Source organism: Syzygium oleosum, unplaced genomic scaffold, assembly GCF_021117445.2.
Source record: "Syzygium oleosum isolate NSW1041296 unplaced genomic scaffold, Sole_v2.1 Sole_v2.11, whole genome shotgun sequence".
Taxonomy (NCBI): Eukaryota; Viridiplantae; Streptophyta; class Magnoliopsida; order Myrtales; family Myrtaceae; genus Syzygium; species Syzygium oleosum.
The window spans coordinates 4,350,847-4,411,794 of NW_026607495.1; the positions used below are offsets into that span (position 1 = coordinate 4,350,847).

Genomic DNA, 60,948 nt, shown 5'->3' on the forward strand with positions numbered 1-60,948 from the left:
ACCCTTAATCTCATTCTTTACATCTAGTGATCTAGTACGGATTCCCACTTTAGAAGATCTTGATTGACTATCAATCTTTAAGATTGTCTTTGTAAAATAATCAATCATTCGGGATATATTTGGTTGATTGATCATCATCCTGAAGGTAAGATTATTTCCATAGCTGAAGACCTCCATTTTGGAAGAGTGGATGTAGGCTTACACTAAGCCGAACAACTATAAAGCTTTGTGTAGCCTCGGGGTCACCCTTACCATTGAACTTAAGAGAGTTCAACTCGAAAAATTATTCCACCAATCGGTGCACCTGTCTATTGGCCACTACTTGCACTTGGCCTAACTGGCATCATTCCCATTCATTGCAGTAATCACTGCAACCTCAGCAGCCTGGGCAATAACAGCGACCCCTTTCCCGAGCTTGCAATCCCATAACATGCCCTATCTTCCGTAGGGTATTCATCATATCATCAAACCTTGGGTCTCTAGCCTCACGGGCTCCCTCACTAGTCTAGGCTTGGGGCTCCTTCCCCCTTCTCCTACTTGGGGTTTGAATAATGTCCTCTAGCCGACGGTCTCGGGCCTCCTGGCCTCCTGAACTAGGCTGACCCTGGGGTTTCTTACCCTTTCTTCTATTCATTCTCACCACTCAGCTACCCTACTACCTGCTATAATTCCATTAAGGAATTAAAGACTTAAACCAATCTATCCCAGTCTAAGTCCTAGGCAGGTATCAAACAACAATCAACACTCAGCATGCGGCCTAACATTTATCCAACACATCACCCAAGGGATTTGCATACTCACCTCAGGTCCTGCCGCACCTGCACTGCAAGGGTCACACTGGTAAACACACAATCAATACACAACTGTCAGGAGATGCATGTAGCACACGTAGTCACCCTACTGGCTACCTAGGTCTCATCGCTCCTTATCACTCCAGGCTTCGACCTAATTGGACCGAGCTGACCTTGCTCTGATACCAAAACAAGAGGGGATGTCACGCCCAGTACCCCACGAAACGCGAGCATCCCAACTTCGGTCGTTTGACTGCGACGTCCCAGGAAGCGTCGCCGACCCACACCCATATAGAGATCAAACACAAGCGGAAGCATAAAATAAACAAACCCAGACAACTACAATATGAGCCAAGGATAGCCATACATCATAAAAAAAAAAAACATCGAAGAAAATAATTACACATTTATATTACTATATAAAAAAACCCATTTGTACAATATTTACAAGTACAAACCAAAAAGGCACATAAGATCAGTAGCCACTTGGTCAAAAAGTGGTAAGCGGCTAGGGAGGTTAGGCTCAAACTTGGGAAGAGGGCTACAGTCCAAAAAGTATCGGCCCTCATTACTAGCTAAGGACACGGGGCGACTCTATGGCTCCCAGTCAGGATCAGACAACTCAGTAGAATCATCTGACAGCTCCTCGGAGGCATCCTCGCTAGTCCCCGACTCCTCCGAATCCATGGCTTGAGCTCGCTCGTCCTCGGAGTCCAGCTCCAATTCCGGGTCCAGGTACATCTCGAACCCCTCCTCGTCTGATCCCAGCTCTGCCACCTCTCCGTCCTCCTCTATGTCCTGCTCCATGGCCTCGGGTTCGTCATCCTCCTCCTCATCCATAGGCTCGGGGTCCTCCGCTAGTACTTCAGGCTCCTCATACATCTCTTCCTCCTGCCTCATCCACTCGGGCGTGGCCTCAGGGTCTATCACCTCACCAGCAGCTATAATTGGCTGCATCAACCCAGTATCATCGATCGGGATATCAAAGGTCCTAAGGGGCTCTCCCTCATTTCCGTTGGCATCCCGGTGGCACCATGCCACGTACTCTTGTTTCTGGTAAAAGTACTCGCCTATATTCACAACTACTTCAGATCGATATCTCACAAAAGCCTCCCCCTTTCCTGAGGGGTAGGTAGTAGTATACTGCCGGATCTGCAGAGGGATCCCAAAAAGAGGCGGTGGTCTCTCCATCCTTACGATCGGGGGTCTGAAAAGTTTCGGTTTACACAACCGTGAGACGAATCTCAGTGAGTTCAACCCCTAAACCTAGGCTAGGCTAGCATGCAATCTCCTGACCGGAAATAAATATTTGAAACCATAATGCAACAACAATCAAATAATTCTCTGACCCTGCAGGTTAGGCAGTTCAATAAATAATAATCACGGCACGTACGTGGCACACATTATCACACGTACGCCAATCACATGCTCATGCACCGAGTCTCATACACTCGCACGCCAGTCCATGCATGTTCATGCATGCAAATGTCGTCGACAGGTCACGCACATTTCCCGGCCCACTGGCCCACACTGGCAATCGCCCAATTTATTATTTATTACAACGACTCGAGTCAACAACATTCACGGCCCGGTGCGTCTAGCCTCGCTTCAAAGTGCATGAGGCGCAAGAACCGATCCGGCCCGGTGTCTCTAGCCCGCTTCAAAGTGCATGAGGCGCAACACCGATCTCCTTACGAACCGAGCCTCGCTTCAAAGTGCATGAGGATGGTCGTCTTCCGGACGTACCGGGCATCGTCCTGCTTCAAAGTGCATGAGGACGGTATCGACCCGAAGGTCACGACCCGAAGGCCCTTAGGTGATCACACAACCCATTATTATCTGAACCCCGCGTAACACGCATCAGGGTATTTTAGGTGATCACATGCTCATGACAGGCACGCAGTCTCACACAATTTCATCACAAGCCTCATTCTCGGCATTCATAATGCGTGCCATGAAATGCAACATGAGCATCCACATAACATAGGCACAGGCACACAGTTCAATCAGAATCATTCCACAGTGCCTAATTCACAAGCCACGTGCTTACTTGGCCTATTAATACCGTGCGGCCCAATTCCAAATACACAATTCAAGCCATCAATTGGACAATCACACTCCGCACGATTCAGCCACACAAGCACGCAATATAGAATTTCGCAATTAAACATAATTGATCACCAATCAATCAATAGCCAATCATTCTGGGTAATCCCGGCCATTCAGCTAATAATTCTTGCTGTCCATTATAATCCGGTACATTCCTCAAAAACATGGACAGCCGCTATTTCCTCAATCCGGGCCCAATAATTGTCCATAACAATCCCACTAAATTCCTCGGATTTTATTTCCACTAATCAGTCCTCAATCCAGTCTGAAATACACACTGACACTATCTAAGCCAGACCAAAATGTACCGATAATACCTAAACCAGTCCAGAAAAATGCACTAACAGTCCTAATACGGGTTTAGAAATTTTGCTCACTTAATCCGAGGTCACGACGACGGGGAACGGCGACCGATCACTGGTGAACAGTGAAACCGGCGGCGAAATTCCAGGCGACGGCGTGAACAGCGACCCGTACGGACGGATGAACAGTACTTCCGTACGGACTGCTACAGCAACTTCCATACGGACACTGTACGGACAGGTACGGCCGGCGTCGTACGGCGAGGCTGGACAGCTGGGTGGTGACGGAACAGCGATCCGAGGTCCGGCGAAGCTCCGGCGGCCCTTTTTGCCGGACGGGAAAGAGAAAAAGAGGGAGAAAGAGAGAGAAAGGGAGAGAGAAAGGGTCGGCCAGGGCAAGGCTGAGGCTGAGGGGGCTGAGGTGGTCCACGGCGGGGCACGGTGGTCGGCGGCGGTGCTCCGGTGGCCGGCGACGAGCTCCGGCGAGCCAAACAAGAGAGGAAAAGAGAGAAAATGGAGGAGAAAGAGCTGGTGGGGGCTGTTCTGGGTGGTTCTGCCGAATGGGGGAGCTGAGGAGAGAGAGAGAGGGTTTAATTCTGGTCAAACATTGTAGACTAGGGGCGCCAAGTGTCGCCCATCCGCAAAAATGACTAAAATGCCCCTAATCCAATGGTTCCTATGCATTCTTATCCAAAAAGTGGAGGGTAAAATGGTCTTTGGCCCTCAATAATTGAGCTGATAATCATCCATAATTGTCCCAAAAATTTTCCCAAAAATTCGGACCCGAAAATAGCCCGGGGGCAAAACCGTCATTTTTCCGGTCCCGGGGGGAAATTCCAATTTTCGCACGTACCAACCCTCCATGAGCGTGGCCAACTTAATGTGGCGTCGGAATCGCGAAATTCACTTTCTAAACCCTCGAAAATCGACTGCGAAGTTCCGGGAATAAAATAATATTATTTTTTCAATTTTTGTCGAAATTCCAATTTTTGGCCATAATGACTCCTGGTATGCGTGGCCATCCAAAAATGGCGCCGGCCTCGAAAAATAACCTCATTTGGCTTCGAAAAGTAACGCTGGCGTCCCGAGGGGCAAAATCGTAATTTTTCACCCCCGGACCGAAATTCCAATTTTTACTCGTACTAACTCCAAACGTGTGTGGCCAGCGTAATATGACGTCAGATTCCCAAAAATAGTCTCTTAAGCCTTCGAAAATCGACATCGAAATCCGGGCCCAATTTCGTGATCAAAACTCGCTCGAGTTTCAATTTCAGGGTCTCTGGCTAACGGGCGGCTGTTTAGGACATATGCGTATCGACCTAGGGTTATTCGAATTATGACGGTCCCGATCATTGAGAGAATGAGAAATTATCATTAGTTCCAAAGGTCACGATCGTTCGGTTCAGGTTCAGGACTGGTTGGCCACGTGCACTTTCGGTCTTGCAGAATCACCTGCGATCCGATTGTACATCGTTGGCCTTGGCCAAACCAAATCCATCACCTTTCCTAAGATCGGCCCACGTTGGCCCAAAATATTCACTCATCGTATCTCGAGATCGGTGTCTCGTTCACTGTCGAGTCCCTGGTCCACGTACCGTTTCCTAGTTAGCCATACCCCATTGGTTAGTATCCCGAGAGTGATCAGCTCTGGGCGAGACTTACTAAAATGAAATGCGAAATATTGTCAATTTTATTGATCTCGGAATTACGTCGAAATTCGGGCTGTTACAACTCTTCCCCCCTTACAAAAATTTCGTCCTCGAAATTTGTAATCTATCCTTATCTACTCAAATAACTGGGGGTGTTGACGTCGCATCGCTTCTTCGCTTTCCCACGTGGCACCTTCTGTTCCGTGGTGCTCCCAGACAACTTTGACCATTGGGATCGTCTTGTTTCTCAGCACACGCTCTTTTCTATCCTCGATCCTGATTGGCCTTTTCACGTACGATACTTTATCGTCCACGTCTATCTCCTCATATCTTCAAACATGAGTCGGATCTGGTTCATACTTTCTTAACATCGACATGTGGAAAACACTGTGTACCTGGGACAAATTGGGCGGCAAGGCAAGTCGGTAAGCCATATCTCCAATCTTTTCCAAAATCTCAAATGGCCTGACATACCTAGGACTCAGTTTTCCCTTCTTGCCGAATCTAGATAATCCATTCATAGGCGACACCTTAAGAAACACGTAATCTCCAACCTGAAACTCTAAAGGTCGTTGTCTTCGATCGGCATAACTTTTCTGGCGACTTTACGCCGTTCTGAGTCTGTCTCGAATGACCTCAACTGCCTCAATGGTTTGTTGTATCAACTCTGGACCCATGGTACTCCGTTCACCCACTTCATTCCAACACACTGGCGTCCTACACGCCCTACCATATAAGGCCTCAAACGGTGCCGTCTGAATACTTTGCTGATAGCTGTTATTGTAGGCAAATTCCACTAAATGCAACTGCTCTTCCCATTTGCCCTAAAATCAATTACACAGGCTCTCAACATATCCTCTAGGGTCTGAATTGTCCTTTCTGACTGACCATCCGTCTAAGGATGATAAGCAGTACTAAACTGCAGCTTCGTTCCTAAGGCCAATTGTAAGCTTTTCCAAAAAAATTCGCTGTAAATCTTGGGTCACGATCCGATGTGATCGTCACTGGCACACCATGCAGACGTACTATCTGTCGTACACATAATTCTGCATACCTTTCCAACTTAAAGTCCTTTCGCACTTCCAGGAAGTGCGCTGACTTAGTCAATCGATCCACTATCACCCATATCGAATCATGCCCTCTCTGGCTTCGTGGCAAACCCGTCACGAAATCCATCTTGATATGTTCCCATTTCCATTCAGGAAGCTCTAACGGTCTTAATAAGCCACCTGGCTTGCAGTGTTGTGCCTTCGCTGGTTGGCACGTCAAACACTTGGCCGTATGCTTGGCCATATTTACTTTCACCCCATTTTTCCGGCAGTGTCACGACAAATCCTAGTACATTTCGTACTGCCCGTGTGAACATCATAATTACTCTCATGGGTCTCAATATGATTTCTTTCTTACTCCCTACGTCGTTGGACACACCTTTGTGCTACTCGGGCGAACCTTATGCTTACTGCGGAAATTTCCCTTTAATTTTTTTTTTCCTCGAATTTCGCCTCATCAGGTACACACAATCATTCCTAGAACCTCAAGATTTCTATCCCCGAATATAGGGAAATCCGGCTTCCGCTTATCGGTATCCATCTCAACGACTTTTTTTTAATGTCGTGATCCACATAATGCCATTCCTTGTTATGGGCCTAGATTTCCAACTAATCCTCAAGGCGGTCAACAGATTCCACATCCAGTTCCCCTCAAATTTAACTTCCAAGTCCCCGAGCCTTCCCAACGAGGTTCATTCCTTGATCACCCCATATGTCCCAATCGACTCACGACTTAACGTATCTATTACTCATCCAATCTTTCCATGGCGATACAGGGTGTTGCAGTCAATTTTTCGACATGCGTCGGATAATTCTTTTCACGTGGCCTCAACTGGTACGACACATAATTTGCTACTCTACCGTGTTGCATCAACACACACCCAAGTCTTCTTAATAAAGCGTCACTATAGACCTCGAATCCTCCCGGTTCAGGTTGAATATTCAATACCGGGGCAATTATCAGCCTACGCTTCAGCTCTTGGGAACTCCATTCACAGTAATCATTCCATTCAAACGGATTTCCTTCCCAATCAGTCGTGCCCGTAGCACGGCTATCGACGAGAATCTTCCACAAAACGTCGATAATCGTCAGCCAAATCTAAGACACTGCTAACCACCGTTATTGGCATCAGTCTTGGCCACTTAGTCATCACCTCGACCTTAGTTGGGTTCACTGTAATTCCATTTCCCTTACATTATATGTCCAAGGAACGTTATTCTATTGAGCCAAAATTCGTACTTGCCATACTTGGCGTGGAGTACGTGTTCTCTCAAGGTTCGCAACTCCTCAGTCAGACTTGCTTCTTGCTTCCAGGCTCCTCGAGTCTCCCAATACATCGTCAACGAAAACCGTTACGAACTAATCTCATAATTCTTGGAACACTCAGTTCATTAGGTCCATAAAAGCAGCGAGGCATCCCTTAGACCAATGGGCGTTACTATGAATGCATAATGCCCATACCTCGTCTGTTAAGCAGTCGTAATTACATCCTCTTTTTCACATCCTTAACGGAAAATTTCCAGTTCGTAACACAATCTTAGGAACATTCTCGTTATGAATTCTTTGCTGATGACATCCGTCCATAATTCAACCTCAAAGGACACTAAAGTTCCTTGCAATTGATCGAACAGGCTATCGATTCTCGGTAATGGGTACTCATTCCTTTTTGTCACCTGGTTCAATTGCAGGTAATTTACGTATCATCTCAAAGTCCTGTCATTTTTCCTCATACCAAATACAGGAGCTCGCCATAGAAATATACTAGGGCGAATAAAATTTTTGTCCATGAGTTCTTACATCTGAACTTTCAATTCTTTTGATTTCCAGCAAGGACACTCAATACAACGCCCTCGAAATCAGTTCAACTCCTGGGCAAATCTGCCACGATTCCACTTCTCGTTCTAGTGGCAATCCCAAAATTTCTAAGGAAAGACCTCGAAAGGTTACACACCTCGTTAATTTTTCCGACTTTAGTTCCGTCACGATTGGGTTAACCACGCCCACTAAGCGTCCTTCTCAACCTTCATCTGACATCTAATCACCTCAAGCAAGGGCATCTAAGGAATCGATATTCCTCCTCGACTTTCCTGAAATCCAAACCTAGGACGTCCATTCAGACAAAACTGGATTACCCTATTGTCAGAATTCATTACAGCTTTCTGCCTTACAAATAACTTCGTATCAATTTCCACGACAAAATCGTACATGACCAATACTGCCAAGTCGACACTCCTTTCTCTACTATCAATTGCTGTCTCACAGTTAAGACACCTCAATGACACCATCACCTTATCATTCGAGGAATCGTCACACCAAACGTGACTCAAGCACAACAGACTCAATCCCATCCAGTTTAACTAGTTGCTCCGACTCCCACTTTCGATGCAAGCCTCAGAACGGCTCGTTTGACGGTTCGGCTTTCTGATATCCTTCATAACCAGTGGGACGAATCACCTGTTTCCCCGCCATCTGCCTCTTCCCGAAGCGGCGATTATCCTTAATTTGAGTAAACCACTATCCAGAAGTAGTTGCACTTTCCAATTGATCTCGCTCTATTACTTGAGCTCATTCATACACTTCCCCATCATTCCTGATTTTCCGAACCTTGTCCTGTAGATTCTCAACCAGTCAAGCAGACTCCATTTCATATCATTCCACAGTCATCTGCCCTCGGCGAAGTCACATAAACTCCATCGGTTCCCTTTTCTTGGCACTCTCCGGAAATATTTTCCCATAGGAACTCTTAACAATCATGGCCCAAATTTGGGCTATACTCATTGGGGATATCCTATCCCTGGTGGAAGGCCATCTATAACTGGCATGATTCTGTAACTGATACGCCGCTAAATTTACTTTCTCAATCTCGGTGCACTCCGATGTTTCAAAGGCTTTCTCAAATTCTGCTATCAATCTCGGTGTAGCCTCGGGGTCACCCTTACCATTGAACTTAAGAGAGTTCAACTCGAAAAATTATTCCACCAATCGGTGCACCTGTCTATTGGCCACTACTTGCACTTGGCCTAACTGGCATCATTCCCATTCATTGCAGTAATCACTGCAACCTCAGCAGCCTGGGCAATAACAGCGGCCCCTTTCCCGAGCTTGCAATCCCATAACATGCCCTATCTTCCGTAGGGTATTCATCATATCATCAAACCTTGGGTCTCTAACCTCACGAGCTCCCTCACTAGTCTAGGCTTGGGGCTCCTTCCCCCTTCTCCTACTTGGGGTTTGAATAATGTCCTCTAGCCGACGGTCTCGGGCCTCCTGGCCTCCTGAACTAGGCTGACCCTGGGGTTTCTTACCCTTTCTTCTATTCATTCTCACCACTCAGCTACCCTACTACCTGCTATAATTCCATTAAGGAATTAAAGACTTAAACCAATCTATCCCAGTCTAAGTCCTAGGCAGGTATCAAACAACAATCAACACTCAGCATGCGGCCTAACATTTATCCAACACATCACCCAAGGGATTTGCATACTCACCTCAGGTCCTGCCGCACCTGCACTGCAAGGGTCACACTGGTAAACACACAATCAATACACAACTGTCAGGAGATGCATGTAGCACACGTAGTCACCCTACTGGCTACCTAGGTCTCATCGCTCCTTATCACTCCAGGCTTCGACCTAATTGGACCGAGCTGACCTTGCTCTGATACCAAAACAAGAGGGGATGTCACCCCCCGTACCCCACGAAACGCGAGCATCCCACCTTCAGTCGTTTGACTGCGACGTCCCAGGAAGCGTCGCCGACCCACACCCATATAGAGATCAAACACAAGCGGAAGCATAAAATAAACAAACCCAGACAACTACAATATGAGCCAAGGATAGCCATACATCATAAAAAAAAAACATCGAAGAAAATAATTACACATTTATATTACTATATAAAAAAAACCATTTGTACAATATTTACAAGTACAAACCAAAAAGGCACATAAGATCAGTAGCCACTTGGTCAAAAAGTGGTAAGCGGCTAGGGAGGTTAGGCTCAAACTTGGGAAGAGGGCTACAGTCCAAAAAGTATCGGCCCTCATTACTAGCTAAGGACACGGAGCGACTCTATGGCTCCCAGTCAGGATCAGACGACTCAGTAGAATCATCTGACAGCTCCTCGGAGGCATCCTCGCTAGTCCCCGACTCCTCCGAATCCATGGCTTGAGCTCGCTCGTCCTCGGAGTCCAGCTCCAATTCCGGGTCCAGGTACATCTCGAACCCCACCTCGTCTGATCCCAGCTCTGCAACCTCTCCGTCCTACTCTATGTCCTGCTCTATGGCCTCGGGTTCGTCATCCTCCTCCTCATCCATAGGCTCGGGGTCCTCCGCTAGTACTTCAGGCTCCTCATACATCTCTTCCTCCTGCCTCATCCACTCGGGCGTGGCCTCAGGGTCTATCACCTCACCAGCAGCTATAATTGGCTGCATCAACCCAGTATCATCGATCGGGATATCAAAGGTCCTAAGGGGCTCTTTTTCATTTCCGTTGGTATCCCGGTGGCACCATGCCACGTACTCTTGTTTCTGGTAAAAGTACTCGCCTATATTCACAACTACTTCAGATCGATATCTCACAAAAGCCTCCCCCTTTCCTGAGGGGTAGGTAGTAGTATACTGCCGGATCTGCAGAGGGATCTCAAAAAGAGGCGGTGGTCTCTCCATCCTTACGATCGGGGGTCTGAAAAGTTTCGGTTTACACAACCGTGAGACGAATCTCAGTGAGTTCAACCCCTAAACCTAGGCTAGGCTAGCATGCAATCTCCTGACCGGAAATAAATATTTGAAACCATAATGCAACAACAATCAAATAATTCTCTGACCCTGCAGGTTAGGCAGTTCAATAATTAATAATCACGGCACGTACGTGGCACACATTATCACACATACGCCAATCACATGCTCATGCACCGAGTCTCATACACTCGCACGCCAGTCCATGCATGTTCATGCATGCAAATGTCGTCGACAGGTCACGCACATTTCCCGGCCCACTGGCCCACACTGGCAATCGCCCAATTTATTATTTATTACGACGACTCGAGTCAACAACATTCACGGCCCGGTGCGTCTAGCCTGCTTCAAAGTGCATGAGGCGCAGCAACCGATCTGGCTCAGTGTCTCTAGCCTGCTTCAAAGTGCATGAGGCGCAACACTGATCTCCTTACGAACCAGAGCTTGCTTCAAAGTGCATGAGGATGGTCGTCTTTCGGACGTACCGGGCATCGTCCTGCTTTAAAGTGCATGAGGACGGTATCGACCCGAAGGTCACGACCCGAAGGCCCTTAGGTGATCACACAACCCATTATTATCTGAACCCCGCGTAACACGCATCAGGGTATTTTAGGTGATCACATGCTCATGACAGGCACGCAGTCTCACACAATTTCATCACAAGCCTCATTCTCGGCATTCATAATGCGTGCCATGAAATGCAACATGAGCATCCACATAACATAGGCACAGGCACACAGTTCAATCAGAATCATTCCACAGTGCCTAATTCACAAGCCACATGCTTACTTGGCCTATTAATACCGTGCGGCCCAATTCCAAATACACAATTCAAGCCATCAATTGGACAATCACACTCCGCACGATTCAGCCACACAAGCACGCAATATAGCATTTCGCAATTAAACATAATTGATCACCAATCAATCAATAGCCAATCATTCTGGGTAATCCCGGCCATTCAGCTAATAATTCTTGCTATCCATTATAATCCGGTACGTTCCTCAAAAACATGGACAGCCGCTATTTCCTCAATTCGGGCCCAATAATTGTCCATAACAATCCTACTAAATTCCTCTGATTTTATTTCCACTAATCAGTCCTCAATCCAGTCTGAAATACACACTGACACTATCTAAGCCAGTCCAAAATGTACCGATAATATCTAAACCAGTCCAGAAAAACGCACTAACAGTCCTAATCTGGGTTTAGGAATTTTACTCACTTAATCAGAGGTCACGACGACGGGGAACGGCGACCGATCACTGGTGAACAGTGAAACCGGCGGCGGAATTCCCGGCGACGGCGTGAACAGCGACCCGTACGGACGGATGAACAGTATTTTTCCGTACGGACTGCTACAGCAACTTCCATACGGACACTGTACGGACAGGTACGGCCGGCGTCGTACGGCGAGGCTGGACAGCTGGGTGGTGACGGAACAGCGATCCGAGGTCCGGCGAAGCTCCGGCGGCCCTTTTGCCGGACGGGAAAGAGAAAAAGAGGGAGAAAGAGAGAGAAAGGGAGAGAGAAAGGGTCGGCCAGGGCAAGGCTGAGGCTGAGGGGGCTGAGGTGGTCCACGGTGGGGCACGGTGGTCGGCAGCGGTGCTCCGGTGGCCGGCGACGAGCTCCGGCGAGCCAAACAAGAGAGGAAAAGAGAGAAAATGGAGGAGAAAGAGCTGGTGGGGGCTGTTCTGGGTGGTTCTGCCGAATGGGGGAGCTGAGGAGAGAGAGAGAGGGTTTAATTCTGGTCAAACATTGTAGACTAGGGGCGCCAAGTGTCGCCCATCCGCAAAAATGACTAAAATGCCCCTAATCCAATGGTTCCTATGCATTCTTATCCAAAAAGTGGAGGGTAAAATGGTCTTTGGCCCTCAATAATTGAGCTGATAATCATCCATAATTGTCCCAAAAATTCGGACCCGAAAATAGCCTAGGGGCAAAACCGTCATTTTTCCGGTCCCGGGGCGAAATTCCAATTTTCGCACGTACCAACCCTCCATGAGCGTGGCCAACATAATGTGGCGTCGGAATTGCGAAATTCACTTTCTAAACCCTCGAAAATCGACTGCGAAGTTCCGGGAATAAAATAATATTATTTTTTCAATTTTTGTCGAAATTCCAATTTTTGGCCATAACGACTCCTGGTATGCGTGGCCATCCAAAAATGGCGCCGGCCTCGAAAAATAACCTCATTTGGCCTCGAAAAGCAACGCTGGCGTCCCGAGGGGCAAAATCGTAATTTTTCACCCCCGGACCGAAATTCCAATTTTTACTCGTACTAACTCCAAACGTGTATGGCCAGCGTAATATGACGTCAGATTCCCAAAAATAGTCTCTTAAGCCTTCGAAAATCGACATCGAAATCCGGGCCCAATTTCGTGATCAAAACTCGCTCGAGTTTCAATTTCAGGGTCTCTGGCTAACGGACGGCTGTTTAGGACATACGCGTATCGACCTAGGGTTATTCGAATTATGACGGTCCCGATCATTGAGAGAATGAGAAATTACCATTAGTTCCAAAGGTCACGATCGTTCGATTCAGGTTCAGGACTGGTTGGCCACGTGCACTTTCGGTCTTGCAGAATCACCTGCGATCCAATTGTACATCGTTGGCCTTGGCCAAACCAAATCCATCACCTTTCCTAAGATCGGCCCACGTTGGCCCAAAATATTCACTCATCGTATCTCGAGATCGATGTCCCGTTCACTGTCGAGTCCCTGGTCCACGTACCGTTTCCTAGTTAGCCATACCCCATTGGTTAGTATCCCGAGAGTGATCAGCTCTGGGCGAGACTTACTAAAATGAAATGCGAAATATTGTCAATTTTATTGATCCCGGAATTACGTCGAAATTCGAGCTGTTACACTACTTCAGTTGCCACTAAGTTAAGATTTTTCTTGCTAGTGAGAATTAACATTCTTTTGGGTAGGTGAGTTGTTTTGCTCTTGAATTGGCACTCTTGTCATTTGTCTCTTTCTTTTCAACCATGTTCAGAAACTAATTGCACTCTCTATCCTCTTATTCTTTTCATTACGTATAGAGGAGTGTCGTTTCTAGGATATTTGTGAACTTGAGTTCTTGCGACAAATAAAAGGAGTAAAGTTATGACCTTGGCTTATGGGATTTTTTCTTTCATGTTGTCTCTGAGGTGTGTTGCTATCTTGGAATCCAACTTAATATCTCTATGCAGTCTGAAATGAATTGCACTGTGGCGAGCTCTGTCAGCTATGCCAGAATGAGGACTAGGGTGGAGGAGGGAGACAAATATAGGGCTGTCGTGGAAACTGGATGGAGACACTGGAAATCCGGAGAGTTCACGATCTGGGTAAGGTTTAATGTGTTTCAATTCAATTTTGGTTACAAACCCAAACCGAACCGTCACAATGTCCAACAAAAATTTCTGGTCGGTTGGGGCTTTTCTTTTACACGCCTAGTCCATGGTGTCATGTGTCACAACCTACCCTCAAGGGGCCACCCTCGAGAATAGATTTATAGGTACTTACTCAAAAGACGGTTCGAATTGCAATTTCTTCTATGAAATCTTGACTACTTGGGAGTTGTTCGAAAGTTATGACCTTGTGAATCACTATTTTAATCTTGCATACAAGTTCATTGCCGAAATTCATTCTACCTATTCGATGAAATGCGTAAATGACATAAGAATGCACGTTCAATAGCCAATTCATTCATTGTTTAATCTCACACGATTGGATTATTGTATTGTTAGGCGTTCATGTTTCTTTTTATGCTTAATCCGAGAGTTATGATATGATAATCCAATTTAAACTTGGCTCGTTAAAGCCTTATTATAGTCTGTCATTGCTTGAATCGATTTGATAATTCAAGTTGTTTGTTGACTGAACGTATGATATAAAAAACTGTCTCATAGATTGCAGATTTTCCTGATGTGTCCAGATTGTTGTTTGTATATTCGGTTTTGCTATGATTTCTCTCTGTTTTGATTCCCTTTCCAACTTTGTTTTCTGAAAACTCATAATGGCTTTGGTCGTGTATATGTGATGGCTGGCAATTGATGGTGGAAATTTTGTAGCGGCTAGAGACGCGGAGTAAAACATGTGTACAATGTTCTCAATATGAGGGGTGCACATATGGTTCTGGAATACGTGAGCTCCGTCGTTCAATTCGTGTAAATACGTACCAATATTTGGTTGATATAAGAATACGTAATGATATATGATTTTCATTCACAAGTGCTGAGTTTTGGTTGGGAGTTTTCCTGAGTTTGGATTGAAGTGTTAATGAGCGAAGGAAATAAAAAATATATATATTTTCCTTTCCAAACGACAGAAAATAGTTTCCTTTTTAGATTTTAGCCAAATATCGGAAAATATGGTCATTATCGTCGATTTGATTTTCCTAAATAGACATACATTATTCGGGTCTTAGTAATTTGCACATGGGCAGCTGTGGAACCAAGTACGAGCACTAGAGTCCCAAGTCCGACCTCAATGGACCTCGACCCATGAGCTGTGGATCGGGGCACAGGCACTTGGTTCGTAGGCCCAGCCTCGATGGACTCAAGCACAAGTAGGGGGTTCCCGGGCCTCGGTCTAGAGAGACCTTGGCTCCGGCACTAGGGAGACCCCAGCCTTAGCGCCAGAAACCCAACATGGCCTTTGTGGACCTGGGCATGGCCTTTGTGGACCCGAGCCCGGGTTTTGGGGATCCTAGCTCGGGTACAAAGATCCCGTGCTCGGCCTTTGTGGACCAGGGCCCAAGTTTCAAGCATAGGCACCAGTGTCACAGGCTCAACCTTGATGGACCTAGGTCCAAGCACCGGGAACTTGTGTTGGGGTTTTTGTATCCAAGCGTAGGGTTTCGGGTGCAAGTGTAAATAACTAGTCATATTTTGGAAAATGATTTTTAATTTTTTAAAGAGGAAATCATTTTCTTAAATTTAAGTTTTGGTAGAAAAACCTTTTCCATTGACTAGAAAAACATTTTTGGTTGAATCATTTTCCTAAATGATTCAAATGCTGGAAAATGAAGAAAATGTTTTCAAGGAAAATGTTTTAATGTCCATCTTTTTTTTGTCTCTCTTTTTTACTAAATCTTGCACATCGAAACCAGACAATTCGAAACTAGAAAAAAGAACCTCTTAGCTTGCCGCCAACTAATCAGGGGCCATTGCCTTCTTCGCCTCTATACTCTCCAAAATCGAAGAACTGTACACCGAGTTACTAAACCGATGCCTCAGCCACGTGTTCTTCTCTCCCAAATTGCCTTCACTCGCATTCTCAAGCTTCGAATCGGATGGTCCCTACCCGCCGTCGAACTTGGATACAAATTTCTCAATATCCATATAGGTACTGAGCAGATCCTTGAAGCTTCCGGAAGGCCCGGTTGCGAATGTATCCAACCCCAGATCTAGGTCCTCCGGGATCCGAAAATTGACCTTGGAATGCGTTCGTTGGTGGTGCCCGTCGCGCGGGGCGGCAAATGCTGGCGGCACTCAAAATTTCTGAAGAGAGCGAATGTGGCGGTTGGGGTTAGGGTTTGGAGGTGGATGTTGCGTTTATATGGCTCGTTCATTGTTGTGAGCTTCTCTGCGCGTCAAGGTGGTTGTCAGTTTCGTTTGTAATAGGAGATGCTGATTATTGTGACGAAAAATAAAAGATGAATAATAAAAGATAAAAAAAAAAAGAACAGCAAAAGAAAAAAGAAAAAAAAATCTGAAAAGTTCAAAAAAAATTACTTCTCCGCATCGTTTTGAACCACCTCTTGTGCAACCATCAATGTATATCAATGGGATTACCTATATGGTCTAAATCATTTGATAGTAAATGTTTGATCTAGTATTTTTAGCATTTTTTATCCCTAGAAGAAGTGGTAGATTACATGCGCAGTCAGTGATGTATTTACTCCGCGTCGTGGAGGCTCATTTACTAGCAATAGGAGATTGAAGTCCTAGAACAAGAGGGTGCGGCGGAAGCTAAGTAGAATTTGGCATGTTACACTAGAACTCTTGTTGCACTTTTACCTAGAAACCATGTACTTTTAAATTTACATATTACTAACTTTTGATATAAAAAATTACATTTCAATATATCGTAGGGAAATAGGTTTGCACATTAAGGAAAGTAAGTTTTTAGCGCTTAACCCTGAACTTTTATCATTAGTGGTTAATAGCCAATCGGGAATCCAAATTTGGGGTCGATCTTCCAGTTAGGAGATCAAAGTACGGTTCATCCATTCACTAGCAATCATTCAATTTGCAAGTTCTTTCTTTTTCATTTACGAAATCTTTTATGTTTGAGTTATTATTGTTCAAGAGACCTTTTGGTCGTCCTTGGTCTACAATATCAGATTCTCCCATTCCCACTAGCATCACACACTAAGCTTCTAATTTTAAATTGGGAAATAGGAGATTTAAGTGGAAGTTTCCTCCTCCCAAACAAAGTAATATATAAAATGTCATGTCAATATTATTTTTTGACTTTTCTTTTTCTTGGTTCAGTGGGTCAAGTGAAGTCCAAATTACGTTTCGCACATTTCAACAGGTCCACTTTCTCATGCGACCTTAAGGATGCCCTCTCCCACATCGGATTGATGCATTCAGGATTTTATTCCTGGAGTGCTCTAAACAAAACTTGAAACTAAAATCACTAGGTGATTAATAATTTTCTTTAACAGCTAGTTAATCATCTGTTGAGAAAACATCATCTTTAGGAAAGATTTCACCGGTAAAGATTACACATTGCTTGGAAATCGCCGGTTGTCTTTGATTTTCTATTATACTTGCAAAAGACACAGACTCGGCAGAAGGCGTCAATGCTTTTCTATTGTACCTGCAATAGAGAACAGAATCCTTTTCTATTATTATAGTTGCAGGAGACTAGAGACTTCGTAGAAAGGAGTCTTTGCTTTTCCATTAGAGTTAATGCTTCTTCGAGACTCGAATTGCCAATTGCTTGGAAATCGCCGGTCGTCTCATTATATTCTTGTTAAAGACAGAGACGCAATGAAAGGAGTCAACACTTTCTCGTGACTCAAACGTTGCCCCTTAAGAAACACGACAACTCTGCAACAACTCTGCAAAAGTCCGGTTCCTAGGTTGATGTGGTTTGTGAAGTATTGATGACGTGATAAATTTTTATAAGATATTTCAACAAATTTACTTTTTTAAGATTAAACACTTCAATCATGTCGTGTGATTTTCATATTTACTAAATTCAAATTCTTTAGGTCATTTAGTATGCTCTTTAAAAATGGTATTTTGGCCACCCATTTCGAATCCACCCACCCAACAATGGCTCTAGCCTTCCAACTCCATTCTTTAAGGCTTTACAAGATGTAACTTTCTGTGATCTTCAAAGTATTCTTATATCAATTTAAATTTAAAACACAACTTAAGGTCTATACAACTTTTAAACATTGAAATAAGATATCGATCCAAATGGAAAAGTACAATGAATTTTTTTAAATGTCTTATAAAAAAATGTCATATGCACTCAAACTAGTAATGTGTCGAGCTTAGCGTGTCAAATACGGCGATTGCCACTATATAATATGATTCAACACATTTTGTTTTGCACCCTATAGATCACTCTAGTCATATTATCTAGGGGACGAGCCTGTTGAGTGATACTTCTATCAAAGAGATACCCAAAACACCAAAACAAATGGATCCTCTATATCTCCTTCTCTTGCTTCTTCTCATGTTTGCTTCCACCACAAACGCCCAATTCCCAGCGAGCTACTGTGGTTCGACCGGCAACTTCACCGCCAACAGCACCTACCAAACCACCCTCACCACCCTCCTCTCCTCCATCTCGGCCAACAACTCCTTGTCCCTCTCCTACAGCTTCTTCAATGCCTCTGCCGCTGTCTCCGGCGCCTCTCAAACCATTTACGTCTTTGGCCTCTGCCGCGGTGACTTAACCACCGTGAGTTGCAGAGCCTGCCTCGATTCCTTGTCCTCCGATATGCGCCGCCTCTGCCCCCTCCAGAAGGAGGCACTCCTCTACACCGGGAACTGCATCATCCGGTACTCGAACGCCTCATTCTTTGGCGCAATCGCAACAGAACCCACCTACGTGGCAAGAACCTCTGACAACGTCTCGAGCCCGGACACATATGACACAGCGATGAGGAAGCTCCTGAACGGTCTATGGGCCGAGGCGGCGGGTGGCGGCTCGCTAAGAAAGTATGCGTCAGGCAACGAATCAGCAGGGCCTGACGTGATCTACGCGTTGGTGCAGTGCACACCGGACTTGACGGAGCAACAATGTAGCAACTGCCTGGTGTTAGGCGTCCAGGAAATCAGGGATTGCTGTGACAGGTACACAGGAGGACGGTTCATGGTGCCAAGTTGCATGATCCTTTACGAGACCAATCATCGGTTCTTCGATCCAGTCAGTGAGCCACTTCCATCGCCGTCGCCGCCACTGCCGCCACCACCATCACAAGAGGCAGATGTGCTGCCTCCACCACCAGGTATGTTGGCTCTTGTTCAGAAGTTAGGTACAAGGTGTTTGTGTCCTTTTTTTTTTATAAAATTATGGGGGCTTCACGTGTGATTCACTCAATTAATTCTTCATATGAGCATAATCTACAAGCTTTATAAACCATAAGATTTTTTTAATTGATATATGCTCAGTAGATCTTGTAATATCTACACTTTTTGGCAAAAAGAAGGTATCCGTTGGTCCATATTTTCGGCAAATAACACAAGTTTAATCATTGATGCATCTACACGGATTCTAGTCAACTATCACAGTCAGTTCATTGAATCACAACTTATGGCATTCATTGCTCGCAAGCTGTCCTATGAGATTGTGAGTCTAGGCTAGGGTAATGAATCAATAGCAGATATTCATTACTTCTCATCATCATTCAGTCAAAAAGAAGAGGGAAAGAAAATTGCGAGGCCATAATTGAAACATTGGTGACACAAACTCGTATGAGATCTTCGATTATGACTAGAACTCCATCCGTCGTCGAAGGAAAAGAGCAACTAAAACTTGCCAACTAGAGAGAGAGAGAGAGAGAGAGAGAGACTCTACCAAGATGGCTCTATGTACAGAAATTGGAGGGCCGTTGGAAGGATTAATCTTGAGGTCAGTGTGAATTTCCTCTTGGAAAGCAGAAACTAGAGAGCCGGCCAAGAAAGAGATCTTCTGGGAGAGTTCATCCTCCACGTTCTTTGTAGGTTGCATCCATTCAATAAGATCAGCTACTCCCTGTTGATTTAGATAAACAAATTAGAGTTTCAGAAACAGAATACTAAATCGTAATTTCTTAAGACAGGAAGCTATTATTGATGGAAGGGAACCAAAATCTCAACTTGATGAGCATCTTCCAAACCCATATGTTCCATTTTCATTTTTTTGGTGCTTAGATTTTATTTTTGTTGAATGGTCAGGCTTTGAATAAATTTGATGCCTACGTAGTTCAGCAGCTCCAAGAAGGCTCAAACAAAATATTAGGCTAATCCATTAGGAAATGCACTAGGCCTGACTATTGGGCATATACTTTTGGAACTAAGTCCAAACCCAATTGACACTTATTTTTGCTGAATTCTAATATGTATTGAAAGGGCATTTGTTAATCTTTTTTGTTTGGTTCAAAAAGACGTTTTATTCGTTAAGATATAACTTGGTACCATTTGAACCCATGAAAGAGACTTTAGAATAAAGTAAGTCATTCAGCTGTAGAGAACTATTTGCTAAGAATGATTTTATTGCACTTCTCTGATCTTGACAAGTCATCCAAAATTATCCTGTTAAGCATGAGAGAGAGAGAGAGAGAGAGAGAGAGAGAGAGAGAGAGAGAGAGAGAGAGAGAGAGAGCGGTAGATATCTAGATCGATCTGTTCTTCTTATAGCTTTGCAACATGAGTTTCGTTTCCACAGTCGTATTGCACTTTAGTAATTTCTCCAGTGTATTACTTAGTAATAAGTGAGCAATAATCATAAACATAATGAGCCTTTGCTCTTGCAGTTGGAAAGAGCAATTCGACAAGGACTGTGGTCATTGCGGTCGTCGCAAGTGTTTCTGCACTACTTGTCATCAGCCTTGTCGTGCTCCTGAAATTGAAAAGGAAGATGAAGCAGCCCAAACAAAGTGTTGAAGGCGAGTCTTTATCCTTTTGCATTGGAACAGCAACTGTTCATGAGGTTAAAAAAGATCATGAATAATAATTAAGTTGACTAATGACTATGCTTTTGCACCAGCAAAGTAGTAAGAGCTGCATGGCTTTCGACAAGTAGGCCAAAACTTTATACGGGTTAAGGGTTTACGTTTTATTAGTAATGCTTGCAGGTGCAAATATATATACTAAAAGTTTTGTGCAACTTTGATTATGAAAACTATAAAAATATAATGATGCTCGCTCTGAATGACCGCGTTTTTGTCTTTCTAGGTGAAGTTGTGGATGAAATTAGCACGGCGGAGTCGCTGCAATTTGATTTCGGCACTATTAGAGCGGCAACGGATAACTTTTCTGATTCCAAGAAGCTTGGACAAGGCGGTTTTGGTGCCGTTTACATGGTAATAATTAACAAAGCACATCCTCTACTCTCTTGTATTCAAAATTTAAGCAACCAAATAGTCAAAGATGTCATCAATCTGATACTCTTTGCAATGCTTCAATGTACCAATCAACACTCACAAGGATCTAATTTGGTGAAATTTCAGGGTCAACTCTCCAACGGCCAGGAAATCGCGGTGAAACGACTCTCACAAAATTCCAGCCAAGGAGAATTAGAATTCAAGAACGAGGTCATGTTACTAGCTAGGCTACAGCATAGGAACTTGGTCAGGCTCCTAGGTTTCTGTCTGGAAGGAGTCGAACAGCTTCTCATTTATGAGTTTATGCCCAATTCGAGCCTTGATCAGTTTATATTTGGTATGTTTCTCGGGTTATCATTCATGAAATCATATCCTCACAAAATAATTAATGGATGTATCATAGAATGTATTCCACCAAAATGCATAGATCCCCTGAAGCGTGCAAATCTCAATTGGGATAGGCGTCACAAGATAATAATGGGTGTCGCTCGAGGGATGCTTTACCTACACGAAGACTCTCGACTTCGTATCATCCATCGGGACCTCAAAGCTAGCAACATTTTGTTGGACTCAGACATGAATCCTAAGATATCGGATTTCGGTATGGCAAGGCTGTTCGAGTTGGACCAAACTCGGGCAGAGACAAATCGAATCGTGGGGACGTAGTAAGTACCACAACCTCCTAGAGCTAATGATTACCAAAAGAACAAAGCAAACTATAGAGCTAATATGGTGGACTTATTGTGATGCACAGTGGATATATGGCACCGGAGTATGTGATACATGGAACTTTCTCGGTCAAGTCAGATGTGTTCAGTTTCGGAGTGCTGGTTTTGGAGATTGTGAGTGGTCAGAAAAACACTTTTTATCACATGGGCGATGACATAGAAGCCCTTATAGGCTATGTGAGTATAAGAATATACCTTATCATTTCGCATAATATTTTGGAGATCAAACTGCTCAATGTTTGTCAGATGTTTGCAGGTTTGGAAGAATTGGAGGGAAGGATCAATATCGAACATCATCGATCCCTCTATAAGTTCTGGCTCAAGTACTGAAATTGCAAGGTGCATCCACATTGGTCTATTATGTGTCCAAGAAGACGTGGCTAGCCGGCCAACGATGACCTCGGTCCTTCTCATGCTTAATAGCCACTCGGTCTCTCTCCAAGTGCCATCGAGACCTGCACTCTTCATGCACAGTGGCATCGAATTTGATATGCATCGAAGCAAATCAAACCAGCTCTCAAAAAACGAGGCCTTTATGATCGAGCCATACCCACAATAACCTTAGAAAATGGGAGATCAACGGGCCCTATGTATCAATTTTTGTGTTTGTCATGGTTTCCGGATCATCAAAATTACATTCTCATGATTTAATACTTCCTCTAGATTATTGTGGAGTTATATGGCTTCAATGGCTTGGGATTAAATCCAGATTCTTAGGATGTTGGAAGTGAATGACACTCACAAAAGGTCATGCCTTATATACATAAACATCAAGCACAGGCTTGGTCCCCCGACCCCAAGATTCTAGATCCGTCGCTATTCATATATGAGAATGCACGTGACCCTTAGAAGTGAAGGAGATAAAAAAGAGCAGGTTCTTCTCTTCCACTTCATACAAGACAAGAGACAGTCAAATCAAAGCTTATGTCTTATCTCAATAACTAGGCTAAAAGTATGACATTTCACGCCAACGCACATTGCAGTCGAATATGTCTTCATCTTAAGCTTAGGCATGCCGCATTTGCTTGGTTCGATCAAAGTAGGGGAAAATTACCAAAACAGCTCTAAATCTATTGCAATTGTGCTAATTCAGTCATAAACCTTTTTTTTGTGCCAATTCAATCCTAAAGCTTTTGCATTTGTACCAATTCAGTCCATCCAATCAAATTCGGGCGGTCGGCATTGATGTGGACACCGGTCGGCCAGCTAACGCTGACGTGGTAATTTTTTAACATTATTTTTAATTTTATTTTATTTTTTTCCTTTCTCTTTTTTTTTTTCCTTTCCTTCTTCCCCTGGCTGGTGGCTAGACCGACTAGGAGCTAGGCCGACGAGGTCGACCATGTCGACCACTGGAGAGGCTCACTCTCGTCGACACTGGTGAGGGCAAGGCTCACCGACGCTGGACGAGGTCAGCTAAGCAAGCTCGACCTCGCCAAATCTGGGCGAGGTCAAGCCTCGCCATGGCCGTGGGCGAGGTCAAGCTCCGCCCTTGCTGTCGCTGGGCAAGCTTGACCTCGCCAAGTGATGGCGAGGGCGAGCCTCACCAATGGCCGACGAGGTTGACCTCGCCGGTCCGACTACCGACCAAGGGAAAGAAGGAAAGAAAAAAAATTAAAAAGGAAAAAATTAAAAATTAAAAAATTCGAAAAAAATTAAAAATACTATTAAAAAATTACCACGTCAACGTTGGCCAACCGGCCGTCGTCCACGTCAGCGCTGGCCGGCCAAAATTGGCCGAATGGACTAAATTGACACAAATGCAAAAGGTTTAGGACTGAATTGGCACAAAAAAAAAGGTTTATGATTGAATTGGCATAATTGCAATTGATTTACAACTGTTTCGGTAATTTTCCCTCAAAGTAGAGGGACTTTTTATAGTATAACTTTGTCCACACCAACCTACATCACAATCAATTCTCCAATTGTATCCAATTGTCATCATACGTCTCTTCTCGTAATTTATGTTTGAATCGTCGCAACATACAAAAAAGTTATATAACATGCTGAACTAAGGTTAAATCTCGCTTGATCCAATAACCGTCACATGTTCGAAGATTCGATGTAGATCCTCGAAAACCAATAAAATGCCCAGCTAAATAATTCGGGTCTAGTCAAGTATTTACTCTTTTTATTATACCAGTAAATTTCAGGAACCTAATTTTTTTGCTTTCCGTCCTGTGTATAATGGGACTACTTCTTTTCTCATCCTATGCATGGACTGTCGTCTTGATCTATCAAAGGTACTTAATCCTACTTTTTCTTCAGTTTGCTTGTCATAGGACCATTTATTGTCATGATGAATCAAAAAGTACAATATTCTTTGTTTATGTTGGATTTTAGATAATTGTTATGGATGTATGGAGGTACTTGTTCTTTCTTGTTTGACATTGGAAGTATGAACTTTGAGATTTTATAGATATTAAGTTTCCTGCATAGTTGTTAGGTAGGCTTAAAGCTAATATTTATGCAACCAAACCAATAACAAAACAAATTCATAGCGTATTACGTTTTCCAATCGAAATTGTTATAGCTTTAAAAAGAAAATAGGTCACAAATCAGTTCAAATCATAATATAAATACTCCTAGCCATTACTATTTTTTGTGTAGTGCTCAAGTGATATATGGAGCCAATTTTTATGCAACCAACTAAGTCTATTTTCCAATTTAGTCAAAGACATGCTATCTATATTGTTGACACATAAATTTTAGCGAACCCATTTAGTCATTCATTGCATAAGAAAATTAGGGATCGACCCTAATCCTAAACAAAACTATTAAAGTTTTATTTGGCATTATGCACTACATCACATTGCATTAATAGATTTTAGGACTAACACATGCCGCAGTCATAGACCGCACACGTGCTCCAGCCACATGACAATCACATGACCTCTTCGTGGTTTAAAAATTCATTACATAAAACTTCGAGATCAACCCTGGCCCCTAAACAAAATTATTAGTTAAAATTGCATATAAATATTATGAGTATTTGCATTAATAGTTAATTAAGCCCATATAGTTTGCATATTTATTGGACCGGCAGCTGATGGACTTAAGTGAATAGTCTTAGACATGATTAATAAATTGGACTGAGCTCGTAAGAGTGTTAAATGTTAGTCAAGCCCGTTATTCTCTTCATGGCCGAAATTTATAAAGAGAATGGGGTGCCAAGTTGGAAAATTGGTTAAACTTGAGAAGTAAATTTGGATCCATGACAAGTAGGGAAAAGATTGGCGTTATTTTCTAAATATTCGGTTGTTTGAGGAAATAAGTGAGAATAAGCAAGATTTGGTCAATGGAAAATAGTAAAAAGAAGGGAAATCGGATCCTTGGCCGTGCAATATGTGATTGGAAAGAAGGGATATTGCTTCTTTCCTTGGAGGCCCCCACGGTTTTGCATAGGAAAGGGATGATAGGGACAGCACAAGGGACAAAAAATAAGAGAGAGACCGTAAAAGAGGAAAGGATTCGTTCTTCGTCTTCTTCCTTGAAACTCCTCCAGACGCTACGCTTGCAGAACCGCATGTGCAGCACCACCGCTGTCCTGTTAGCTCCTCCGCCAGACGGGCCCAGCACCAGCAAGCCACCGTTGCCCGTCGTCCCTGCTGCACCCTGTAGCCTTGGCGTCCCTCAGCCCCTGTGCCGATCTGTCCTCTCTGCAGCCCCATTGACGATCTACAATTCCCATTAACACTGATTAGTCCGGCGAGTTTCCATCAAGCTTTCAACACCACAGCCAGATGGTTCGAGTATCTTGTTACACTTAACACTCTTTTTGCAGATTTTATCACGGTCCCTCCACCATTGGCTAGGCCTCACCGCTGGTCACCATCGGCCAAGTTTTGACCGTAGTCTTGTCGACCGCCGCAAGTCCCGCCGTGAAGGCTCTCATCAGCGGTCACCGAAAGGCTCCACCATCGCTGGTCCGTTTGGGAAACGAATTCTTCACACTGGGTAATTTTCCGAACCAAGATTGATTTCAAAATCTTTTTGCCTAAAATAGATTGATTGACACTAATATTGATTTGTTGGAGACTTCTAGGCATATCCCAAGCTAGGAAAGTTTCCTATTTCGAACCGTGCGCAAGTCGATAATTCAATCTTTAGGCATTAAAATTGAGTTATGTTTCACATGAAATCAGTTATTTGATTTTTAGGCACTAAGATCGGGTTGCCGGTTTGTTTGTACCCAAATTTGAGTTGAATTGATGTCTTTGGTAATTGAGTTTATTTTATTACTTCTTCGTTTATTACAAAATGCATTGGATAATAGATTAGATTCCTTTTCTAGATAAGATTATATATTTGGAATATTTTTAGTAATCTATGATAGGTTTTCAAGTTAGGATAACATTTAATTCAGATTATTTCCTACTTCAAGTTGGATAATATATCTTCGATATTTTGATTTTAGAAGAAAATCCTTAAAAAATAACATGCACATATCATATAGATTTAGTTGCATCATCCTTGCCACATCATCGTGCCATGTCATTGATGCCATGTCATTCATATTGCCACATTCCATCTCATCCATATTGTCAAGTCATTGATGGCACATCATCAATATTTCCACGTCATTGATGCCATGTCACATAGCCACGTCCTTGATGTCATGCCATTGATATTGTCATGTCATATTCCATGTCATTCATATGTGCCGTGTCATCAATTTCATGTCATTTAGTGATTGCATATTTAGGGACATATAAGTTAGATTGCATAATATGTTAGAATAGTTGACAATTTTACTTGTCATTAGAATTAGATCATGTAGATTACACATTGCAAGTCATGTCAAATTAGGCCATATAATTATAATTTAGGATTAAAATTGCATCTCATGCATTGCATATAGTTAAATTTTCATAAACAAGAAAAAACTAAAGAGTTATTTACAATTACATAATCATTTAGAAATCATTTTTAGGGCATGCATGTATTTTCTAGTTAACAAATTGCAGATATTGGGAAATTAATCAATGTGAAAATTATGCTTTGCTTTCCATTGAGGTTAGCCCTAATTATAGCAATTTATATATTTGTTGCTTTGGCATACCAGATGTTACTTTATTGATTACACACCCACATGATCACCTAGCATGTTAGTGGTTAAGGTTTAAAAATCAAGGGATATATTCACTAGAAGTCCTAAAACTTGTCACGAAAGTGCATTGAGTTCTAAAACTTGCAAAAAATGCAAACAAGTCATAAAACTTGTCAAATTAGTACAATCGAGTCATAAAGTTAACACTGTCAAATTTACTAACGGAAAATGCTGACATGGCTTATTTTAATCATTTCTCTCTCCTACGTGGCAACTAGGTCAAGGAAATTCCTCCACGTCAGCAAAACGAAGTTGTTTTGGATAATTTACATATCCAAAACGATGCTATCTCTTCTCTACTTCTTCACGTCTGCAGTTGCGTTCTCCTTCTTCCCAAATCGACTTCTCTGAAACCCTAAGCCCCTTATGGTCGATGGAGATCATGATCTGCTCCCCTCGCGAGGTGGAACTCCATCCCCATCGTGATTTTGGAGTTTGACACCCATTGCAAGTGGGAGCTCTCGTCTTCGTCAAACGCGGGTACGTGCGAAAACTCGTTTCGTGGGACCCTCGACAGCGCATCGAGCGCCGTCGATGATGGAGCCGGCCACTATCTCTAAGCTACTAACCTCATAGGTAATGTCGATTTGACCGTAGCTTGTTGATTCGGAAAATTATTGAGAGGAGGTTTTCTACGAAAACATCCGAAACTTGAGCAAGAGCGGAGCGACCCCAGAATTTGTGTATGAAAGTGTGTCTTTGCTTTGCTCTCTCACCTTTTCCATTCGATTTTTCTTCTTCCCTTCGTTACTTTTTTTTTTGCGCTTCTTTTGTTGCTCGAGATCTACTCTCTATCGGGTCATCATGCATTGCAGTGAATAGACTGAGAAAAGAGTATAGATGAATTGTTTCGATCCTTCAATTGTTAACGATTCTCGTTGATCAACTAGTTTGATCGGAAAGTTGCAATGTAATTGAAAAAAAAAAAGAAGACAAATTTGTTACATTTGCGTGGCTTTTTTTTTCCAATTCAACATGTGAAGTTACTGTGAAATTTGTTCGAGGTAGATGTGATATTATTGCAGATTGCTGCCCTCTTATGTTTTATTGTAGCGCATATATTTTATTGCATATTTCCCCAATAGGGTATACGATTCTGCCAATTGAACATGTCAAGTTAGCTTAAGTTTTTGCTTAAACTAATAATGATCGGTATTGCGATATCTGGTGACCCAATCTAGCATGTCAAGTTAGCATGATTTCACTTGCTTGTCTTTGGAATGTATTTATCAGGTATTGGAGGGTTGACATTCATCCGTCAACATGGTTCCATAGAAAATATAATAGAATTAGGTTTGCTGATATGTTTATCCTACCCATTTCCTTTTATGGCTGAAGTCATTAGTAGCTTTTAGTTAAAATTGGACGATTGAAAGTGCTATTTGTTTTTGTTTCCTTCTAGGTCCAATGGCCGAGGACAAAGTTTATGTCACTGTTTTTCTTGGAGGTAAACTTCAAATTGGACCGCCCTTGGAATACGTAGGTGGAAGGGTCGATATTGTTGAAATAGACTTAAGTAAGGGTTCATTGTGTAATATAATTGAAGCTATTAATGCTTTGGGTGGGCGTAAAATAGACATTTTTTTATAGAGTTCCTGAAAATAGTATTCTTGAAGATGGGGTAACTCTTAGGTATTTATGGGATAACTCTGGTGTAATAGATTTATTATATCATCTTCATTATGAAAATATTGAATCGTATGTTGAGCATGTCGATGATGAAGAGATGATTGCTAAGATAGGGGGAGCTAAGATGGAACTGGAGGTACGTCTGATGTGAATGTGAAAAGTGTTGATAATGTGGCCGGTAATGTCTTCGAAAATGTGATTGGGAATGTCGATGATGATAGGAATTGGGTTGAAGTTGGTAATAGGGATCTGGATGAGGGTAATGATGATGATGCATGTAATTTGGTGGATGTGGAGCAGTTGAGTGACAATGATAATTTTGAAATGGTTGATGCAAGGAGAAATTTAAAGGAATTTTCAGCGAGGCTCAAAACTAAAACTGACATTGAAACAACTTCCCAATTAGACGTTAGCTCTACAATAAAGTTAGCAGCTGATCCTTTAATAGTGGATGCTTCTGGGTACGAAACAGAGTACTATCATTCAGATGACGAAGAAAATCTCCATTCAGGTTTAGATAATGAGGATGAGGAGGAGGAAGATGATGGTATTTCAAGGAGGAGTAGGTTTTCATCATATGATCGAAATGGTAAGAATCCAATATTTGTTGTTAGCATGACATTTGAGAATGCAATTGAGTTCAAAGATGCAATTTTGAAGTACTCTATGGCTGAGCAAAGAGCAATTTAATACACCAAGAACACTACTAAACTTATAAGAGCCAGGTGTGCCCAGTGTAATTGTAACCGAATGATTTATGGTGCTCTTGACAGCAACACTGGATTAGTCCATTTGAAAAAGTACATGGATGAGCATATATGTAGTATCACTTTTAAGAATAAGAGAGTGTCGAGTACTTATTTAGCTAAACACTTCATGATTCTCATTTCTGCAATGCCTAAAATCAATGCACCTCAGTTGAAGAAACTAGTTAGAGAAACAGTTCGGGGTGAATGTCACTTTGAGTCAATGTAGGAAAACAAAACTAAAAGTGTTCAAGGAACTACAAGGCAATTATAAGGAGTATGCACAGATGTATGACCACCTGGAGGAGCTTTACACTGCAAGCCCCGCAAGCACATTTAAAATGAAAGTTGAATTCTCTACCATTATTTGATAAGGCTTACATTTGCTTTGATGCCTGCAGGAAAGGATTTTTTGCAAAATGTCGGAAGATCATTGGACTAGATTGGTGTTTCTTTAGGGGCTTGATCAAAGTTGAGTTGTTGTGTGCTATAGGGAGGGATGCCAACGACCAAATGTATCCAGTGGCATGGGCAATTGTAAGAATCGAGAATAAGGACACATGGACCTGGTTTATTAACTTGTTGAAAGAAGAACTCGACATGGGTAATGGCAATGGTTGGGCTTTAATAAGTGACCAACAAAAGATATGCAATACTATTATCACTCACCTTGAATTTGTTTGCGACAATGTATGCGATGATTATTAGCATTAATATTTTGCTTTTTTTTTTGTATTTGTCAAGGTATCATCTCTTCAGTAGTTGAACTTTTGCCAAATGCAGAACATAGGATGTGTGTAACGCATACATATTCTAATTGGGGTAAAAAATGCAAAGGAAAGAAGTTGATGAGACAATTTTGGAAATGTGCTAAAAGTACTAATAAGGCAGATCTTGAGATGCATAGACTAGGGTTGAAGGAAATGACTCCACAAGGTCATGATGATCTATTCCATACTGAGCCAAAACACTGGTGTAAAGCCTTCTTTGACACCAACATAAAATGTGATGTTGTTGATAATAATCTTAATGAAGCTTTCAATAGTAGGTGTGTGGAAGCTAGGTGCAAGGCTATCGTGTATGCTGGAGGATATTAGAATCATGGTTGTGAATAGAATGCACGGTCCGATGGATAAATGTGCTAGGTGGACAAGAAATTATGGTTGTGCATAAGTTACATCATAATACAACTGCTAGTAGGTATTGCCACTTGATATGGAATGGAGATCAAGGATACGAGATTATGGAAGGTTGTGACAAATATGTTGTGGACATGAATTTGAAGACTTGTTCTTGTAGAGCTTGGGAAATTAGTGGAATTCCATGTTGCCATGCCATCTGTGCAATACACCACAAGCAAAATGATCCAGGTGACTACCTAGCTGAGTGCTTCTACAAGGAAAAATACCTAACTGCTTATCAATTCATGATGCCTACTATGAGAGGATAGAAATTTTGGGACAAAACCAACAAAGAAGCTCCTCAACCCCACCAATTAAAAGGATGACTGGTAGGCCAAAAAGGAACAGAAGAAAGCAACCAATTAAGTAGTTTCAATGGCAAAGGCACATCCCGAAGCTAGTGTACAGCCTCAGTCATTGAGAATATCTCCTCAAAATCATGTTATGGTGAAGCCAAAGCCACCATCACAACCCCAGGTGAGTTCCCAGCCTCAGTCGTTAAGAATTCCTCGAAAGCATGTTGCTGTAAAGCCAATGGCACCATCACAACCCCAAGTAAGTTCCCAGCCTCAATCATTAAGAATTCCTCGCAAGCAAGATACTGTAAAGCCAAAGCCACCATCACAACCCCAAGGGAATTCTCAGCCTTCATCTCATGCTACAATAGCTCCTCCAAAGCCTATTGTTTGGAAGAGAGTCACGAAAGGTACACCATATACAAGGAAAAGCTCAAGACTTGTGAATCAAGTGAACGCCGAACCTGTTGGACCACCAGAGAACACAGACTTGGATTGATGTATTTGCTGAACTTGATTGTTTTCATGTCAATTATGAGCTGATTTTTTGTATGAGACAAATATGTTTGTTTAGTGGCTAAAGTTAATGGTGTATCCCAAATTGGAACTAAGCAGATTGAATTTCAAAGAATTATTTTGACAGATGTCTTGATCTTGACAGGTGTTTGAAATTCTTGCATAAAGCGTATATGACATTGTAGTGATAGAACATTTGAACATCTTAGTTCAGATTTACATTCACTAAATGAAAGTTTTTAGTTCCTGTCCTGGTGCTCGTTGGGATATCAACCAAGTATCAATATCATTATAACAAAAATCATGTGAAAGAAAGCGTTGAGTTCGCTGACCAAGTTATAACAGAAGCACTCCACCTAAGGCCTCTCTCGTATAAAACAATTCGATGTATAGGTAACATATAGCCACCATAAGAAATTAAAAAAGAAACTCGGCAACAAGATAAGTAGAATTATCACAAAACTATTAATTGACATCACATTTAACACACTCAGCAAATGCCTTCGATTATGGCGAAACCATTACTACCTCATTGATATCTAAATTTAACTAATGCAATCCAATTAACCAATCTGTACAATTAAGTAAGCCCAAACCTTTCCAAGGAATTGAGAAGGAGTAAGGTCCATTGGCCATACACGCCATAAGATGATAAAAATGCACAAAACGAATTAAGCTTCTTTTCATTTCCACGCAACGTGAGTTTCCCAATTTTACAGGAAAAAAGAGGATCGCGATAAAGCAATAGAATACAAACTTAGAAATAGGATACTATGGAAGACTTAGAAACTTCCCACTGACTTTCACATTACATATAACCAACATAATGATACAACACATGCATAAAACAAATGCCAATTGATATAGCATCTTTTCTTGCTTCACTCGTGCGGGCTCCTCCTTTAAACGTCTATGTTTCACCCTTTGCATCTTCATTTTCGCTATCAGTGAGCTCACATCAACCTCATCGCACCTCAATTGGCTTGATTCACATAGTGCTTGATTTCTTTCAAGGAGGTCGACTATCATGTCCCGAGGTCAACTATCATGTCTCTCGCTCGATCCGGTATCTTCGGGTCAATCCACATGAAGAAATCACAGCAACCTGGAGCATCAAACTTAGCACATCCATAAAACCTTCTTCCTGCGTTTTTCCGTGTCTTTACAGTAAGAATTAGTGATTGAAAACCACAATAGCAAGTTAGCTCTGACTCGAACTTATTAGGAGTTACACTACTTGATTTAGATGTTGGTGTCCTCATTCTTCTTGTCGCCATATTAACAAAGCATAATAAGCCGCAAACTAGCAAAACCTACATTGTAGGAGAATAGAGGCAAGTATAAGGAAATCTGCTCCAGCACAACTCATTTAGGAAGCACAACCCATATTAACAACATTCAACTTATTACCAATTTAGAATCTGCTGCAGCACAATCCATTTAGGAAGCCAATCCAGCACATCCCACTTTCGCTACCATAAAACATGTATAATGAAATTTGCAATAATATCACATTTATCTCAAATGCTTTCACAATAATCACATCTAGAGAATGCAACTGAAATCAAGCTAACTTGACATGCTGAATTGGGTCACCAAATATCACAATACCGATCACTATTAGTTTAAGAAAAACATTAAGTTAACTTGACATGTTCAATTGGCAGAATCATATACACTATTGGGGAAATCTGCAATAAAACATGTGTGCTACCATAAAACGTCAGCAATCTACAATAATATCACATCTACCTCGAACAAATTTCACGGTAACTTCACATGTTGAATTGGGGAAAAAAGCCATGCAAATGTAATAGATTTTGCTCTTTTTTTTCAATTACATCGCAACTTTTCGATCAAACCAGTCGATCGACGGGAATCATTAACAATTGAAGGATCGAAACAATTCATCAATGCTCGTTTCTTAGTCTCTCCACTGCAATGCATGATGACCCGACAAAGAGCATATCTTGAGCAACAAAAGAAGCGCAAAAAAAAAAGTAACGAAGGGAAGAAGAAAAATCGAATAGAAAAGGTGAGAGAGCAAAGCAAAGACACACTTTTATACCCAAATTCTGGGTTTGGTCCGCTCTTGCTCAAGTTTCGGATGTTTTCGCACAAAACCTCCTCTCAATAATTTCCACATCAACAAGCTACGGTCAAATCGACTGTGAAAATGCAAACAGTAGCACAGACGCAGCGAGGATACTTGTGAGGAGGAGAGTAGCTTAGAGATAGTGGCCGTCTCCATCATCAACGCCGTTCGACGCGCCATCGAAGCTCCCACGGAACGAGTTTTCGCACGTACCCACATTTGACGAAGACGAGAGCTCCCACTCGCAATGGGCGTCTGACCTCCAAAATCACGATGGGGATGGAGGTCCAACTCGTGAGGGGAGCAAATCGTGATATTCGTCGACCATAAGGGGCTTAGGGTTTCAGAGAAGTCGATTTGGGAAGAAGGAGAACGCAACTGCAGACATGAGGAAGTAGAGAAGAGACGGCGTCGTTTCTGGATATGTAAATTTTCCAAAACGACGTCGTTTTGCTGACATGGAGGAATTTCCTTGACCTAGTTGCCACATAGGAGAGAGAAATGATTAAAATAAGCCACGTCCACGTCAGCATTTTCCGTTAGTAAATTTGACGGTGTTAACTTTAGGAATCAATTTGATAAGTTTTAGGACTTGTTTGCACTTTTTACAAATTTTAGGACTCAATTGCACTTTTGTGACAAGTTTTAGGACTTCTAGTGAACATATCCCAAAAATCAACCAAGACTGTTTGCAAAATGATTTTGAAAATAAAGAGAAAAGGTACCGAAAGAGCGTTAAATTGTTCTGGCATAATTAAGTCTCCGAATCCATTGAATCTCTGTTTTGTAGAAGTAAAGTTGGGTTACTAATCAACCGGTGACTCCCGAATAAATTGATCAGCATGTTTAAATTAATTAAATGGAGTACCAAATTGCGATTGGTAGGGCTTAGGAGAGTCGGTGCTAAATGTTTAGGTTTAGTAATCCATTAGCTTTCCCTTTGGTGGTTTACCTCTGGAAAGGTCGTGACAACTTGGTGACTTCGCTGGGATAATTGAATTAAAATTTATAGTGGCTTAGGTTTAAAATCAACCAAGATTGCTAGCAAAATATTTTTGAAAATAAAGAGAAAATATACCGAAAGGGCAATAGATTAATCTAGCGTAACCAAGTCCCAAAATTCATTAAATCTCTAGTTTTTAGAAGTAAAATATTCTCCCGCATTTTACTTGGACGTCTAATCGGCCATAATTGATTAGTGGCGACTCCTAAAAAAAAAAGGATTTGCTTATTCAAATTGACCAAAATCGAGTACCAAATTGCGATTGGTAGGGCCATGCTAAGTCTTTGGTCTTGGTAATTCATCAGCTTTTCCTTGAGTGGTTCACTCCTGAGAAGGTCGCGAAAGCTTGCCGACTCCACTGGGATCTTGAATTAAAATTCATAGGGGACTTAGGCCTGCAATTGTTCCTTTCAAAAATAGCTTTGTCTGGCAGCGCAAAGACAAGGTACACCCCTAATATCATGTTAGATGTTCTGGCAAATGGGAGTTATAAGGAGAGTAGTCTTTGCTAATATTTGTTTTGCATAGAGATGTTGAGATTGAATGTTTACATTTCGATATTGAAGCAATGTTTACATTATAAATTGTTGTGCATGTTTTTAAAGTTTAGCACTACACTGTTGCACACATAATCCGCCGCCGTATCTAGGCCACAATTAGGAATATTTAGGATTGTATTGAGAAGGATATGACTTCGAACATGAGCCGGAGGAGTAGAGGTTGCCCTTCTTAACCTCGAATCTTCTTTCTTGGTGTCAAAAGTGATTACCTTAGTCCGTGGGCATGCGTGACAATTGGTAAGCATTTTGACTGAGCCGAAGTTAAGAGAACCTGACTTGAATTCGCAAGCCAGTGATTAGTCAGATCATTCTTTTAGCCTCACCTTGTTAAGCCGTTTAGTTAAAAATCAAGCCTCCTGACTCATGCACATATCTATGCCATTCTCCTTTGGTGAAATAATTTTTCTTTTGCCCTTACACTATGCAATTTACTTATTTTTGTCATACTTTTTATCAGTCCATGACAATTTAGGTTAATCGCGTGTCTTGATCAATATAAAATGGGGAATACCAACATTCGATTCATCCCCGCTCCCAAGACGAAGCTCAAGGAGTGGCGGAATAAATTAGATCAAGAGGGCCAAATTTAGGTGGAGTCGAAGTTGAGCCAACTTATTCCTCTCCTGGATATTGATATTCAATGCGGTGCCATGCAAGCAATATCACAGTTATGATGCCCCAAGACGTCCACTTTCATATTTGGAAATTATGAGCTGACTCCAACTTTGAAAGAATATAGCATTGCCATCGGAATTCCTTTAGGATTTAAACCGGTTAGTCCACCTGTCGGGATAGAGCCTATATCAATCGTATTTGATTTTTTGAGAATTCAAGTAGACGAAGTGAAAAGAGTTGTGAAACATAATTGCAATGTATGTCCACTCTCTTTCCTAACCGAATGCTTTAACAAGGCTTCAACATTTCAAATGAATAGGATTATCCTCTTAGCTTTTTTTGGGTTCATAGTTTTCCCTTGCCGTAAAAATGCTATTAATCCCTCTATTGCATGGGTAGTCAAACAAGTGTGTGGTGGAATAAACTTTGTCAACACAATTCTAGCTGAAACATTCTTATCCTTCACCCGTTTTAAAGTAAATGGAGAAAAGACCTTTCATGCTCCACCTAAACTTTTGCAAATTTGGTTCTTTTCTCACATAAATGGATTTGATATTCTCATGGGTATAAGTAAAGTAAATAACTCAATTAAGAAGTTTGAACCCTTGAAAAGGCGTATTCCTGATAAGTCCTATTCTAAATGGATAGCTTTTCTAAAGAATACAAGTCCCTAAGGTTTCTTATGGCATGCTAAATAGTTCAAAGTTCGTGAGGCACACCTCTCCTATTCGAAGGATGATTCGATTCCACTACTGGGGATCACTAGTGCAACGACCTACTATCCCTATAGAGTGGTCCGTTAATCCCAAGTTTTGCAGGAAGTTCCACCTCCCCTTAAGATGGACTTATTCCAAGTTAGGTTTACTCGCAAAGATCATGACTACGGCGGTGATGTTTGTTGATACCTAAATTTTGATTACCCGTTCAGTAAAATTATTGCATAAAAAATTAGGGATTAATGTTTAGCCCCTAAACAAAAATATTTTTATTAAATTGCATAACATATAGACATTAGGTGCACTTTGCATTAGTATGGTCTATTAGAACATATTTTCTTTAAAAAAAATTAATTTAAAAAAATTTATTAATTAAAAAAAAGAAGGGAAAAAGGGGCGGAATTGGACCAAGCCGGGGCCGAGTCGACCCGGCCCCCTTTCTTCTTCTTTCCTTTCCGCCAGGCCCAACCCAGCCCACTCTCCTCTTTTCCCCCTCTGGCTCGGCCTATTTCGCCTATCTTCCTTTCCCTCTCTCCTTCACTGTGGATGCAGCAAGACCAGGCAAAGAGCAAAATGCTCCACAGCCACACAACTGCAGAGCAGAGCAAGCGCAGAGTAGAGCAAGAGTAGAGCAGGTGGCTGGCCACCTTAAAAGGAAGAAGAGAGAGAGCGTGCGAAGGGTTTTTTTTTCGGTTCTGGGGCAAAGGGACCAAGAAATAGGGCTAAGAGTGACAACCGTGAACAAGAGTGATTGAGAGAGAGCGAGGCAGAGTGAATACCTCTGGTAGCAGCAGCGCCTGAGCCCCGGCCGACGCCGCCTGAGACCCCGTTTCCCGGTAAGTCTTTGACCAAGTTCACCCCCCTTGTCTCGAGGATCCCGACTCAACGACACCGGGGCAGCCGGCTACGGCTTAATTCGTCTCGAGCCTACCTGTTAGCTTCCATTGCCAAGCTATGGGACCTCATCGACAATCGACCCTGCTTCTTGTCTCTGTGCCGCGAGTCGTGCCCCTGTTTTTACTATGTTTTTGGATGCGTAGACCGAAGCTCGCGGCCGCCCAGCTCACGCGAGCTCTAGCCACTGTCCGTCCATCGTTAGATTGTGGTATATTATGTCCTAGTTGTGTGTCGAGAGTCCCGGCCCCGAGTCGAGTCCCAAATGGGCGAGAAATCCTCGATTCGAGAGCGTGCACCACCTGTTTGATAAAATGCTTCAATGAGATTTAGTTTTGTTTCGTCGTTTTGGCCAAAACCAAGTCATCCGTGCATGTTGTGTTCAATGGTCGCGTACCTGTGATGGTTAGCGTTCTGGGCATCAGTCGTTTAGTCGTCGGCCACGATCGAGCCGCCGTGTTGTTTTGTTCATTTTTAGCCGAGGAGAGCACCCTCGGCCAGTGGCGTCAAAACCGGCCAAGGAACGGCGGCCTAGGTAGGAGCCGGGCCCTCGGCCTGAGCTGGCCGAAGCGACGCCGGAGCGCCGCCAGGCCGAGATGAGGCCGCCTCCATCGAAGTCCCATGAGGCCAAGGAATGCAGAGGGTCATGGTTGAGAAGGAGGAGAGTCAAGTGAGTTGAGGTGGGCTGGTGGTAGCTGGGTCAGAGCTGCAGCCAGGCTGAATGAGTCGAGCCGGTTTCCTATTTAGTTCCTTTTTTAAGTTTTGTCGGACTGGGCTCATTCATCGAGCCCAATCCCGCATGGACCCGGGCCCGGGTCCGTTTATTCTATAATATATTCTTTTATTATTTTAATAGTTTACTATTTAAAAATATCAAAAAATGGAAATTGGGCTTTGGAATTGCCTTTCCTTGCATGTTTTGCGTGATTAATGCCATGCTTAATTGCACGTTGTTAGCTTCGAACGTTTTCAATTGCGTGTTTACTTAGAGGCATGTTAGGCCTTTGTTTGAGCACTTTCGATGCATTGATTGTCGTTTCCTTAGCCTGGTTAGGATTAGAACCCTAAGATTGACAATCGATAGGAAGACAGCACAAACGCTTTAGGTAGTGTTTAAACAAGGTTAGGTACCAAAAGGGTACTAGTTATATAACTAATGTAATCAAGTCCCCGAACTCATTTAAATTACTGGTTCTTAGGAGTAAGGCGATTCTCCCGTCACTTTACTTAGATTTCTAATCAACCTACCCTAAACTGATTAGTGGCGACTCCTAGATAAAAATTGATTTGCATGTTAATAACTTGAACCTTAAGTCGTGAGTTGGTATAGGCTTGAGAGAGCCTGAGTTAAGTCATGGGTTTAGACTTAGCAATCCATTAGCCTCTTAACCCCTTGGCTCCTAAGGGCAACCAGAGGGAGGTCTCGACAATGTTCATTGCATCGAGAAGGCCTGGAATGAGTGTTGCAAAGAGAAGCTAGTTTGGCCCGAGGATGAATTGGAGAGGAAGGAAAAGATCTACTATGCCTCAACTCGCTACATTCACCGACATCAAATTCCAGCCGACTTGCTCCTGGTGATACCCAAGGTAGCAGTGAAGCTCACTCGAGAAGCCAAAATTAAGCACCTCAAGAGGAAATTGGAGAAGTTAATTCAAGTAAACTAACAGCTACGTCGAAAAGCGGTTTCCGATTGTATATAGATCAAGCTATTTGAAAATTATTAACATTTGTTATTTTTGGGAAAAACTATCAAAACAGTCATAAACCTATTGCAATTATGCAAATTCTGTTCTAAACCTTTTTTTGTGTCAATTTGATCTTAAACCTCTTGCATTTATACCAATTCAGTCCATTCGGCCAATTTTGGCCAGTCAGCGCTAACGTGGACGCCGGCCGGCCGGCCAACATTGACGTGGCAATTTTTTATTTTTATTTTTATTTTTTTGAATTTTTTTATTTTTTATTGTTTTTTCCTTTCTATTTTTTTTCTTTCCTTCTTCCTCTCGGTCCGGTGGCCGGACCGGCCAGGGGCTAGGTCCGACGAGGCCTTGTCGGCACTAGCGAGGGCAGAGCTCACCATGGCTGGGCAAGCTCGACCTCGCCCAGATCTGGTGAGATCGAGCCTTGCCATGGCTATGGGCGAGGTTGAGCTCACCTAGCCATAGTGAGCTCCGCCCACGCCTCCGCCCACGTCGTAGCTGGACGAGCTTGACCTCACCCAACGACAGCGAGGGCGAGCCTCATCAGTGGCCAGCGAGGTCGACCTCGCCAGCTAGCGGAAGAAGAAAAGACCAAAAAAAAATCAAAAGAAAAAAAATAATAAAAAATTTTGAAAAAAATTAAAAATAATATTTAAAAATTGCCATGTCAGCGTTGGCCAGCCGGCCGGCATCCACGTCAGGGCCGGCTGGCTAAAATTGGCTGGATGGACTTAATTGGCACAAAAAAAAGGTTTATGACTAAATTGATACAATTTCAATAGGTTTAAAACTATTTTGGTAATTTTTCCTTTGTGCTTCCATAGTTCATTGTTTTGAGTAATTTTTTGAATTTATTAGATTATTTTCTTTTACTATTTATCTTCTTTTTTCTTTTACTGTCCACCTTTTTTTCCTTTCTTTCCTTTTTACTAAATCTTGCATTTTTTTTTTGGTAAGGGTTAAATCTTGCATATTAAAACCAGCGTAACTGGATAAAAGAACTTCTTAGCTCTTCTTAGATCAATCGTCCCCCGCCAGCTTGTCAGGGGCCATGGCCTTCTTCGCCTCTATACTCTCCAAAATCGAAGAACTGTCCATCGAGTTACTAAACCGATGCCTCAGCCTCGCGCTCTTCTCTCCCAAATCGCCTTCACTCGCATTCTCATGCTTCGCATCGGATGGTCCCTACCTGTTGTCGAGCTTGGATACGAATTTCTAAATATCCATACAGGTACTGAGCAGATCCTCGAAGCTTTCGGAAGGCCCGGTCTCGAACGTATCGGACCCCAGATCTAGGTCCTTCGAGGTCCGAAAATTGACCTTGGATTGTGCTTGTTGGTGGTGCCCGTCACGCGGGGCAGCAAACGCTGGCACCGCTCAAAATTTTTGAGGAGAGCGAATGTGGGGGTTGTGGTTAGGGTTTGCAGGTGGATGTTGCATTTACATGGCTCGTTCTTCGTTGTGAGCTTCTCTGCGGGTCAAGGTGGTTTTCAGTTTCGTTCGTAATAGGAGATGCTGATCATTATGACTGAAAAAAAAAAGGAAAGATGAACAATAAAGGATTAAAAAAAGGACAGCAAAAGAATAAAGAAAAAACATCTGAAAAATTCAAAAACAAATTACTTCTCCGCGTCGTTTTGAGCCACCTCTTGTGCAACCATCAGTGTATATCAATGGGATTTGCCTATATGGTACAAATCATTTTATAATAAATGTCTGAGCCATTATTATTAGCGTTTCTTATCTTTAGAAGAAGTGGTAGATTACATGCGCAGTCGGTGATGTGTTTACTCCGCATCCTAGGGAAAGTAAGTTTTTCACATTAAGGTAAGTTTTTCACTCTTAACCCTAAACTTTTATCATTAGTGGTTAATAACCAATCGGAAATCAAAATTTGGGGTTGATCTTCCAGCTAGGAGATCAAACCACCATTCATCCATTCACTAATAAACCATTCAATTTGCAACTTCTTTCCTTTTCATTTTCGAAATCTTTTATGTTTGAGTTATTGCTCAAGAGACTTTTTGGTCGCCCTTGGTTTACCATATCAGATTCTCCCATTCCCATTAGCATTACACGCTAGGCTTCTAATTTTAAATTATGGAATAGGAGATTTAAGTGGAAGTTCCTTCTAACCTAACAAAGTAATATAAAAATGTCATGTCAATATTATTTTTCAACTTTTTTTTTTGGTATAGCGGGTCAAGTGAAATCCGGATCAACTTTCACGCATTTCAACTGGTCTATTTCCTAATGCGATTTTAAGGACGCACACTTTCACATCGAATTAATGTTTTTAGGATTTTACTCTTAGAGTGCTCTTAACAAAACTTTAAACTAAAATCACAAGGAGATGAGCAAATTTTAACATTTAGTTAATCATCTGATGAGAAAACATCATCTTTAGCAAAGATTTCACCGGTTACGATTCCACATTGCTTGGAAATCACCGGTTGTCTTTGCTTTTCTATTAAACTCGCAAAAGATAGACTCGGCAGAAGGTGTCAACGCTTTTCTATTATACCTGTAATAGACAGGAGACTCCTTTTCTATTTTAATCGCAGAAGACAGAGACTCCATTGAAAGGAGTCCTTGCTTTTCCATTAGAGTCAATGCTCCTTCGAGACTCGAATTCCTCATTGTTTGGAAATTGCGGGTTGTCTTATTATACACTTGCTGAAGACAGAGACGTAGTCAAAGGAGTCGACACTTTCTGGAGACTCGAACGTTGCCCCCGAGAAACACGACAGCTCTGCAACAACTCTGCAAAAGTCTGGTTATTTCTCGGTTATCTGGGTTGATGTGGTTTGTGAAGTATTAATGACGTGATAAATTTTTATAAGATATTTCAACAAATTTACTTAGTTAAGATTAAACCCTTCAATTATGCATGCAATTTTCATATTTACTAAATTCAAATTCTTTCGGTCATTTAGTATTACTGTGCTCTTTAAAAATGGTATTTTGGCCAGCCATTCGAATCCACCCAACCCGATAATGGATCTTTTAGGCCAAAAGTAGTGAGGTGGATGATGGCTGTAGCCTTCAATTCTTTAAGGTTTTACAAGATGCAACTTTTTATAATCTTGAACGTACTCTTATATCAATGTAAATTTAAAACTCAACTCAAGGTCTTTACAATTTTTAAACATTGAGATAAGATATCAATCCAAACAGAAAAGCACAATGGATTTTTTCAAATGTCTTATAAAATAATATCATATGCACTCAAACTAATAATGTGCCGAGCTTGGCGTGTCAAGTATGGTAGTTGCCTCTTGACCGCATGAGAGCCACATCAAGAATCATACTTGTGCAACCATCTATATATATATATATATATATATATATATATATATATATGTGTGTGTGTGTGTGTGTGTGTGTGTGTATCGATGGGATTACCTATATGGTATAAATCATTTGAAAGTAAATGTTTGATCTATTATTATTAGCATTTCTAATCTCTAGAAGAAGTAGTAGATTACATGTGCAGTCGGTGATGTGTTTGCTCTGCGTCATGGAGGCTGATTTACTAAAAATATGTGAGGGTTTATCTAGATTTGGGAGAATAGGAGATCTAAGTCCTAGAAGAGGAGGGTGCAGCGGAAGCTAAGTGGAATTTCGGATGTTATACTAGAACTCTCATTGCACTTATACCTACGTTTAAATTTACAGGGTTACTAACTTTTTTATATAAAAATATATGTTTCATTATATAGTAGGAAAAGTAAGGATTTTACACTGGGAAAAGTAATTTTTTCGCACTTAACCCTAAACTTTTATCATTAGTGGTTAATAGCCAATCGGGAATCGAAATATGGGTCGATCTTCCGGTTAGGAGATCAAAGTACAGTTCATCCATTCATTAGCAATCATTCAATTTGCAAGTTCTTTCTTTTTCATTTCTGAAAATTTTTATGTTTGAGTTATTGCTCAAGAGACTTTTGGGTCATCCTTGGTTTACCAAATCAGATTCTCCCATTCCATTCATTAGCAATCATTCAACAACTTTTAATTTTAAATTATGAAATAGGCGATTTAAGTGAAAGTTTCCTCTTACCGAACAACGTAATATATAAAATGTCGTGTCAACATTATTTTTTGATTTAGCTTTCCATTACACATTTAAGCAAGTTTCATATACTTGCTCATTGCTTGGAAATTGCCGGTCGTCTTATTATTCTTGCAAAAGACAGAGACGTAGTAAAAGGAGTCAATACTTATCCGAGACTTGAACGTTGCCCCTTGAGAAACATGACAACTATGGAACAACTCTACGGAAGTGATAAATTTTCATGAGATATTTCAACAAATTTACTTTCTTAAGATTAAACCCTTCATTTATGTTGTGTGATTTTCATATATAATCAAAATTCTTTAGGTCATTTAGTATGACAACGCTCTTTAAAAATGGTTTTTTGGCCACCCAACCCAATAATGGATCTTTTAGGGTAAAATTAGTGAGGTGGATGATGGCTCCAGCCTTTCATTCTTTAAGGTTTTACAATATGTAACTTTTTGTGATCCCAAACGTATTCTTATATCAATGTAAATTTGAAACAGTGAAGTAAGATGTCAATCCAAATGGAAAAGTACATACAATTTTGTTGAGAAAAATCCCTAATTAGTTTTGAAGAATGACAAAATAATCTGTTACTGATCAGAATTATACTTAAGTTATTTGATGCAGGTAAATGCTGAGTCATCAGACTTAGTCGATGAAAGGACTTTGTCATTAGATTCAAAATTACTCGCCAGATTTAATAAGTGTTATTTTTGGCAAGTTTATGCAGGACAATCAAATTGATATTTCAAAATATCCTAATTGACAATCACAAGATCGTTCCTTAACACAAAGAACTACACTTATGGAAATCTTGATTTGATTGTATGGGCGATCAAATCACCTGGAGATAATGGTTCTTCTTCTAATGGCTATGCATTTTCTTTTGGGAAGTTTTCTCCAACGGGTTGATTTGGAGATCAATCCTCTGAATACTGTCCAACGGATAGATTGGAAGTAGAGGAGTATAAAATGAATGCAAACGTCGTACAAGATGAACAACCAGAACCGAGAATTCCAAAGTTTGAATAGAACTTCGATCTTACACACTTGTGACTATTGTATTCCACGTTGTAACTTTAGAAAGAAAATTACTTGAGTGAAGAGTGTCCGTGATAGTGAAGTCTATCATCTGAGAAGCACTGCTCTTATAATCTTTTGGTGATTCAATAGTAAAACACAGCCAACAAGCTGCCAGCGTGGAGAGTGAACGTAGGCCTGATAAAGCCGAACCACTATAAAAATCTGTGTGCAGTATTTTCTATCTCTAAACTTTCATTTATTATTGCTGACATTATACTGCATACATATCTGTAAACGAGTTCGTGAAAACATCATCTTAGTCATCAGACGCAATCATCTGACGACAACTTATATACAAGTTTGTCATATGCATTCATCTGACATTGTTCATACGAGTTGTTGACCTTGACTATATTCATTCCGCACGTTTAAATCATATAATTTGATAAAATCACATATTCACCCCCATCTAGGTGAAAGCACTAGCCATAACAAATTTTTTAAATCTCTTACAAAATAATATGTCCACAAACTAATAATGTCTCGGGCCTAGCTTGTCAGGCATGGGGGCCGACCCTGTATAAAATGATTCAACACATTTTGTTTTGCAATCAATCGATCACGGTAGTCATAGTATCTGGGTAACGAGCCTGTTGAGTAATACTTCTATCAAAGAGAGACCCGAAACACCCAAAAAAGAAAAAATGGATCCTCCAAATCTCCTTCTCTTGCTTATTCTCATGTTTGCTTCCACCATAAACGCCCAATTCCCAGCGACCTACTGTGGTTCGACCGGCAACTTCGGTGCCAACAGCACCTACCAAACCACCATCACCACCCTCCTCTCCTCCATCTCGGCAACCAACTCCTTGTCCCTCTCCTACGGCTTCTTCAATGCCTCTGCCACTATCTCCGGCGCCTCCCAAATTCTTTACATCTTTGGCCTCTACTGTGGTGACTTAACCGCTGCAAGCTGCCGAGCCTGCCTCGATGCCTTGGCCTCCGACATGCACCGCCTCTGCCCCCTCCAGAACAAGGCACTCCTCTACACCGGGAACTGCATCATCCGGTACTCGAACGCCTTGTTCTTCAGTGCAGTCACGACAAAACCTACCTACATGGCAAGAACCTTTGACAACGTCTCGAGCCCGGACACATATGACACAGCGATGAGGAAGCTCCTGAACGGTCTATGGGCCGAGGCGGCGGGTGGCGGCTTGCTGAGAAAGTATGTGTCGGGGAATGAATCAGCAGGGCCTGACATGATCTATGCGTTGGTGCAGTACACACCGGACTTGACGGAGCAGCAATGCAGCGACTGCCTGGTGTTAGGCGTCCAGGCGATCAGGGATTGCTGTGACAGGTACACAGGAGGACGGTTCATGGTGCCTAGTTGCATGATCCTTTACGAGACCAATCATCGGTTCTTCGACCCAATCTGTGAGCCACTTCCGTCACTGCCACCGTCATCGCCGCCGTTTCTGCCGTCGCCATCACAAGAGGCAGATGTGCTGCCTCCACCACCAAGTATGTTGGCTCTTGTTCAGAAGTTAGGTACACGGCATTTGTTTCTTTTTTTTTATAAAATTATGTGGACTTCACGTGAGATTCACACAATAAATGCTTCATATGAGCTTAATCTACATCTTAATAAGCCATACGATTTTTTTATTTGATATGTGCTCAGTAGATCATGTAGTTTTTATTGCTTTTTGGGAAAAAAAAAGTGTCGGTTGGTCCATATTTTCGGCAAAATAACATATGTTTAATCTTTGATGCATCAACATGGACACTAGTCAACTATCACAGTCAGTCCATTGAATCACAAATTATGGCACTCATTGCTCGCAAGCTGTCGTATGAGATTGTAAGTCTAGGCTAGGGTAATGAATCAATAGCAGATATTCGTTACTTCTCATCATTCAATCAAAAAGAAAAGGGAAAGACAATTGCGAGGTGGGAATTGAAACATTGGTGACACGAACTCATATGAGATCTTCGACTATGACTAAAACTTTATACCATCCGTCATCGAAGGAAAAGAGCGGCTAAAACTTTCCAACTAGAGTGAGATAGAGAGGGAGAGAGAGACTCTACCAAGATGGCTCTATGAGCAGAAATTGGAGGGCCTATGGTAGGCTTAATCTTGAGGTCAGTGTGAATTTGTTCTTGGAAAGCAGAAACTAGAGAGCCGGCCAAGAAAGAGATCTTCTGGGAGAGTTCATCCTCCACCTTCTTTTTGCGTTGCATCCATTCAATAAGATCTGGTACTCCCTGTTGATTTAGATAATTAAATTAGAGTTTCAGAAACAGAATACTAAATCGTAATTTCTTAAGACAGGAAGCTATTATTGATGGAAGGGCATCAAAATCTCAACTTGATGAGCATCTTCCAAACCCATATGTTCCATTTTCATTTTTTTGATGCTTAGATTTTATTTATGTTGAATGGTCGGGCTTTGAATAAATTTGATGCCTACCTAGTTCGGCAGCTCCAAGAAGGCTCAAACAAAATATTAGGCTAATCCATTAGGATATGCACTAGGCCTGACTATTGGGCATATACTTTTGGAACTAAGTCCAAACCGAATTGACCCTTTTTTTTGCTGAATTCTAATATGTGATTGAAAGGGTATTTGTTAATCTTTTTCTTTGGTTCAAAAAGACGTTTTATTCGTTAAGATATAACTTGGTACCATTTGAACCCATGAAAGAGACTTAAGAATAAAGTAAGTCATTCAACTGTAGAGAACTATTTGCTAAGAATGATTTTATTGCACTTCTCTGATCTTGACAAGTCATCAAAAATTATCCTGTTAAGCATGAGAGAGAGAGAGAGAGAGAGAGAGAGAGAGAGAGCAGTAGACATCTAGATCGATCTGTTCTTTTTATAGCTTTGCAACATGAGTTTCGTTTCCACAGTTGTAATGGCACTTTAGTAATTTCTCCGGTGTATTACTTAGTAATCAGTGAGCAATGATGATAAACATAATGAGCCTTTGCTCTTGCAGTTGGAAAGAGCAATTCGACAAGGACTGTGTGGTCATTGCGGTCGTCACAAGTGTTTCTGCACTACTTGTCATCGGACTTTTCGTGCTCCTAAAATTGAAAAGGAAGATGAAGCAGACCAGACAAAGTTTTGAAGGCGAGTCTTTATCCTTTTGCATTCGAACAGCAACTGTTCATGAGGTTAAAAAAGATCATGAACATAATTAAGTTGACTAATAACAATGCTTTTGCACCGGCAATGTAGTAAAAGCTGCATCGCTTTCTACAATTAGGCCAAAAACTTTATAAGGGTTTAGGGTTTATTAGTAATACCGGCAGGTACAATTATATAAACTAGACGTTTGTGAAACTTTCGTCATGAAAACTATTTACCGCGTTTTTGTCTTTCTAGGTGAAGTTGTGCATGAAATTAGTACGGCGAAGTCGCTGCAATTTGATTTCAACACTATCAGAGTGGCAACGGATAACTTCTCTGATTCCAAGAAGCTTGAAAAAAGCGGTTTTGGTGCTGTCTACATGGTAATAATTAACAAAGCACATCCTCTACTATCTTGTATTCAAAATTTAAACAACCAAAATAGTCAATGATGACATCAATCTGATGCTCTTCGAAATGCTTCAATGTACAATCGATACATATGCACAAGGACCAAATTTGGTGAAATTCCAGGGTCAGTTCCCCAACGGACAGGAAATCACAGTAAAACGGCTATCGCAGAATTCTAGCCAAGGGTAAGTAGAATTCAAGAACGAGGTCATGTTACTGGCTAGGCTACAAGATAGGAACTTGGTCAGGCTCCTAGGTTTCTGTCTGAAAGGAGTCGAACAACTTCTCATTTACCAGTTTGTGCCCAATTCAAGCCTTGATCAGTTTCTATTCAGTATGTTTCTCTAGTTGTAATTCGTGAAATTAGATCCTCACAAAATGACTAATGGACGTATAACTGTGATTCCACCAAAACGTGTAGATCCTATAAAGCGTGCGAATCTCAACTGGGATAGGCGTCACAAGATAATAATAGGCATCGCTAGAGGGATGCTTTACCTACACAAAGACTCTCAATTTCGTATCATCCATCGGGACCTCAAAGCTAGCAACATTTTGTTGGACTCGGACATGATTCCTAAGATATCGGATTTTGGTATGCCGAGGCTATTCGAGTTGGACCAAACTCGAGCAGAGATAAACCGAATCGTGGGGACCTAGTAAGTGTTGTAACCTCCTAGAGCTAACGATTACCAAAAGAACAAAGCAAACTATAAATCTAATATGGTGTTGCTATTGTGATGCATAGTGGATATATGGCACCGAAGTATGTAATACACGGAACTTTCTCGGTCAAGTCAGATGTGTTCAGTTTTGGAGGGCTGGTTTTGGAGATTGTGAGTAGTCAAAGGAATACTATTTACCACATGGGCGATGACACAGAGGCCCTTATAGGCTATGTGAGTAAAAGCATACCTTCTCATTTTGCATAATATTCTAAAGATCAATATGCTCAATGTTTGTCAGATATTTGTAGGTTTGGAAGAATTGGAGGGAACGATCAATATCGAACATCATCGATCCCTCTATAAGTTCTGGTTCAAGTACTGAAATTTCGAGGCGCATCCACATTGGTTTATTATGTGTCCAAGAAGACGTGGCTAGCCAGCCAATGATGGCCTCAGTCCTTCTCATGCTTAATAGCCACTCGATCACTCTCCAAGTGCCGTCGAAACCTGCATTCTTCATGCACAGTGGCAATGAATTTGATATGTCATCCACGTATGATTATTCAAGGGTATCTCAGGTGGAGAGATCATGAAGCAAATCAAACCAGATCTCGAAAAAACAAGGCCTCTATGACTAAGCCATACCCACATTAGCCTTAGAAAATGGGAGATCAGCGTGCCCTGAGCATTAGTTTTTGGGTTTGTCGTGGTTTTCGAATCATCAAAATTACATTCTCATGATTTAGTACTTCCTCTAGATTATTGAGTTATATGTGATGGCCTAGGCAGCGGTGCACGGAGAGGAGGGATGGCGGTGCGTCCGCGCCTCGGTCCTCGGACATGCGCAAGGAAGGGGGGAGCCTCTCTTGTCCCACATCGCCTAGGGGGGAGTCTTGGACTGGCTTATAAGGTTCGGGGTTCTTTATCTATACATACACGTTTTCTGGGCGAAGTCCAGAGGAACAAAACCGTGAGGGCTCAGTGGAGCCCAAAGTGGACAATATGTGTACAGTGGCGAACCCCGGGACGTTACAGGTGGTATCAGAGCCAACACCCGACCGCGTGTGGAGCCACAGTGAGGGCGCTGTGTGTCACGCCTCGAACCCCAACGAGCTCGCGACATCCCCTGCTCCGGTTGAAATGATGCGACGTCCCAGGAACGTCGCCGACCCAACCCAAACATCAGAGCCACATGCGGAAGCGAATAACAAAACCCCGGACAAATAATGACGACAACGGGGTAAAACAACAGAACAATCTAGCAACCACATATTCATACAACACCAAATATACAAACATCATATTACAGACATAAATACAGACTAACATCCTCAGTCACCGTTTAAACAAAAGTTCAGGGGTTTGGTTATCTTAACTTCACTATCGGATAACTCAAGTTATACAACCCCTAAAACACCCTAGGGAAAAACCTAAGGGTCGCCCTCTTCCATTCTGCTTCTGAATTTCTGGCTTGAATCTCTGGAACTCACCTGCACTGCTCCACTGGGCACCAACAGCAGCTCCCCGGACTTCCAAAAAGAAAAGGCGCACTTCCCGGGTTTAGGGCCGGGGGTCTGAAAGTGACGGTTATACAACCGTGAGACGAATCTCAATAAGTGTACAACCCCAAACCCCACGTAGGCACTCACGTACCGCCAAACGAAAACACACATAACACACAACGATCGGTCAAACTAACAATCACATGCGACCCTACCTGGAATCCATCACGCACGTTCCTACATGTTAGACAATAACACAGCCAACACATCACAGCAAGGAATCACAGACGCGCGCGTGCCTTAATTATAAGACAGAAACCACTTGGGCACGTCCCATACCGTGCCTAGTAGTTTCTACCCCATAATTAAGCATCACATCACGCGATACAAACACACTCGCACGCTACTCACACCATGCGTCACTTTCCACAATCCTCTCGCTTGTCTTGCCAAATCCCACTCATTCTCAACCTTTCCACCACTACCGCGCCCGCGTAAAACGCATCAGGCCAACGATCTTCTGACCTCGTCAAGCATCGTCACCCCGTCGGGCCGGGCATCGTCACCTCGTCAGGGACGGCATCGTCCCGCGTAAACGTACACGCCTCAGGACGGAATCCTACATACACTTTCCTTCTACCGCGTCCGCGTAAAATGCATCAGGCCAACGGTCTTCTGACCACGTCAGGCATCGACACCTCGTCAAGCCGGGCATCGTCACCTCGTCAGGGACGGCATCGTCCCACGTAACGTACACGCCTCAGGACGGACCTTTCCAACCAAACCACATTTCCATATCCTCGTTCCACTCAAACCACACTTACGCACGACCAGTACTCGCACGGCCAAACACAATTCCACATTGCATGCACATTTCACAATTCACATACACTTTGCAAATATACATTCTCACCACGCCAGCACACCACACAATCATACACATATAACACGCGATCCCGAAGCACTATCACACATTCTTGGCACGCGAACATATTGCGCAATCGCACTGCCACACCATCACACCTCACGGCCACACATGTGACATATACGACCGCACGTACACAATCCCAAATCAGCCAACTACCACAAATCGCACAATCACGCACAAATTTCCATTCAAGGCACAATCCCAATAATTAATCGCACAAATTAATTCCGATAAAACCTCAACATCACAGCCCTAATCCAAGTTCCCTAAACCTCAAAATTCTTCGCCTAATCAATCCGCAACCACCAAATAATTAGTCACTCAAATCAGTCTCGAACAGCCCCTAAAACAGTCACAAAATTTCCTAAACCGGGTCCTAAACGAGTCTAGAAATACTCGAGCTTCTAGGTAGTTTTTGGGGGAGACACTTACCCAAAAAGGCGAGACAGAACGGGGCTGGAACAGGCCGGGACAGCGGCAGCAGCGGGAGCGGCGTCGCCGGCGACGTACGGACGGCGTGAACAGTATTCCCCCGTACGAACACTGTACGGACAGGCTGGGAACGGTGGCCGGCGAGGTGCCGGCGATGGCCGCGACGGCCGTACGGAACGGCGTGAACAGTGTCCGTACGGACGGTGAACAGTACCGTACGGACACTGTACGGCCGGCGATGAACAGGGACGTATGGACGAGCTGGACGGCTGGGTGCCGACGGAACGGCGATCGGAGCTCCGGCGAAGCTCCGGCGGTACTGTTTGCAGAACGGAAAGAGAGAAAAAGAGAGAGAGAAGGCTGTTTCGGACTAAAACGGCCGTGGTGGCTAAACAGGTGAGAGGGAGGTCCAAGGGTCTTTGTGACGACGGGTGAGTGGGCGGCCAGCGGCTCGGGTATCTGTTCCGGTGTGAACAGAGTACCGAGAAAATGCGTAAACGAGGCTATGAGAACAAGAAACGGAGAAGAAGAAGAAATTGCACGGGGGAAATGACCGAATAGGCTGAGAGGAGAGAGAGAGGGTCTGGTCAAATAGGTCAAAGATGGTCTAAGTGGAGTCCAAGTGTCAAAATCTTGGCCATTTGGACAATTTTGCCCTTGATCCAATGGCCAAGATTAATCCATATCCAATAATTTAGGGTTAAAATGGTCATTTGTCCCTAACCAAGGGCTGACCAGACCTGAATTAAGTTAACTCACCTTGGTTAGAACCCCAAAAATTTTCTAAATTCGGAATTGTCCAAAAATGGCCTAGGGGCATTTTCGTAATTTTTCGATCCCGAACCGAAATTCCAATTTTCGCACATACATGTTCCATATGTGCATGGCCAACATAATATGGCGTCGGAATTGCGAAAATGGCTTCTTAAGCCCTTGAAAATCGACTGCAAAGTCCTGAGAATAAAATAATATTATTTTTCACTTCCGAGCCAAAATTCCAATTTTTGACCGAAACAACTCTAAATGCACGTGGCCACCCCAAAATGACACAAGCCTCGAAAAATAACCTCAAACGACTTCAGAATCGCCATCGGTGACCAGAGGGGCAAAATCGTCATTTTCCGGGTCCTGGACCGAAATCCATTTTTTTGCAGAAATGGGTGGCCCCAAGGTTGGCCAAGCCAAAAACGTCATCGGCCGCTCAAAATTGTCACTTTCAAAATTCTCGATTCCCGGGCCCGAATTCCAAGAAATGACTAAAATTGGACAATTGCAACTTTAGCTTATCTCTGGCTAACGGGTGGCTCATTGGGATTATGCGCTCTCGACCCGTGACCGACACTAAGTCAAATCACGTTTAAGTTTACTCCACCCGAAACGACCTCGATTGTCATATAATTGCGAGGGTCTGTCACTAGTTCCCTTCGGACACGATCAATCAAGTAGACCGGTCTCGGTTGGCTCAAAACATTCCCTCGTCAATCCATATGGTCAAAGATCGAACTCAGGTCGAGTTCTTTGGTCGTGCGAAGTCAATCCCGTAATAGCCCTACCCCTAAGGTTAGCATCCCGAGAATGCGCGGGTCCCGGGTGAGATCTCACTATAAGTGCATTGGCCAAAATATTCATTTCTTAAATCCCGGGAAAAGGATCGAAAATTCAGACTGTTACACTGTGCCCATAAGGGGTGGAGAATGTAACAGCCCAGATGGCAGTGCGTAGGGAGGAGGGATGGCGGTGCGTCCGCGCCTCGGTCCTCGAACGTGCGCAAGGAAGAGGGGAGCCTCTCTTATCCCACATCACCTAGGAGGGAGTTCCGGACTGGCTTATAAGCTTCAGGGTTCTCTATCTGTACAAACGCGTTTTCTGGGCGAAGCCCAGAGAAACAAAACCGTGAGGGCTCAGTGGGACCCAAAGTGGATAATATGTGTACAATGGCGGACCCCGAGGTGTTACATTATATGGCTTCAATGGCTTGGCATTAAATCTAGATACGTAGGATGTTGGAAGTGAAGGATACTCCCAAAAGGTCATGCCTTATATACATAAACATCAACCACAAGCTTGGTCCCCCGACCCTAAGATTCTAGATCCGTCGCTATTCATACATGAGATTGCATGTGAGCCATAGAAGTGAAGGAGATCAAAAAGAGCAGATTCTTCTCTTCCACTTTAAACAAGACGAGACAGTCAAATAAAAGCTTATGTCTTATCTCAATAACTAGGCAAAATGTATGACATTTCACGCCAACGCACATTGCAGACAAGTATGTCTACATCTTGATCACTTTCCTTAATTGTGTTTTCATTACCGCTTATAAATAATCTCTTGATCTTGACTTGACCAAAGTAAAGCTAGCGTAGTTAAAGTCCTTTTTCACAAAAGATAATTAAATTTAAAAGGAAAAAAAAATCTCCTGAAGAAGGAAAAAAAGTCCCAATCAGAGAAACCAACTTCTCCCATAAGAAGATTTCTGGATGGTACAATCTTTAGATATGAAAACAAAGCGACACTCGAAAGAAAAATAAGCCACAAAACAAGCACATTCAAAGAAAAGAAACTTGAAAGGAGTGTTACCATATGTAATCGTAGGGGCAAAATTACCAAAAAAGTCATAAACCTTTTACAATCGTGCCAATTCAGTCCTAAACCCTTTTTTTTGCCATTTCAGTCCTAAACCTTTTGCAATTATGCCAATTCAGTCCATCCGACTACTTTTGGCCGGCCGACGCTGACGTGGACGCCGGCCGGCTGACGTGGCATTATTTTAATATTTTTTTCCTTTTTTTTTCTTTCCTTCTTCTCCCCTGGTCCGACCGGCCAGGGGAGAAGAAGGAAAGAAAAAAAAGGAAAAAAATATTAAAATAATGCCACGTCAGCCGGCGAGCGCCGTCCGGCATCCACGTTAGCGCCGGCCGGCCAAAAGTGACCGGATGGACTGAATTGGCACAATTGCAAAAGGTTTAGGACTGAAATGGCAAAAAAAAAAGGTTTATGACTGTATTGGCACAATTGCAAAAGGTTTAGGACTTTTTTGGTAATTTTCCCTAATCGTAGGATTTGATAGAATGGGAAATGAAGAGGCATTTGATCTTCTCCCGCAAGATGATGTCTTCCTGTCATCACTGCTATATGAAAGTGAAGATGATATGAATGAGAAGAAGGTAACTCCTCGAGTATCGGATTCTGAATATGCCCAAGAGTTGCAGTTTCAGGAGGTTTCTGTAGTCTTCTGTGTGATGAACATGAATCCTTCAGAAACAAGTACTGGGTCTTCTTCCTCATCTTTAGTGATTATGACTGAGGCAAATCCAAACACAAGTCAAATGCAAATGGAAATGAAGACTAGAAGAATTGTTGCATTTAATAGTTCAAATTATCATGTTTGGAAAGGACAAATGGAAGACCTTATATACGTGAAGGATTATTGTTTGCCCATGTTTGCTAATGAAAAACTTGAGAATAAAATGATGCTAAATGAACTATATTTCATTGTCAAGTGTCTGGTTACATTAGGCAGTTGGTGGATGATAATGTTTTGAACCATATCATTAAGAAAACATGTGCATGTAGTTTGTGGAATAAGCTCGAACAATTGTATGCTCGAAAGACCGGAAATAACAAGTTATTTCTAATACAACAGATGATGGCTTTGAGATATCAAGGTGGTACTCTTTTGACTAATCATTTAAACTCTTTTCAAGGGATTATAAATTAGTTGGTTGCAATGGAAATCATGTTCGATGATGAGACACAAGCATTATAATTGCTTGGTTCTTTACTGGACTCGTGGGAAACGTTTTGAAAGTCTTTGTCTAATTCAGCTCCAGATGGTAAGATTATCATGGTTTTGGGCAAGAGTAGTGTTTTGAATGAAGAGATGAGAAGAAAGACAAAGGGATCCTCCACCTCACATTCTGATGCCTTGGTTATTGAGAAAAGGGGAAGAAGTGAGACTTGAGATTTGAGGAATCGAGATAAGATCTGAGATAAAAACTGAGGGCAAATCCGATAAATTTGTAAATGTTGAGTGCCATTATTGCCATCAGAAGGGACATATTTAGAGGTATTGTCGTCAGTTGAAAAGAGAGAAACAAAAAGAGTAAAGAGAAGAAAAGTGATAATGACAGCGATGACAATCATATTGCAACTTTTTCATCGACTTTGATGATTATACAGTGAATCTTGTATGTCATGAGACTAGTTTGGTAATTGATAGGGGTGGAGCTATTCATGCTACTTCTTATAGGGATTTATTTTACATCGTACAAGTTAAGTGACTTTGAATATGTGGAGATGGGAAATAATGAGCTGGCTAAAGTTGTAGGCATTGGTGATGTATGCCTAGAGACCAACAATGGCACTAGAGTAGTATTGAATAATGTTAAGAACATACCTAATATTTGTTTGAATTTGAATTCCACAAGCAGATGATGAGGGGTATTGTAACACCTTCAGTGACGGTCAATGGAAGCTCATTAAAGGTTCCATGGCTGTGGCTACAAATAAGAAATGTTATTCGTTGTATATTATGCAAGCGAAGTTGTCCATAGACAAAATTAACGCAATAGACGACGAAGAGACAATTGAGTTATGGCACAAGAGGCTCAATCATATTAATGAGAAGGGCTTGTCAGTATTGGCTAGAAAAAGCTCCTTGATGGAATGAAAAGTTTGGCACTGAAGAAGTGTACTCACTGTTTAGCAATGCGATCAACTTTTTTTGGTGAAGCAACATATAGTGTTGTTCATCTTTGAGCTTCCGGTCACCTATCAATCTTTTTTTCCAAGAAGATCTCCGAAAGATTATTCAATACAAGTCACAGCCACAATTTTTACTCTATTTATAAGTGGGAGAGTCAATTCCAAATGGTTCTACAATGCTTTCGCACTTCAATCAAGTGGCTAGTTTGAATATTTCCTTATCATCGTCAAAATAGACCGTCCCTTATGCTTTTTAAGAGTTTATTTATTGCTTAAAATGTTTCTATAAACACAAAGTAGAATCATTTTCTCTTCCATGAAGCGATAGAACTAACTGAGAGGATGAACACTTCGTCGATGTTCCTAAGATCTGCCATTGCATCTGAGTATGGACAAAAATTGTGCTATCTTTAAAACTTTCGAATTTTTTTTCCTTTTGTCGGGGCTTGAACGACGGTCTTTCCGGCTCAGCCTCAACATCTCGTCTCCAATATACATCTTCATACTGATCTTAAGTTTTTCACTCATCGATTGAAAATACTCTTTTGCATTCACTCAAATGTACACAAGAAAAAAAAAATATAAAATAGCTACTCCTTTCAGCAGAAGTTGCTGAGCTAATACCTTTTGTTGACTGCTTGGCAAAAAAAAAAAAAACTTTCTTGACTACAATACCATTTCACACTAGTAATTCCTTATGCCTCCTCTTTTCGCCGAGTCAAATTGCATCGTATTGCCATATCTCGAGACCAAAGTAGACCGGAAAGAGCATAAGTTAGATAGGTTTGCATTCTATCCCTATCTCAAAAGAACAACTTTACTGATGTTGTGTTGAAGGCTCTCACCCAAAATTACTTATAATCTAAGATATATGTATGTCATCAGTCAAGAACATCAAGAATCCAAGCTAAACATATTTCAATATTCGATAGATGAAGGTACGGATATGTTGGAAACAATAGGTGCAGGCTGGCCTTTTAGAGAAGGAATCTTTTCTGTCTGCTACTACATATAATTATATGTTTTAGATCACTTTTTCATTTTTCAACACAAGAACGCTTCTGGTCGAAGCTCAGACTTTTCTTTTCCTCCTTGTAGCTTCAATCCTTTTCATTTTAGCCTTCTTATGACCTATCCGAATTGAAAATCACAGTGCTTGTCTGAATAACAGGAGATGAGTTATGGTTCTAGTATAGCCTTCAACTCTTAATGTTTTTACTTATGTATAAAATTAAGTCCACACTCTTAATGTTTTTACCAAAAAAGTCCTAAACCTTTTTTTATTGGGGTTAAAACCATGAAAAACCCTAAACGGGTACACTTATGACAAATTTACCCCAAACTATTTTTTTGACCACAAAAAATCCCAAACTGGTACACTTGTGACAATTTTACCCCGAACTATTTTTTTTATCACAAAAAATCCCAAACTGGTACATCTGTGACAATTTTACCCTGAACTAATTTTTTAATATTATTTTTACTTTTTCGAATTTTTTATATTTATTTATTTATTCTTTTCTTTTCTTTTTCCTTTCCTTTTCTTTTTTTTTCTCTTCATCTTCTTTATCTTCAACCTATGGCCGGTCGCCGGTTCGGCGACCGGCCAGAAGCGGGGGCTGGCGAGGTCGGCCCCGCCGGCAGCTGGCGAGGCTAACCTCATCGGCAACTGGCGAGGTCGACCTTGCCCACCCCTGGCGAGGTTCGACACCTCGCCAGTTGCCGGCGAGGTTCGACACCTCGCCAGTTGCCGGCGAGGTCGGCCTCATCCAGAAGCGGCAAGGTTGAGCCTCGCCAGTGACGGTGAGGACGACCCCTCGCCAGCAACCAGTGGGGCCGAGCCTCCCCAGTGACGGCGAGGACGACCCCTCGCCAGCAACTGGCGAGGTCGAACCTTGCTAGGGATGGGTAAGGCCGATCTCGCCGGTTGCCGGCGAGGGGTCGTCCTCGCCGTCACTTCCAAGGCTCAACCTCACCGCTTCTGGGCGAGGCCGAGCCTCGCTAGCGACGGCGAGGACGACCCCTCGCTAGGGGTGGGCAAGGCCAATCTCGCCGACCCCCTCCACTAGCCGGTCGCCGGACCGGCGACCGGCCATAGGTTGAAGATAAATAAGATGAAGGAAAAAGAAAAAATAATAAAAAAATTCGAAAAAGTAAAAAATAATATTAAAAAATTAGTTTATGGTAAAATTGTCACAGGTGTACCAGTTTGAGATTTTTTGTGGTCAAAAAAATAGTTCGGGGTAAATTTGTCACAGGTGTACCAGTTTAGGGTTTTTCATGGTATTAACCCTTTTTATTGCCAATTGAGTTCTAAACATTTCGCATTTGTGCCAATTCAATCCATCCGGTTGACATGACCGTTGGTTGTCCTACGTGGACGACCAAGGTCGACGTGGCCATTTTAATAATATTTACTATTTTTCATATTTTTCATGTATTTTCTTTCACTTTCTTTCACTTTCTTTTTTTTTCTTCTTCCCTTACTTCTTCCTCCAACTAGTCACTAGACCTCGGCGATCAACCAAAGGCAAGGCTTAACCTCGCCATGGCTAGGTGAGCCCTCACCAGATCTAGCGAGGCCGAGCCTTTCCCAACCATGGCAAGGCCAACCTCGCCCTCGCCTAGCGACGGCCAGGTCAACCTCGCTGGCCCTCGCCTCTAGCCAATCGCCAAGGTCCGGCGACCAACTGGAGGAAGAAGGAAGGGAAGAAGAAAAAAAATAGATAAATAATTCTAAAAAATATTAAAATGTAATTAAAAAAATGTCCACATTAGCGCCGGCCACGCCATTTTGGACGAACGATGTTCAATACACGATTTCCGATCAAAATTAACAAGATGGACTAAATTGACACAAATGCAGAAGATTTAGGACTCAATTGGCAAACAAATAGATTTAGGACTGATCCATCAACCACTAGAAACCCGTGGGAGCAGCCCACTGTCCGCAGCCACCTCCAAGTTGAGCAGCGACCTGCGGCCCCTCTCTTCCGCCGTTGTCCCTCGCGGCTGTCTATCCTACGCCGCCGTTCTTGCCCCGTCATCCTGGCCCTTGTCGTGACTCTTCGCTGCCTTTGGTTAGTTTTAGTCAAGGTAGGTTTAAGGCTCGCACGAGTTAGGAGATAAGGTTTTGTCGAACTTATGGTTTTTTTTTTTTTTTTGTCAGAGTCGAACTTATGGTTTGAATGCATGTTATTTAATAGAAAACTTTAGTTTGTCATGATTCGATTATTTCCCTGCACTAACCAAGGCGTCTTATGCCTCTGAACCTTTAGGCACTAAGTGGGATTTTCTATGATTGATTTGATTAGTTGAAATTCGATTTCTTCGTAATAACATGTTATCAATTATATGATGAATTTTAAATAAAATGTGTGTTTCGATGCAGATTGATATTATCAACTGTGATTGCATGTCATTGTATGATGCATATTTAGAGTACATTTATAATTTACAATTTAGGATTTTTATTTAAAGCATGTTAATTTTAGTATGCCTGTAGATTGTGATAGTCCATAGTTTTTATTAATAAAAAAATGCCATTAGAATCATATAGATTGCATGTGGATTTATTATTCATTTAGAATTAAATTTTAATGATCATATCATATAGGATTACACATAGAATTAAAAATGTATATTCATTTAATTTGTAGTCTTTAGGGTCATTTGTCTTTTTATTAATTAATAAAGAAAAGGAAGAAAATTACATTAGAGAGTCTCATATAAATTGCATTAATTGGGAGCCAATTCTAGAAAATTCATGTTGCATGTTATTTAACAAGTCACATGTCATTCAGGATTAATGTTCATTAGGCTCTCACATAGCTATCATTTAGAATTAATGTAGGTTTGATTTCATCACGTATAATTTAGAACTCCTCATGCATGTCATATAGTCATATCATTCTTGCACATTATATAGTAATATCATTAGTGCATATGACAATTTCTTTTTACATAGAATTATATGTTTTATTTGTGTTTTCTCAAGTTATGCTTGTTAATTAAATATAAAAAATATAAAAAATTAGTATTGATTGCATACTATTTAGTATTAGTTCATTTCATGCATAACATTCAAGCATTCTGTTTGCATATTTTTGTTAGTAATAGTTTGCAGAAATTCCGTGGTGATGGATTGTTTATCGCATCACAATTTCTTAAAATCTCCAAGATATTAGATTAATCTAATGTGATCAAGTCCCCAAATCCATTTGAATCTCTACTTTGCAGAAGTAAAATGAGCTCCCTCATTATGATAAATTGTAGGTTTGAATTGAGTACCAAGTTACAATTGTAGGGCTTAGCAATCTATTAGCTTTTTCCTTATGGTTTACTTCCGGGAAGGTTGCGACAGTGTGTTTCAATTTCTTACATTCGTAAGTAACTTTCCTCACGTAAAACTTTCTAAGCGAACTTCTTTGCCATTGCCAGATATGATAAAAATGTTATGTTCTAATATGTGAAAAACGGATCTTGCAACTAAATAATTCGCCAAAGAAATAAACGCTGAACAAAAAAAATACTAGGAATTTACGTGGTTCGATCCAAATGTCAGTTCCAACTCTATGGAAGACGCAGCAATAAACAATCCATCAATAATTAGAAAATTACGAAGTTACAATCGCTAGATTACATCCTAATTCATGGTGTTTATGAATAAATCAACCTAAGAACAAACTTTGCACAAATCATCATTCGCCCCTTGTGTACAGAGATATCTTCGTATGGCTTTGAGAAGTTTTTTTTTTTTGGTCTTTGAAATGAAGCTCTTCATTCATTAAACACCAAAAGATAACATGATTATGGTTTTCTGAACACAAAAGATCACGTAAAGGCAATGGTGGCACCGCCAGCCATTTGTGAGGAACGGTCATTTTACGATGGATCTTGGTGATCCAATCTGCTACTTGGTTCGATTCCCATCGGCCAAATGGCAACTTAACCGAACTGGACCTGGCGTGTTTCTCTTTATATTCTTGTATAATGGGCCAAAGTGTCCATGTACATGATTCTTCGCCCGTGATAATTTTCGAAAGTAATAAGTTGCCGGAACTTAACTGCATGTGCGGATCACTTTGCTTCATTTCACTATCTT

General features: G+C 41.9%; 3 protein-coding genes and 2 pseudogenes across 3 annotated transcripts; 4 read left to right on the forward strand and 1 right to left on the reverse strand.

Moving 5' to 3' along the window:
- The first annotated feature begins 18,214 nt into the window (after nt 1-18,214).
- LOC130139314 (cysteine-rich receptor-like protein kinase 29) lies at nt 18,215-20,801 on the forward strand. Its single transcript, XM_056316050.1, has 2 exons — nt 18,215-19,098; nt 20,605-20,801. Exons 1-2 carry the CDS (start codon nt 18,285-18,287, stop codon nt 20,799-20,801), a joined length of 1,011 nt encoding a protein of 336 aa, XP_056172025.1. The 5' UTR covers nt 18,215-18,284.
- A 187-nt stretch (nt 20,802-20,988) lies between these two features.
- Nucleotides 20,989-22,585, forward strand: LOC115673860 (cysteine-rich receptor-like protein kinase 10). Its single transcript, XM_030596111.2, has 5 exons — nt 20,989-21,153; nt 21,301-21,511; nt 21,602-21,839; nt 21,929-22,079; nt 22,159-22,585. The coding sequence occupies exons 1-5, from the start codon at nt 20,989-20,991 to the stop codon at nt 22,459-22,461; spliced, it is 1,068 nt and encodes a 355-aa protein (XP_030451971.2). The 3' UTR covers nt 22,462-22,585.
- Nucleotides 22,586-32,151: 9,566 nt separating this feature from the next.
- LOC115673774 (uncharacterized) lies at nt 32,152-32,657 on the reverse strand (annotated as a pseudogene).
- Nucleotides 32,658-44,681: 12,024 nt separating this feature from the next.
- Nucleotides 44,682-47,306, forward strand: LOC130134539 (cysteine-rich receptor-like protein kinase 29; annotated as a pseudogene).
- A 513-nt stretch (nt 47,307-47,819) lies between these two features.
- Nucleotides 47,820-48,870, forward strand: LOC115673821 (cysteine-rich receptor-like protein kinase 26). The gene is made up of 4 exons (XM_056316052.1): nt 47,820-47,943; nt 48,031-48,268; nt 48,358-48,508; nt 48,586-48,870. Exons 1-4 carry the CDS (start codon nt 47,820-47,822, stop codon nt 48,868-48,870), a joined length of 798 nt encoding a protein of 265 aa, XP_056172027.1.
- Nucleotides 48,871-60,948: the final 12,078 nt, after the last annotated feature.

What these genes read in the sequence shown, in the direction of transcription:
- LOC130139314 (XM_056316050.1), top strand. Translation starts at nt 18,285, where the DNA reads ATGGATCCTCTATATCTCCTTCTCTTGCTTCTTCTCATGTTTGCTTCC. An exon ending in TGTGCTGCCTCCACCACCAG is followed by an intron (nt 19,099 to 20,604) that starts GTATGTTGGCTC and finishes TTGCTCTTGCAG; the next exon opens with TTGGAAAGAGCAATTCGACA.
- LOC115673860 (XM_030596111.2), top strand. Translation starts at nt 20,989, where the DNA reads ATGCTCGCTCTGAATGACCGCGTTTTTGTCTTTCTAGGTGAAGTTGTG. An exon ending in GTTTTGGTGCCGTTTACATG is followed by an intron (nt 21,154 to 21,300) that starts GTAATAATTAAC and finishes GTGAAATTTCAG; the next exon opens with GGTCAACTCTCCAACGGCCA. An exon ending in AATCGAATCGTGGGGACGTA is followed by an intron (nt 21,840 to 21,928) that starts GTAAGTACCACA and finishes TGTGATGCACAG; the next exon opens with TGGATATATGGCACCGGAGT.
- LOC115673821 (XM_056316052.1), top strand. Translation starts at nt 47,820, where the DNA reads ATGTTACTGGCTAGGCTACAAGATAGGAACTTGGTCAGGCTCCTAGGT. An exon ending in CCTTGATCAGTTTCTATTCA is followed by an intron (nt 47,944 to 48,030) that starts GTATGTTTCTCT and finishes CAAAACGTGTAG; the next exon opens with ATCCTATAAAGCGTGCGAAT. An exon ending in CAGAGGCCCTTATAGGCTAT is followed by an intron (nt 48,509 to 48,585) that starts GTGAGTAAAAGC and finishes AGATATTTGTAG; the next exon opens with GTTTGGAAGAATTGGAGGGA.